This window comes from Rhizophagus irregularis, chromosome 15, assembly GCF_026210795.1.
Source record: "Rhizophagus irregularis chromosome 15, complete sequence".
Lineage (NCBI taxonomy): Eukaryota > Fungi > Glomeromycota > Glomeromycetes > Glomerales > Glomeraceae > Rhizophagus > Rhizophagus irregularis.
In genome coordinates, this window is record NC_089443.1 from 1126966 (window position 1) to 1199054 (window position 72089).

The following is a 72089-nucleotide window of genomic DNA, read 5'->3' on the forward strand; positions in this document are numbered from 1 at the left end:
ATAATAAATATGAAAATGTAGTTCAATACTATAATAAAGTGTTGATTTTCCTATAATAAATTATTGTAATCATTTTATCTAATAAGCGAAAACAAGGAAATACAATAAAATAACCTTGGAAGTAGACGAATTTCATCCAATGCACAGATACCAGCAAACAACTAATTTTTTTTGCGGTGAATCTCATTGTTTCATGTATTAAACTACTGCTGTACTGTAGCTAATTACCCTCATATATATGTCGCGTGATCTGCAAAACAATAAATAATCATCATAAAATAAATATCGGAGACAATAACTTTTTCCTATTTGGTAATCTGTTGTATCGATGGCATTTATATATTTTTCATAAATCATAAAAAAAAAATTATTTTTAACGCATGTTACGAGTATGTTACGCAAAATTTCAGATGATGTGGCTGAAATAACAAATAAAAATAATAAATAAATTTTTTTTTTTTCGCAACCTCCTTTATTATATTTAATGAAAAAAAAACTGAAATAAAAAAAATTTAGATCTTTTTATTAAATATCAAATGAAAAAAATTTTTTTTTTTATTAAAAAAATAACTATTTTCTGGAATGTAAGAATGAATAATAAAAAAAATCCACTCTCATCATATTCTTTTAGAAAAACTTTAATTTAATAGAGAAACTTCTTACATTAATTAAAAAAAAATCAAAAAATATTTCTCATCGAATTTCATGCACCTCGCATTTTTTTTTTTTGATTAAGCCCCAATTATCACTCATCATAGTATAAAAAACTTGATATGTTTTTCCTATTTTGTATTTCCTGCGCATTGGTTCCTACAATTCTTTTATTTTATTTTACCATGAGTATAAAACGCTTTTTTGGTTGGATCTGCTTAGCCAAAATAGGAAAAAATTTCAGTGAAAGTTTATTTCTTATTTCTTAGATAGCCTTAAATATAGATTAGGATTTCTACTCCATTTAGATCAAAATTTTTTGTTTGTAATAAATAAAAATTATCTGATACTTTTTTTGGAAAAAAAATCATCTTATCATTTCCACTTAGGAATGATACGTGGCAGTGCAGTATTTAACCTGTTGTAAAAAAAATGCCATACAACCAACCTGCTTTTTACTTGTAAGTTAAGAATTATTTCTTTTTTTTTCTATTTCTTTTTTTTTTTAATAACATCTTTTTTTCGTATAATCTTATTTTTCATGGATAAATAACATGAAAAAACTTTTTCTTATTTCGCAAATATATATTTGTATTGAAAATGATGGTAATGATGAAAAAAAAATTTTTTTTTTTTGAAAGAATTTGAAAAGGGTATATAAAAAAGTATTGCCTATTTTTTACCATTCAATTGTTCACTTTGCTAACAAAATTCCCACTATGCCTACTAAAATCTCAACTATTACCTACGTACATGATTCTACAGAACGTCAGATTCAAAATTACATGGTCAAAAAAAATCATAGCAGTTTCAAGAACTGGTGATATTAAATGATATGACCAACATAATTTATCTTAAGGTCAAGGCTTTTATTCCATCTGACTGAAATACATCAACCCAAATTGACAATTTTGAGACATCATATTTTTAAAAATAAAGTTTGTGGGATGTTCTGGGTGGTACTCTGTAAGTATCCAAATTTTTCAATATACGAATGATTATCTCTTCCTTTTCTGATTTTGCCTCTTAATAATGAAGATAGATGGGCGAAAGGAACTTCTTGTATATATATATATATACAGAAGAACAGAAAGTATTTCCTCAGGTAAAGAAGGAAACCTGGTATTAGTTTTCTTACCTGTTTCATAACTAGGGACTCTTAAATTGTGAATGTTTGGGTTGAAGGACAAGAAAATGTTGGGTATGTGTTGTTGTAAGGGTAAGTAATTGATGGTCATGTACAGTATTCAAGAGGCTTTTCGTCTTAAACATAATAAACAATAAGTAATGACTCTAATATTATAATTGTCTATTACTTACAATCTTTATTACTATTTTTATTTTCAGTTTGTTTCATAACAACTTATTATTACATATTACAGTATACATATTCTAATAAATTTGTATATGCATTTTATTACATAAAATCCCTAATAAATTAAAATAAATTGACTAATTTGTAAACGTTTGCCTAACAATCTGCATGTTCCTACCTCTAACCTTAATTGTTGATCCACAACTTTTTTTATTAATACTTTCATATTAAATTTTCGTAACAATTCTTCTACCGTCATACCTTCCTAGTATAACGTGCGTGGCATAGGTACTGGTGATAAAGTACTGGCTAGTTAAGAAATGAAAATCGGGTATCAGAAAAAAATTACTAATGATCGATGGCAAATTTGCACCAAAAGCATATATGAATTCTTTGCAGTTGACTCATGGATCACGAATTAAAACTTTTGATCAATACTTCCAAGTTTATTGATCATATACCAGGACCCGAGCTTAGTATGAACCAAAATTTGGGCAGGTCCTTCCTTTTTTGGATAATTCCAGGTGGTATTATGTAATATATATTACTCATCAGAAAATGTGGCTCAAAATATTGAAAAACGTGACAAAAATTCTTTTATACACACACATAATTCACTCACCCCATTTTTACATTATTATTTAAAGTGGCTTTGCTCTTCAACAGTAAATTTAACATGGCGCAATACAGAAAAACGTGATAAAAATACTCTTGTACACCTCATCATTTATAATAATATGAAAAATATAATTTTAAAGTACTTTGAAATACGTACTATTATAGAAAATTTTCTTATATAAACACTGAGAAAACGAAGAAAAAATTTCTTCCAAAAAAAATTAATAAACAACTGAGAAATTAAAATTATAAATAACACACTAATTAATCATGCAATTAACATACTATCTATTGTTGATTTTCGTCTTTACTATTACTTTAGCGAGTAAATAATCTAATCTTTAAAAAAAAAATTCTCTTTTTATTAATATTAATTACTAAATGAATTTTTTAATAATAATTTGATTCGTTACTGACATACATAGATGCAGCACCACTAGGACATAGTAAACGTGATGCAGAAGCAGGTGAATTTTACATTCACAGCAGCATTTAATGATAAACGTGACGCGGAAGCATGGTGGGACTTTACCCATGATGTAACAAGTACTTTGCAATAATAAATAAGTTTTGACCGATGTAAAACTAATTTTTGTGTTTAAAATATGTAAATTTAATGAGAAATAAAGTAATATTGTAGTAATCATATTTAATTTAGAGGTTTTTTTTTTAAAAAAAATTTATTCATTACAAAGTTGCCACTAGTATTAGCAAACACTACTGATCCACTACATTTGATAAAGCATTTTAATAAAAACGCTTACTGTGATAAACTCTTACCTACAATAGGAAATTAATTTGTAAAAAACTAATAAATTACCTTTTACCGATCGTGCTAATTATGACAGTCTTTTAGCTGTAAAATAATTAAATTAAATGAGTAAGTCGCTAGGTGAAAAAGTGTTGACTGGATTAGTTGTACGCAAAATATCCCATTGTCCATGATATATATGTCAACCTACTCGATTAGTCCTGTCATTGCACAATGATCTCGATAAAAAGATTGATCATACTATTAGTTTTCTTCATGTATTGGATCCATCCTTTAACTATTATAATATTCTTTTTATCGGTAGCTTTGTATATTTCGAACTTGATGCAATGATAAAACAAATAAAAATAATAAATAAAAGCAACTAATATACATTTCACATACATAATAAACAAATAAAACATATAATTTATACATAGGTAGTAAAATCATTCTTATTAATTTATTCTATTCCACCTGTTTTATAATTTTAAAAATCAATGAAATCATTTCTATTATAATTTTTTTTATTTAATTTGAAATTTACGATTTTCATGTGGAAAACTGCGGATGCAGGAAGATTACGGTAAATGTAATGCCAGAAGATGCTGGCTTTGTTGATTTTATAAAAAGCAATATTTTATTATTACATTTAAAACAAGCACTTGTGCAATATTTGACACGTAAATAAAATATTTTATAGCATTTTAATAATATAAATTTAACGAGAAATGTGTAAATCGAATTTTGTCTTTTTTTGGTTTCATTATATTTGACACCAATCAAATTAATAAAATGTGTTTAAATTACATTACTTAGTAAAATGTATCATAGTATATTATCATTAAAACTTTTGATTCATATTTCAAGTTACTCAATTGTTCATTCCATACCAATTTTAATTGAACATTTATGGCGATATATAGAAAACGTGGCCGGCAGAACTACTCTCATACATCTCATTAAAGTGGCTTCCCCGTAAAGAATGTTGATCCGTGTTTTATATTCCCATGTTTTTCCGTGAATGTATCATTTTCATGGAATTTATAACCTTAAATCATGGAAAATTTCATCTCTTTAACACGGATATCCGTAAATGTATCATTTTCACGAAATTTTTGTGAAAAATTCACGTAGAAATAATAGAAATATTTGGATAAAATTTTTTTATAGGGTTTTGCTCTTCAACAGTAAATTTTAACATGGCGCAATACAGAAAACGTGGCAAAAATACTCTTGTACAACCTCATCATTTATAATAACTCCGCATATGAAAAATGTAATTTTAAAGTACTTTGAAGTACGTACTATTATAGAAATTTTCTTATATACGTGTAATCACTGCTGAGAAAGTAATTGCTTCCAAAATAATTAACAAACAACTGAGAAATTAAATATAATAAATAACACACTAATAAATCATACAGTAATAAAATGCATATTTCTTGTTAAAATGTTGCTTAATATAAAAAAAACATTTCTTATATTATTATTGATGAAAAACGTTGCATAAAACATTGCTTGAGTTATCTAATAATTAAAAACTAATAATTAATATCATAAAAATTGAATCCCTTGTTATCTGAGATATGTCAATTTGAAGTTTTAACGGAAATTTCCTTAAAATGTGAAATATCACGTGACAGATAATATGTAATCTGGTGCCCTATAAAAAAGTTTGTGCTAAATTTTTGGTTAATCATACGATATTTGTTCGAATTTTATATTATTTTTTAGTACAAATTTCGAATAAATGTTGTATGATTAGCCCGTTTGGCACAAATTTAGCACAAACCTTTTTTATAGGAGTGTAGAAATTCAATGATCATGTTTACATCCAGGGTCCAGGGTAAATGTTCAATAATCCAGGATGTTAATCCAGGGTAAATATCCTAGGTCTATCCAGGTAGTTGGTCAAAAAGCCCGGGTAGTTACCTTGGATTTTTGATCAGTACGGCGCTTCATAGTTTAGAAATACGTGGAATTCCATATTCCCATGGGTTTACCACAAATTCCCGACAACCACAGTCTACAATTCCGACACCAAAATCTCGATAAACCCAAACAAAATCCCGAGTCACAAATTCTGACAGTTAAAATTCTTGAAGGTTAAAATCCCAAAGTTTTTTTTTTTTAAAAAAAAAAAATTATATAAATTTATTACACAAATAATTTTAAAAATACAGCGGCGCAGTATCGGGTCTTAATTTATCCAATATAATTAAAAATATAATATGAATTATTTGATTAGTATTAACGAAAATATTTGTAAATTTTAGCAAATTGTTTGCAAATTTTATTAATATTAATGCGATCCCAAAAAATCCCGACAACCATAATATTGAAAGTCTATAATCCTGACACCAAAATCCTGACAAACCCAAATCCCGATTGAATCAAAATCCTGACAGTCACAGATCCCGATAATCTAAAATCTTGACAGCCAAAATCCCGACTGAGATTAAGGTTGGTTAATTTAATGCAATTGTTTCTGATTTTGGAAGATAAAGGATAATTAGTAATCTAGTAATAATATACTGTACACTTTCCTTTCAATTAAAATAAAGAAAATTTTTTCATTTTTATTGTAATTTTTTTATTAAGTATATTATTATTTATTTTTTTTTCTTTTAAAAAAAAATGAGCGAGGTTTGTGAGCTTGTACCATCACAAAAGGGAAAAATATTTTGATTATATTGGATAAATTTAGACCTATTATTGCACCACAGCATTTTTAAATTAATTGAAATTTTTATTTTTTTAAAAAAATTTCGGGTTTTTAACTGTCAGGATTTGTGGCTGTTGGGATATCATACCGGGATTTGGGTTTACCAGGATTTTGGTGTCAGTATTGTAGACTGTCAGTATTATGGTTGTCGGGATTTTGTGGAAAACCCAAATTAACTAACATTACTATATTATTAATGAAATTAAAAGGAAAAGTTTTTTATTTTAACTAGAAGGACTATGTACATACAGTATATTACTAAATTACTAATCTTTTGAAATTAGAAACAATTGCATTAAAAATTAACTAATCTCAAACTCATTCCAGTCAGGATTTTAACTGTTACTATCAGAGTATATTTTTAGAAGGGTATCGGGACATTTCGCCGAAAGCCATTTCACCGAAAATAATCTTTGGCCTGGGTTATTCATAATGCTGCATAATGTTGGCCCTATTTTTCGACAAAACGTTCTTTCGACAAAACGTTCTTTCGACGAAATGGCTTTCGGCGAAATTTCCGTCACCTTTTAGAAGGATCATCAGATCGGGCACATAACCTATTCTGTCAGGGATTTTTGGGAGATCCCATTTTGAATGACACTATTTCATTTAAAATTAATTTAAAATGAAACTTATAGCATTATTATCCCCTGTTTTTATTTCCTTTTTTTTTTATTTTAATTTTTTTATTTTTAAATTCCATGCTTTTTTTTTTTAATACAAGCCCCTGAAATATATTAATTTAATTGTATTCCTCACGTGATCTCAAATTTCTACACTATTTTCCCTAATGCGGACCAAAAAGTCACGTGTCCGAGCTTTTTTGATGGAGTTACTGGGGGAGTTTTACTACACTCCCATATCCTATTTTAAATTCTGACGGCTGAAATTTCATTATGTTATAAACAAAGCACAACCGCTTTCTTATCTAAGGAAACAACCCGAAGATGTCTAAAAAATTTTTTTTTAAACAAAAACGAAATTAGTTAAGATATCCAACGCAGTAATACATAACTATTATTTTAGTATGATTTTCTTCCAACATGATTGATGTATAGTATGATGAATAATCGTCTATTCTAAGATTCTAGATTTGCAAATTAATAAAATTAATACGAAGAAAAAGAAAAGATGAAAAAAGTAAATCTTTTGGTTGTTATTTTTTTCTTATAAAAGAAGTAACTGATTTAATCCGAATTCAAAAAAAAAATAAAAAACATTTATTTTAATAAAAATCTAATTACAAGAAAATTTAAGTAATCATGAGTCGAATTTTTATTTTGGCATTCGTTTTATTTGCTACGCTTTTTGCGGTTAATGCAGCACCACTTGCACTTGAAAAAAGAGAAGTTCAATTTCAACCATGTCCCGGTTTGCCACCAGATGTAGTGGGACTCGATGTAACAGTGACACCTGATCCTATCGTTGCTGGAACAGAAGAAACGTTTGTCATTAAAGGAACAATGAAAAAAGACATTGTCGCTGGAGATTTTCTTGGTATTACATTCATCGATGTTGTCGCGAAACAACCCATAGGAGATCCCCTTATTGTAGATATTTGTTCATTATCTGGAGTTACATGTCCAATTAAAGCCGGAACTGCATTTTCTACAACGCAGAAATTAACTGCACCAAAAGAATTGCCTACATCATACGCTATTGGAATTGGAATTGGACATGGACAACCACCTAATATTGAACCAATAGCCTGTGCATTTGCTCTTGTTGGTGATGATAATGGGCCTGCAGATTTTGAAGTTTGGGATTTTTTATAAGTGCTTTATGTAACTTATAACTTATTTTTTACACGAATCTTTAATTAATAACAAGTAAATTAATTAGTTAATTAATTAACAATAATTTTATTTTTATTTTATTTTAATTTTTTTTTAAATAAATAAATAAATTCTTTTTTTTGCGGTTTAAATATTTTAAATGTAAAATATTTTATAAATATTATCTCGTTGGTACCCGGTATCCGAAAAGCCAATTAAAACGCGTCAATACAAAAAAAAATATTAAATTTAGAAAGATAATTTTGTGATCGTATAATATAATCACTAAATTTTCTAGGCATTATACTGTACTATACAGATGCTATTATTTTTAAGTACTGTGTTCTTACTTATTTTACCCAAAAAAAGATATATGCAGTTTTTGAACTAGTGCTTTATCCGAATGTATTATATACCGTATTATTTAGATGATCAGCGAATAACCTGACACTAATTCGAAGCTCCAATCGATCCAAACCGAGCATTTAGATCGTTTATAAAAAAAGAATTTTTAAAACATTTAAAGATTTATTCTTATGCATGAGAATCTAGGAATTTTCTCAACTATGGAGTATACGGCGCAATTGTGGCAACTGATCTACTAAATATATTATTTACTGTAAATTATTATTTGCGTCTACATAACCAAGAATACAAAATTATTTTTAAAATGAAAAGTTGACTTGATTTCTTTATAATGGAATTCTATTTTGAATGCCAAAAAAGTATTCTCTTCTACTTCGGTAATATAAAGTATAAATTAGTTGAGGTTTTGGGATATTGAAAATTTTAAAAATACTAATAACGCGGACCAATGAGTTTGTTTAAATAGAAAATTTTAGTATTATAATGTAATACTAAGTAAATTAAAGATGGTTACAGCAGTTTTTTGTTTATAATTATGAATTTAATATAGGTAATAATTAGTTAACAAAAATTATATTATAGTACGGGGTGAGAGTAATATCACTTATTTTGAATATATAGTAAAATAGTACTGTACGGTACTACAAATTTGGACAGACGTTCGAAATTTTTTTTTAAATTTTTCCACTATTAGAAATAAATTATTATTTTCTGTATGAATAATTTTACATCGTAGCGTCATGTGATAGAACTTTCGATGTTACAATTACATAATATTTGAGTAACATAATTGATCTGATTAATTTATATATTTGTAATGTAATGATTTAACGTTTTGTTTATTATATATTTGTCATAAATATCTCCTTTTAATCTTTACTGCTTTGAAGAAGAAAAATAATTGTAATTATGAATATTCCGATGTTGAAGACTTTCCAATTGAATTGATAAATTCTGAATTTGAACAGGTTTATATAATTATTATGACTTTATGAGTCAATTTTATTATTATAGAGCTGAATATTATTAAAGGAATAGATTGATATATTTATATTTTTAACATAAAGTATTTTATTAAAAAACAAAACATGTACGAAAATTCAAAATTGTACGAAAATTCAAAGTCATACGAAAATTTATAAAGCATTCGTACGTTAATAGTATAAAAAAATTTATCTGCTAGAAACGTACGTACGAACAAAAAGGATTAAAAGTCCGTCTGAATTTGTATTATCGTACAGTACTACTTTACTTAATACCTCTTATTTTAACATGGTTAATGGATGATTGGTTAAAATTTGCCACGTAAGTGGCAAAATTTATAACCGATCATTCATTAATCCATGTTAAAATAAGTGAGATTACCCACGTACTATAATATGTATTAAATTATAATATTAGAATAATATAAATTATATTGTATTATCTTTTGCTGCCCAACCTTCTATCATGATCATTTTTTTTATTTTTTGTCTCCCATCATTTTTCACCTCCTATTACTTCTCATTATTCCATTCTTTTCGTCTCCTATTATTTTCTATTACATCTTTTCATTTTCCATTATTTCTTTTTCTCTCCTGTTTACTTCCCATCATTTCTTTTTGTCTCTCATCACTCCTTTTCGTCCCCATCACTCCTTTTCGTCTCCTATCCTCTTTATCTTTTTAATCACTCACCTTCATCTCCTATCATGTCTTATTTCTCCTTTTTGTTTCCTAGCACTTCATTACTCTTTTTTACTCCCTTTCATCTTCTATTACTTCTCATTATTTCATTATTATTTTATTTTTTTATTAGCATCTTTTTTCTTGATCATTGTAATTTACTTTTCTTTATTTGTATCACTTCATTAAAAAATAAATACAATGTTTTTTTTCTTTAAATTCGTAAATGTGTGATTTAAATTTTAATATTTGCAAATAAAATATCATTAGATAAGATTATTTTGAATAAATACGTTTGCTAAAAATTTTTTTTTAAATAGATCTTTGCGATAAAATTTTTAAGTTTAGCTGATCAAAAATTAGCTAAGTTTGAAAAAATCAGCTGTCAGCCGATTAATAAATTTACTCTTTATATATTGTACATCATGTGCCATGTGGCATATCGACGTTTAGCAATTCCCAATTATGTTTACAATAATGTAGCTATTTATATTAATGATTTGATGTTTGAGTGTAGAATGATATTCGGATTAATTAAGGAATTGTGAAAAAATAATTATCAATAAAAATTGATTGATTTTTTAGAAGTATTTTCGAAAAAACTTTAATATTAGGCCACACAAATTCAATTTTTCGGTTCACGTAACATTGAAATTTAAAATCGACCCGGGGACCCAGGGTTTATTGTTTATTAGTAAAAAAGTTTATATATAAAATCATGACATTTGATTGGTTGACTTTTAAAAGGGAGGAATTTATTTTCGCCTGAAAATCTTGATATATGAAAACTTTGATTAATAATATGTAGTTTGTCATCAATGTAATTATTAAAGTAAAAAGTCATATAATAGATTGTTAACATTTGTATAATATAATTTCAATTCTTCTATCGCAACATTAAGGTGGTCAATCAAATTAAATAAATACTAAATATATAAATAAAAGATTCAAATAATTGAAGTATTTGTAAAAAAGATGATTATGGAAAAAAGTTCCTGGATTCCTGGGGGCAGTCCTAACCTATACCGATTTCTATCTTTTACCAAGGGTCTTCATTAAGGTTGAAAGTCAACTTTGTCTTATTGAATTTTTGGTATCAATGTATGAGTGCAATATACGTAATCTAGGCACTAAAAAACTCAGCAAGAATGGTATCCACTACGAAGATGGTAGTCAGCCATTGAAAAAACATCTCTTTCGACAAATTTTTTTAAGGAATAAAAGTTTTTTCATACGCCATTTAAATCTCTTAAAGACAACACTCTTGAAATTTTACATCATATCGTAAATCGTTGTACGGTAAAAAGAATATTACCTACTTTAAAGCATATGCAGTAATTGTATGTTATTGAACGGGCGTCAAAATATCGGCCGAAGGCCGATATAGCCCCGTTCAATAACAATATTATTATACGTGATATTAGGATTAGTGCGTGTGCTAATATAATTATATTGTCGATCATCATTAAAAATATCGGGCATGATAACAAAAATATCGGTACAATGAATTCCGCACAATCCTAATGAGCGTGTAATAATAAATGATTATGATATACTTAATAAAATTGGTGGCTTGCGTAGTTTGTGTCTGTCTCCTATTATAATTATAAGTTGTTAAAAGTTAATTATAATTATTCATATGAATAAAAAGATGTATATAAAGGTAAATACGTCATGATTAGGTAATTAAAAGCTACAATATAACCATACGTATTGATATTGTTGAGTAATTGATTAATTGATTGCAGATATTGATATCATTTGATGATTGTACAACAAAAAAAATAATATTTATACAGTTCTTTTCTTTTTTTTTAATACATATTTCTCCTCCATCTCTTTCGTTCCTCCTTCAAACACAACTAAATACTTTTTTTATAAATACTTTTTTTTCAAATAAATATCTAACAAATACCTTTTTTTCACACGCAAATAAATACCTTTTTTTCACGCGCAAATAAATACAATAAATACTTTTTTTTTCACGCGCAAGTGAATACCTTTTTTTCACGCGTAAGTAAATATCTTTTTTTCACGCGCAAGAAAAATACCTTTTTTTTCATGCGCAAATAAATACCTTTTTTTCACGCGCAAGTAAATACTAAGACGGAAAAAAAAGATATACCAGCATCAAGAACTGTATTTACTGCCTTTGGACAACATATGGGTAATGAGTTTCATTAGCTATTAAAAACTTGTTTGTAAGTGAAAAACCATTCTAACTAGTTTAGACGTTTTGTGGTTCTTGCCAAATTTGGTACCTACTGTATTTACGATACTGCAATTTTATTACTGTTATCATTCTTCCTTTGGTTACGCATCGCGAATATTCACTTGTTTTCACTTCTCAATAGAGCTCGTATAGGAAGTAATGAATACTCAAAATACCGCCGAACTTACCACTCTGGAAAACTCTTCTCTTGAAGCCTCTATTCACGCTCCAGCTTCTGGTTCCGTTTCTTCTCATTCTCCTGCGGATCCCTCTTCTACTACTAGAGTTCCTTCGATAGGGACAAGCTAACACTAAACGAGGCTAGGTCATATCATTGAGTGGTAAGTATAATTATAATAGTTTGCCGGATGGACGTATGTGTAGGTGTAACACTGCAGGGTTCACTGAAAGTCTTCCGGATGGTGAACTGTTATAATTGACATAGGGGTTTATGTGCTCGTAGTACGTACCATTTGCTACAGGCTAGTAGCTATCTGCTTTTGTGCACAAAGTCATAGCTACAATGATGCCATATAGGTGATCCCCAAGCTGATCCATATGGAAGGGAAGGCCAGGTTCCCGTTGGAAATGACACATATCTCCTATGCCATGTCACTTACTTAGTAATTGTTATTGAATACTATATGAGTCCATTTACCATAGATCCTATGTTGGCCACATGGGTGTCCTGGGGTTCCCTGCTTAGGCATAATTAACAGGGTGGTAAACCTCATATGGTATGAGGTGATAGTGACTAAAAAATTTTGTAAATTTTGTAGGGCATGTATCAAATCATTTTTTCTTTAAAATAGGTGTCTTAACGTTGGTGCCAGGTGAAATTCTTACTTCTTATGCAATTATGGCTATTAATCAGGGTAATTCTGAAGGGCAGTTGAAGATGTGAACTGGGATATAGATTTTTACTCCCATAGACAAATAGAACTTTTCAATTATAGAGTTTTTCTTCTCTTTTTAGTTTTATTTTTAGTTTTTTTTCTTTTTATTCTTGTTGTTTTCTTTTTTCCTTTTAATTATAGATGTAACTATTTTTTCTTTTTCGTTTCTCATTCTGTTTGATGTTACATTTAATATCGACTTAAATATGTAGCTTTTTATTTAAATAAAAAAAAGATAATACATTTATTACATTCATGATATCTTTATAAATAATTGGATTTGAGAAAATTTTGTGTATAAGAAGCTATAATGCTATATAGTGCGTATATACAGTATGATAATAAAGTACACAGACATAATTGTATTAGTGTAAAAAATATATAAACAATGGCTATCATCAAGATATGACTAAAAAATATTTATTCTTTATTTTAGAATTTAAGCTGTATGTAATAACTTTATTCATATAAAAAAAAAATATTTCGTAAATGCTAAAAAAAAATGAAATATATTTCATGAAAAAATTTTCAATAATTCAGGTTTGAACACTCTATATCGTTCTTTTTCTTCTTTCAAAATAAACGTTCCATTAAACTAGTTAAACCATATTCTTGAATATACCAACTTGTAGCATAAATAAATATGGTAATAATTGAAGCCTTAAATTCTTTGATTAAATATACACAAAAATCCATAATGTATCTGAAGAATTATTAATCATGGCTGATTCAAATGATGTGACTTGTATAAAGTGAATAAGTGAATAAGTGAAACGAAAAAATTTGAAAAGATATAATAAAGCAACAAGGATTTTAAATTAAATCATTTTTATTAAATGAATAATATAAGTATTTAAAAATATGAATATTTACTAACTCATCTAAAAAATATTTTCTGGTAGTATATTGTGAATACACTTATTTGAATATGATGCTATTTCCTTTACATGTGTAAACTAAGAATGTGTTTATAGATTTAAAAATTTAGAGTTGTCAAAATGACTAATAATTTAATCATGAAAAAATCACATGATCATGATTAATAAAAATAGACTTTTCGTGAACTACTCATATTGGTGGCAATAATGGCATCATAGCATCAGTATCCACAAGTATTTCCTAACTGAATAGTATTGTAATCTTGCACAATACAAGTGTTTGACAATATGAATAATTCTTTTTTTTTACGGAAAGTTCCCTAAGTAACGTCATTTTGACTTTTTTTTTTAGGTCAGTTATCATATTTCAATATTAGCAAATGCTGCGGCTTGTTGAACTTGGTAATCAGAGGAAATAATTTTTATTAGTTAAAGATTAACTCAATTATTTCTATTATTTCTATTAAAGTGCACTAGTCCGTATCAGATTCCAAAAAAATGTTACCTTATGAAATTAAATAAATTAATGCAATTTATAGTACGTTTTCACAATTTTATTAATCCCAAAATTCTTTGTATGTCATACAGTATGAATAAAATTAGTTAATTGTTGAACCATCTGAAATGATCTCGCTGTATAACCTGTAAATTTCATTCATTGATGTGATGCCAGATATTCTCTTTGGAAATTCATGTTTAAAGAATTCATTCGATGAATATGTTTCCAAAAGATGATTTTTAATCACTTTTGGATTAATAATTTCCGCTTTAAAACAAAGCGAACGAAAGTTGACAAGAAATCTAGTGGCATCATCTTCATCTCCTTGGAAACTCATTTGATCTAATCTATACTTGCAACAATTTTTATATATTTCAAAAGTGGAATGAGTTTAAAGGGCCTTTGAAAGTTCATTTATTCATTGGGGATAGATATTGGAGAATCAATATTTAATTTACATAATTTCAAAATATCTCTTTCTTTGTCTAATATTATTAAATCACGTTATATTTTTAGTTTCACAAAAAACTGACGAATAAAGAATTGTGGCACAGTTATTTAGTGCGTTCAGTTTCGTTTTTCCAAGATATTTCGTGAAAAAGCGTGTGAATCAATGATCATTATGACCAACGAAACGTTTTTGATATGAACATAAATATTATTATTGTAAAATTCATAAAGAATGTTTTTGGGTACGAAGTTGAATAGACTTAAAGATAATTTATTAAATAATCTTATACAATTTTTTATAAAAAAAAAAATTTCGTAATTCTAATTTAAAGAAAAAATTATTATTTTACGTAAAAATATTATTAATTCCGTATAAAATTCGCTTAATAAACTTCAAATATGAAAATTCTTATATATATAATTTGTAAAGGTGAACTGATGAATAATAAAAAATGTGGTTAACGTAAAAATATCATCAGACATGATAATGATGACTAATTAGTAAGATTTCATTACGATGTAAATGATTGCTCTGCGTCTGCGTCACGATTAATAATCCGTTAATCCCATGGGATAAAGACGCTATCGTCCTCACCACGTTTATAATTTAGTCGGTGCTGCGTCTGTTTCAATAATGAATTTAAAAGAATCCTTAATATTAATATGAATATATGAATAAAAAAAGAAAAATTTCTTTTATAGTTTATTTACCCGTAAAACAATAGTAAAGACGATAATCAAAAATAAGTATTTAAATTTCATTATTGATTTGTGTGTGTTGTATAATTTTTAGTTCGTTGTTTATTAATGTGTTTAAAGGAATTTTCTATCCTCTTTCAAAAAGTATTTATTAGGAAAATTTTTCTATAATAACATGTATATTTCGAATTATTTCACAATGAAGGCGAAGTAAAGGCGGCGTACAAAAGTATTTTTGCCACGTTTTTCTATATTGCGCCATGGCCATGCTGAAATTTACAATTGAAGAGCAGAGCACTTTAAGTTAACTAGGAAAACGGAAACCGTTGAGGGTCCATCGCTTAATACGTTTACATACATATATAAATGGTTACACAAAATGTGTTGCTAAAAATAAAGCGTTACAAAAAATGTGATACAAACATAAAAGGAAATAAGCGGGCTAAATTATAGTGACGTAGGTGGAAGGAAGGAAAAATACATGGGTTAAACCGGTACTGCAAATCTAGTTCCGTACAATAAATAGTCCTTCGCTACGCTCCGGACAATAATGAGGAAACGCAGGATTTTGATGTCAATAATTACTATTTTGTTTAATTAACGAGGGTGAAGCAAAAGAGACGTATGAGAATATTTTTGCCACGTTTTTTACATTGCACCACAATCGGAACGAACAGTGCCACTTTGAATTAATAATGATGATTTCTAATTTATTTTAGAAAAAAAAAAGAATAAATAAATAAGGTAACTAAGATCAGGAAAGTATAACTCGTTTCTTTTATCTAATTATTCATTTCACAGCCACATAAACGGAAAAAAATGGCTCATAATCATTAAAAATAAAAAGGTTATTGGATAATTTAATCGTATCAACACGTAATTTGTCAAAAGGTACTTTAACGAGGACCTCATTTTAGCGAAATTGATTATAATATTTGCATATTGTTCAACTTATTACTATCTATACAAACAATTTATCACGTAATCCCCGTCGCACTAAGTGTCACTCATGATCACCTTCATACTAATTTTTAAAAATTGCGAGTGATTAGCTGAGTTTATAAATGACCGGGAATCTTCGTTTAGTTATTTCCCGGTCTCATATAGATAGCCGGGAAATTACTAATTTTAGTTTTAAAATAGTTAAAATAGTTAATATTTAATGAGTAACACGCTCCAGGAGATTACCCATTTATTTCCAACTCCCCATGAAATAAATATTTAATACTAATTCTTACCTAAATCATGTAAATTCATATTGAAAATTGGTATCCGGATTTTTGGATAGCAAAAATAAATTTTCAATATAACCAAACTATTATCATTTTGTTAGTAATTTAACAATAAAAACCGTTAGTTTATCATTATTAATATAATAAAAAAAAATTTTTTTTTCTTGTTATTAATGCATAGTCATTTATATTTTACCATAATTGTTATTTACGGCGTCGTGAAAACATAGCCGGAAATTTCTAATTTTAGTTTAAAAATAGTTAATCACATGTTAAATTTTAATGAGTGACACGCTCCCGCTCTAGGGATTACCCATTTATTTCCTGAGAACCCTACTCCCCATGAATAAATAATATAAATCGATTCACTGTAAAGTATACTTCAAAGTGACATCTTTATTATAAAAAAGGTACTACGATTATTTCAATCTTATATAAAGATATAATATTACAATTAAAGAGAATATAAACATGAAGAGAGATGTTCGATGAATAGAAGTTTTTTACTATATCTGTTATATTATTATTATTGATTTGTAATTGTGATGCTGGAAACAAGTATTATTCTAAATTTCTAATAACAGCATATAACAGCATGTTCCTGAAGAATTGGAAGATTTCAAGATATTTTACGGTATGGAAATTTTCTAGAGACCTTGTAATTTCTCATTAAGTTCTGATTTAGCAAGGACATGAGTCATTAAACTTTAGGCTTTTAATAATCTAAGATTGCTTGCGTAAAAAAAATTTCTCTAATAAAGCCACGAAAAACATTGATGAATGCATGAACTGGAAATTCTAAATTCTAATACAGTAAATATACCAGTGTCTCTCGAAAATCAAAAAAGTTTATTAAGAAACTAATCAATGAAAGAAGTATATTTATATGCATTTGGAGACAAGGTTTAAAATTCAATTTTCGTGAAGAATTTTTATCGAGAAATACCTCTAACCATCCAATCAATATAACTTCAAAATAAATTAATATTAGACTTTTAACCAATATTTAAATCATTCAAAAACGACAAAGGGAGTTGAAAAATATTAAATATTATTATGATAATAAGAAAATTAAAGATATACGTTGAATGATGTATCAGGATTTTATCAATCACAATGAATTGTAGGAAGAACAATTCGCAAAATATAATTTAGGTTATCATAATCAATTGAAAATACAGTCAACTCTTCTTATGACGAATTTTGATATAACGAATTTTACAATATAACGGATCTTCAGTGTGGTACAGATTTTCAATAAAAAAAATAATCTCATTATACCGATGCATACCGTTTAACTTATAAACCGTATATGAAAAAAAATGCCAACGAATTTTTTTTTTCAATATAATGAAGATACTGTATTTGTGTAACTTACGTTTTACATTATAAAATACAATTATTATACAATATACCATAATATACCAAAATTACGAATAGTCCTACTATAACGAAGGCCTGATGCCCTGGGATCAGCCCGTCGCCCACTTCGTTATATTAAGAGTTGACTGCAGAATAAAACCTTTGAATGAAATATGTCAGAAAAGTTTTTGAAATTTATAAAAAATTAACTAGTAATTTGACATGTTAAATCTAAAAATAACCGGTATTTATGAACGCATATAGTGATTTTCCTACCCAAATTAAAATTCATCGAATTATTAATTTTCTTATGATATTTTTAGTATTTTTGAGAAATCTTTTTTTTTTCTTTATATTAACTATAAGACTCTATTTTATATTAAAGCTGACACGGACTGCGGACCAGACTGATCCTATAACGTTCCTATAATTTTGGTCCTATAAATCGGTCTATTAATTTATGTCATACACAAAAGCGGGCCGACAATAAAATTTGGCCTGAATTATCCAAGGACCAAAAATTGTTATAGGATCATCGGTCCTATTGAAACCGATCGGTCCAGTCCTAGTATATCAGTCCAAATCAGTCCTTAAGACCGGACTGCGGTCCTGGCGGTCTGGAACGGACCGTTAACATCCCTAGCTGAGTATCAAGAAACATGATAATAACAAAAAGCATAGAAAAGGAAAGGCACGTAATGATAGTAGCAAACGGGAGGTTTTGGCAGAAATTTTGGCTATGTCGCAACAGCAGTTAGCGTTAGTGTAGTACTAGTAGATAGAATTCTTTTCACTCCATGTAGTGCTTTTAGCACGTGGAATGTTTGTTGCTTTTTTATTTTTTACTTTATGTTAAAATTAAAATGTTTTTTAAAAGTTTACATTTCACATCTGTCATTATTTATGTGTAGCGTGAAGCAAAGAAAAATATGGGTTATTCAATGAAGGGCAACTTGACCAATTTTGTCCCGTACCTTTAGACAAAAATGACAGGCAAGATAATTCTGTTAGGGGATTAGGGTTTAATATATAGAATCGACAGTTTTTCTTCTAGGCGTTAGAAGATATATCTATAAATTTTACAACCTCTGTACTTGTCTAAATAAATAAAATGGTCTTAAATTGATTGTTGCTCATTTTACAATGAAATCAATATGTTAATTCACTTATAACCTTATAAAATATTTCTTGTGCTATATGATAATATATTTTTATATTTGTAAGAACCTTGAAATAAACAATTACTAATATAGTAACCACAACCGTACATCAGATGTGATACTATGTGACAAAATTTATAATCCTAATCCCTTAACCCTAATACTAACCCTAATCTTAACCTTAATCCTAACTCTAATCTTAACCTTAATCCTAACTCTAATCTTAACCTTAATCCTAACCCTTATCCTAATCTTAATTTAAAGAACCGGCATATAAATTCGGCTACCATTTTTTCCGAACGAAGCTATATAACGATAAGTTCAATGTGATTAAGAGATTTTATTATCGAATTTTAATTACAAATATTACGATATATTTGATATATTTGATAATGAAAAAGGAAAAAAAAATTTTCTTTGATTATATGATAGTATAACTATTTTGACGTACAAAGAAAAGTTTGACCGGTCTATGCCGAATCGGGTCTAAATAATTTAAGAAAAGAATGCCAGATTGCATCATAATGAAAAACCAGGGGTATGTCATTTATTAGTGAAAATATACTTTTTGTATTACACATTTACATATTAATCGTTAGAATGTAAAATATAAATTTCCAAAAATGATTTTTAAAAAAAGAAAAATTTGCAAAAAATTGATAAATAAATAAATAAATAAACCGATTTTTTAATAAGAAAAAAAAATAAAAACTTTGATGAGGTAAATTAGGTTTATTAGAACGATTATTATAAGTAATCGACTTAGCACGTTTTCTAGGAATCATTTAATAATTTGGCTGTTCCAACTTATTGTTTGTTTAACGTCCGGATTTTCTGAGAGGTTTGAGAATTTTTAATTTTATTAAACAAACTAAACGAAACCAAACATAATAAAAATTTGGGAAATTTCAGAAAAACGTAATTTAAATTTAAAGGGGCATTTAAAACATATATGTTGTTAAAATTTATATTTTTTAAAAAACAGAGGGAGTTACGTACGTACGTTAATATCGTGCGGATAGTAAGCACCCCGAAAGTAAGCACCTCTGCTGGACAGATTTTGACCAGAATTATGAGGATCTTAGCTGGCATTAAGCGCAAAAAAAGGGACGGCACGTGATCTAAATGACTCATCAAACGACAACATTGCCGATCAAGTAAAAATTAGTCTGTGTCTAGGCCCCTGCAATAGCTGCTGATTTAATACAATGGGAGTTGCCTAGTACAACATTAAACCAATGTTCTTTATCACACCCAACTAGGAAATAGTTTTACGAAAAGTTTCAGAATATGTTATAATTTTTAAATACCCTGCTAGCTGTGAAATTTAACCTAACTCTGTACCAACACTTTTCTTACCCTATAAAAAATTTTTATCCGAATATTTCCATTATTTCTCCGTGTCTTCCGTAAAATTCCGTGAGATGATACATTCATGGATATCCGTGTTAGCGAGATGAAAATTTCCATGATTTAAGGTTATTAATTCCATGAAAATGATACATTTACGGAAAAACCATGTAAAGATATAACACACGGATCAGATTTTTTACAGGGTTAACTCGGGCCACGTTCGCATCTTGTGAGCCTCAGAACTAATGTAAGAAAGAGATAGATTACGAGATACAATTTTTGGAATGTAGTAGTAATTAAAGGTGACGTAAGAGTAATTGCTAAATTTATATATGTATTTATAGTGAGGGATAGTAGCTCTATATAAGTTATCTCATTAGTTATTATTAGGTACTAGTTTATAGTGTTAGTTCAATCAATAAAAGCAAAAAAGGTTACATTAATGTGATGTTCTAATTTTAACTTAAAACACAATAAAGTCCTTATGTGAAAAAAAAAAAAATTATTATTCAAATTTATAAATCTTTGATGAGATCTAAAATATATTTTAAGAATATCCTATAAAAATTCTCCGGGAGAAAACTCCGATAAATGATCATTGTTTTAGTTTTTATTCAAAGAAAAAACATGTGATAAATTTTCTAAAAAATTTTCTATAAGGATGAATCTGAAAGTAATTTAACCGCGCCTCTTTTCCAAAATATTTGATCTCAAACATCTCAACGGATTCTATCAGCTATTAAAAAGTCTTTTATCTCGACGGATCTCAAAAAAAAACATCTTCTTATGACTGATGTTCATATGCTTACGATGACTCATTTATGATTCATGAAACATATAACGATAATGAATTTACAACTACGAAAATTATTTACTTTTATGCAAAATGCTAATCCTTTTTTGTAATTATTAAATTATCACAAAGAAAATTTTTTGTGACCGTTAAAAAAAATGAAAATTTTTTTATAACGATACAAAACACCGTAATTAAATAAAATAAAAGTTTTATATTTAAGAATAAATAATATAATAAAACTATAATATTGTATTTTTTTTAAATATATTTCATCAAGAAATTTATATATATTTATTACTAATTAATTATTATGTTTTTTTTTTAAAGGATTATTGCGTAATCATTTTATTTATGTAAGATTGCAAAATAAATTTATACTAGTGTTACCCACCCAGATTAACTAGATATGACCAATGGAGATTAATTATTAATCAAATTTTACTAACATGATAAATTTGATAGTCGTTAAAAAAGTGATTTTTATTTTTCCCAAAATGTTCTAATGAACATGATAACTAAATGGTATTATTATATGTTTTAAAAAAGGCTAATGCTATGATTGTCAAGGAACATTTTAATGAAAGAAAATTTTTTCTGAGAAAAGATTGGATTTTTTATTACATGTACCGACTTTTTCTTAATATAATCCGTGAAAAATTGTTGAAAGCATAAAGCATAAGACAAACATAAGACTATATGTGTGTATATGCACTATACATATAAAAATGGCGAGGCTAGTGTTGACACATTACCCATAAAAATTTGTGCAGCCATGCATATGCGCTCCTATATGTGAAATAAATGAAAATATCCGTGCTCTCCACTGTCAATCACATGCTCGGAAATCGCAGATCTTACGTCAAAATTAGTAACGAAAAAAATATATATCTCCACAAAAAATAATTAAAAAAACCCGAAAAATAATTTTTTATTATTATTGTTTATATCAACGATATTTGTTTTCGCAATTTTAATTTTGCTCATTATATAAACAAGTTTCAAAAAGTAAAAATTATAATTTTCTTATTAATTCGTATACTAATAACCACGATAACTTTAATTCAATAATTTAAAATGCAATATAATATTAAAACAAATATAAAATGTCCGGAATGTGGCCAAAATTACACCAACGAAAATTTTTATTATTGTAAACCATGTAACTCGGCACATTTTCATAATAACTTTGCTCAATGGACCAGTGGTGATTTGAGTATCAATAAATTGATTCAAAATTCTCAACTTAACGCAACTTTTCAATATGAATTAATTGAATGGATTGAATATTCAAATCTTGAAAATGTTGAATTTGTTGCTCACGGTGGATTTGGAAGTGTATATAAAGCCATTTGGAAAGATGGTCCAATTAATACTACTAGTCGTGCTCACCCTTGGGAAATCAAAAAATCCAGATGGAATCGTGATAACAACAAGGAAGTCGCAATAAAAAAATTCCGAAATGCGACTGTGAGCGAGTTTTTGGATGAGGTAAACAATTTATATAACTAATATGTAAATAAAAGATCACACAATCTAATATTTATATTATTATATTACAGATCAAGAATAATTTGTCACTAAATTTTGCAGCATATTGTAATGTAATTTATGGAGTAACTTGTGATCCTCACGATAATAAATATGCTATTGTCATGAAATACCAAAATTTAGGTAATTTGAGGGAATCTATTAAAAAAGATCACATTCTGAATTGGAGGCTGATTATTAAAATCCTTCATAATATCAGCTATGGATTAAGTACAATTCATAGAGAAAATTATTGTCATGGAGATTTCCAAACTAGTAACATTTTGCTTGAAAATTATGGTAACTATCTTGGCCCAGTAATTTCAGATTTTGGTCTTTGTCGTCCTGCAGATCAAAGTTCTATAGTTAAGACAATATATGGTGTCTTGCCATTTATAGCACCGGAAGTTTTACGTGGTATAGAGTTTACCAAAGCATCAGATGTTTATGGGTTTGGATTTGTGATGTTAGAAATAATCTGTGGCAACGTACCTTTTTCTGATAAGGATTATGATATTCACTTAGCTCTGAAAATTTGCAAGGGAGAACGTCCACCAATTCCAGAATATACACCTGAGCCATATGCTGCCTTGATAGAACGCTGTTGGGATCCTATTCCTACCAAACGTCCAACGGCTCAAGAATTGTATAGGCAAATTGGAGACTGGGATACAATTTTAAGTAAACTTGAACTCAATGATAAACAGATTGCAATAAAACTAGAAATTGAAAAAGAATTTAGCCAGGAACGGGAGGACAGATGGAAAGCACGATTATCAGAATTAACTATAAATCCACATCCTCTGAAACATTCACAGAATTTTCTCACCAGTAAACGACTTGAATACTCCAAGCAACTCAATCAACTTCTTGATAAAAATGACACTAGTACGTTGTATTTTATTTTGTACTTTTATAATTGTTTGGAAATAATGTCTGTAAACTAACAATTTAACTATTAATAGCATACACTCGGCAATTTGATATGTCCCTATGTCTCCCTAAACTAAAAACTAAAGAAGAATTTAGCCAGGAACGGGAGGACAGATGGAAAGTATTATCAAAATTTATAAATTCACATCCTCTGATTCTCGCCAATAAGCGACTTGAATATTCCAAGAAACTCAATCAACTGAATGACACTAGTACGTTATATTTTATTTTATACTTTTATAATTTTTGAGAAATAAGATCTGTAAACTAACATTTTTAATAATATTAATAGCATACTACACTCGACAATTTGATATGTCTCTATGTCTCCCTAAAGTATTAGATAATTATGTGTAATTTATACCATAGAAAAAATTCGTTTCAAAACTATGGAAGTTGTACAATGATGACCGGGTTAATTTGACCCAACTCGACTTATAGATCGGGTCGGATAATTTTAAATGACCCGTGACCTGCATGGCCCGACCCGACGGGTCTTTCCTTGACCCGGGTTTTGACCCGGATTGACCGGATGTTTTTAACTCTGGTCAAATTATAATATCGGCTGAATTAACCCAGTAGTGGTTATTAGTAAAAATAGTAGATAGAAACTAGAACAGAGCTAATAATCAAATTAATTTCTTTATTAAATATTGATATTAGCTTGATTAGTAATATTTGTATTCAATTGTTAACCTTATCATGTAAAATTTTAAAGTTAGTTAGTAAAATTGCTAAAATTCGAATTTAAAGTTGGTGGATCTACTTAACAATTTTACTGATATTACAAAAAATTTGAATAACCCGGATTATACGAGTTAACTATGCTCGGGTTGAGTCAGAGTAATGTTATAAAAATATGTGACCCGATCACTTACGAGTCTCGCTTTTTTTGTTTAGGTCGGGTCGAATATTTTCTCCTTTCATGAACAGGTGATCAATCAACAAATGGATATATCAATATACCATGACAAAAAATTTTGCATAATGTTACCACCGATTTTAGCGTTTGGTTAGGTAGTAACAGAAAAATAAATAAGGAATCGCAAGGTAATATGACGTTAAATGTTAGGTGTTAAAGAAAATCGGTTAGTGTATGCGCAAATAATGGACAATTGATAAATGAATAATAAAGTAATTAAAACGTGTATATTAACCTGTTTATAATCGGACATAAATTGTGTATAAGCAATAAAACGACATGTAACCAAAGGCAATATAAGATAATGAACATTTTAAAGAAATAAATGAATTGTAATAAATCGGAAACAAACAGGCGGGTTTATTAACACTTAAATAAAATACGATATTACTGCCTTTATCGGCGCTCTGTAATATTCGTATATCTATCTTATGAAAATAAAACCTAAGGACTTTTTCACTCTCTTCCTAAAACCTTTACCATCGGCTGTATATATATCGTCTGAAATCTGGTACGGATTTGCTTATCGGACAAATTTAGCATCCGTCCAACTTTTCCTCTCGGCCAAATTCGCCGATCAGACGATTCTGTCTGTTTATTAAGCCTCCTTGATCTTAGCCACCCAGCCACCCATCGCTAAGCCTCCGATTTTCCGTCTATACGCCCAATACCCATCACTTCTTTTTGTCTCTTATCACTCCTTTCCGTCTCCATCATTTCCTTTTGTATCTCATCATTTCTTTTTTTCTCTCGTCACTTCTTTTCGTCTCCCATCATTCCTCTTCGTCTCCCATCACTTCTTTTCGTCTCCCATCTCTCCTTTTCGTCTCCCATCACTCCTTTGCATCTCCCATCACTTCTTTTCATCTCCTATCACTCCTTTTCATCTCCCATCATGTCCTAGTTCTCCTTTTTATTTCCTATCACTTTTCATTGCTCTTTTTTACTCCCTTTTATCTTCTATTACTTTCCATTACTCCATTGTTATTTCATTTTTATTAACATCTTTCTCCTTGATCAATGTAATTTACTTATCTTTTTTATTTATTGTTATTGTTTTTTTTTATTTGTATCACTTCATTAAAAATAAATACAGTGATTTTTTTCGAAAATGTGTGACTTAAATTTTAATATTTGCAAATAAAATTTCATTAAATAAGATTATTTTGAATTAAATATGCTTGCAAAAATTTTTTTTAAAATATCTTAGTTCACAATAAAATTTTAAGTTTAGCCGATCAAAAAATAACTAAGTTAAAAAAATCAGATTAATAATTTACTCTATATATTGTACATCATGTGACATATTTGAAAAAAAACCCAGGCGATGAGCGACGTTTAGCAATCCCCTTATATTATTATTTGATAATAATATTTGATTTTTGCTATTTTATCATTATTTAAATATAGATTGTAAATGGATACTATTAGTGTTTATGACTCTGATATTACAGTTGATGACACAGTTTGTTCTGTTGTTAATGAAAAAGAACAAATCTCTGCGAATAATTTGAGGTAAAAATAAATTTAAATTTACCTTACGTTCTGTACCTTATATAAGGGGAGTAATGTAAAGTAAATATAATTGACTTTGCATTCCGAGGGGAGTAACGTAAATTGACCTAAAATAGTAACATTACTTACTTAGCCAATTTCCGTTACTCACTTACTACCTGCCATAAAAAAACCAAGTCTAAGCCTAAGGATAAAAAGAAAAAAAAATGAGTCTAAAAAAGCCCTATTGTCAAACCTAAAGATAAAGAAGAACCTTACATTGAACCCAAAGTAAAAAAAGAGAAACTCTCCCAAAAACCCCCCTGACGTTGAACCTAAAAATAAAAATTGACGTCAAAGTCATCAAACCTAAGATATAAAGAAAATTTTCAAGTAAAAAAACTCCCATCTCGACAAACCTAAGAAAAAAGTACAAGTCCAAATTTAAAGTCTCTGAAGTACAAATTCTCCAACGTCAAACCTAAAAATAAAAGAGAACACAGACTTGCCATTAAAGTCAGTAAAGATAAAAAGGAAAAATAACTAGTCTAACAAAACATGAAGAATATAATATAAGTCCAAAAGAAGAAGTCTCATTCTAATCTTGCTGAACTGAAAAAAATCATATTAAAATTTACACTTTACCTTACATAAAAGGTAAAAAGGTAAGCAGTGAATTATACAATAGATAATAATACGCGTACTTCTTTTGACTTAAATTACTTAAACTAAACATTTATAATAAAACTTGACAATAGCAAGTAGCAACTTACATATAATGGCTTGTTTACATCTATATAAAGATAACTCTTTCTCAGGGGAGCGAAGCTATCATATGTTTATAATAAATAAAAAAACAAATCAATTTTGTCTGACGTAAATATGACCTCAAATTTTTATTAGCCACGCATCACATGATTTGTACGATCTCTTCACTTCTTTTTTTTTTTATTAATCACCTGAAAAGCAGTCCCTATATTATATGGTAGAGGTTCTGCACCTATAAGGGGAAAGCTATCGCTGTAGTAACAAAAAGGACTATGCTTCAGTAAGGTGAATTATTAGAGAAAAATTAAGAATGAAAATTTTAAAAAATATTTGCTAATGAAGGTAATGAAGGTCATTCTATGTATAAAGTGTTAATTTATGAATATTTTTTATATACAATTATTGATAATTTTTATGGTTACAATAATAATGTACATTTTATGGAACTTAGAAAATATAATTTTTCAATTTATGAACATTTGGATCTTAAAAAAGACAATTTTATAATTCCTTTTAATTTACAAACAAATAATGATTATATGGTCAAATTATGCTATATTATGTATAATTCATGATAATGTGTTTTTATAGGGCGACTCATACTATAAAGGAGATAGTACACGTCTCCTGTATCGTTAGTCAGTTAGTGTTAGATCGTCCAATGAAGGGAGGACCAATCGAAATACCTAAAAAGACTTATAGCCGCATACCCGAAAATTGCGTTTTCGAAAGTGATAAAAATCAGGTCTTGTAAAATTTTGACTTACTACAAGTCGCAAAAGGATCTGGAAAACACACTTACGGCAGCCGCACAATAAGGAGAAGCAACAAAATGATCTTTTCGAACGTTAACAAATGGAAAGAGGAGGACCCAGAAATATATATATAGGGGTCAGGTGGCGAAAAATTTTTTTACTATGAGCTGTACGCAGAGACTTTTTATATGAGTAGTACGCATAATTGACACCTGATATTGAAAATCCTGCAAAAATACGCAAATAAAATTTCAGACATTAAGTTATTAATTATTTTATCATGGCTTCTATATTATTTATAAAACCAAGTACTAATGTGAAAAAATAGAATTTACCATTTTTTTAATAATATTTTTCTAAAATTTCACTTTTTAACCCTTAGAAATTTCTTTCAATTAATACTAAATATTACAATGCGGTTAATTAAATAAGTACATACAGTAAATATATTATTTATATAAGATTAACCCAAATTTAGGCTAAAAATACGCAAACTAATTTTTTACATATAAAAATTTTGATAAAAAATACGCAATCTTGATGACCTAACTATAGATGAAAAATTCTAAAATTGTACGCAAATCAATATGATAGCGACGCATCTGTGTACCCTACCCCTGTATATATATTTCTGGGTCCTGAAAGAGGCATCTTTTCGAGAAACAATAAAGAAATTTATCGTTCGGATTGGTGGACTCAGACAAGATCCAAGGACGTCATGAATGGGCCCTAGACGGACTCTTAGAAAGGAGGAGAAATTAAGGGAAGAAGATACTGTACATCCTTCGGTCGAACCGGAAGAAGTCGTAATTGACTTTCGGGACGATCAACAATCACGTGACCTCGAGGAGAATGACGATATGTTGAGCAAAATAGAGGATGACGAATCGGACGCGGAGGTATAGACAAATCGACCCATCGCTAAATTCCACAAAAAAACCAAGGGATTTCCTGACAGAGGAAGACGTGATTGAATATATTAATGAATGTAGAGTGACGATCTTTGAGAAGTGAGCCGTTAGTCGTACGATCGAAATGCTTATGATATGTTGGCCACATAGTTAGTAGTAGAGGAAGTGGAAGTTAAGAAAGAACTCATACCGGCTTTCATTCCTCATTCCAACAAAATTTCAACAAAAGAGTAATAATAGAATTAAATAAATAATTTACCATCTATTAAATAATTTTTTAATAAAGAATTTAGTAAGAGATTGAAGAATTTGACGCCAATAATCAGAAGATGGCGAATCGACTTGCGAAAGAAGATAAAACGAAGAGGGTGAACAAGGAAGAATTGAAGGAAAGACCGCGGAAATTTAAGGTTATCAACGGAAAGAATTAGTGTTATCGGGTGTGTTTTCAACTAAATTTTAGAATAGTCTTCGTGTATGTGGTTTTTTGCTAACATCGTAGATAGTCAGTAGTAAGATTTTATTTCGTTACAACAAATGTACGTGAAATCAAACTAAATAGCAACATGGCCATCATTACAAATTTTTTTATTTTTGGAGCAGTTAATTTATTTTTTGGTTCAACAGTATAAAGGAGATTAACTGTTAGTTTTGGTACAATAACTGACTAAAGGTGAGGGTCGGTAACTTTGTTTGTAGTTAGGAAGTATAACAGAAGTTTTTGTATAACAGGAGTGGCATCTATTTGATGTTCACGAATGGCAGTTTCATAATTTTTTCTTTGTATAAGTTCTGCATCTTTTACAGATAAAATTTAACGATTTACTAAAAAAAAAAGATCGTCCAATATTCACTTCTTTAAAACATTTTCGTTCCCTCAGCAAACTACATATTACTTACAAAACTTTAGCATACAATGATTATTTAGTTAGAACTAATTCTTATAATATTCCTTCTTCAATCACTAATAATAATAGAGTTTCCTTAAAATCACTTTGTGAATTTTATAATATGTTGTTAATTAGACTTATTTTACCGATTTCTTTACGTACTGATTTTTTCTTTTATTCACTTCAATTACAATTTGTAGATAATCTAGAATTTTACGCTTATAAAAAATGAATTCAATATAACAAAAATGGGATATGGACATCGCAATTACATCACATCAGAAATATTTATGTATGAAGAAATATATCATAATGTTACTGTAAGCTTTTTGAAAATCAGCGGCGATAAATACTAAATCTGGTTGCTTACCGAATCTTCTAATATCAACCTTACGCATAGCTGATAGTGGGTGGACTAGTTCCGCGAGAGCGGAAACGATAGCAATATTTACAATATTCCCAAAAATAGCCAACCAACCCCTAGACGCTTACAAAATTGAGTAATGGTTTGCCATGGCAATGAATCAAATAATTGGCTTCTAGTTAAAGTAAAATCTCATTACGGTAATTTATTCAACGAACAAGCAGACTTATATATTTGCAAGAGAAGGTTTAACAAAAACAGTATTCATCAACATCAACAAGTTGGGCTTTACCAAAGCAACTCCGCACTATACAATGAGATCACAACATTACAATTGATCGTATCATTCGCAGAACATTAAAAATGGTTGTTGACAACGAGTATTTCCAAGTTCATCTTGTAACCATAAAAATCTAGACATCATCTAACGAAATTGTCTTCACAACCCGATTAATTGGAAATGATCACAAGCATAGATTAACTACAACCCTACCGAGCAAAATTAATAGTTGGCGCATTAAAGCTTCGATTCTTTCTTTTCCAACATTAGACATACTTAATCGAAATTTCCCCGACCTTTTGAAAGGCCTCAACTTATGTTCTATGTGTAATTTAGAGTTGAATCCAACGAACATCTATGGAAATGTCGCAACGTACTAAATCTTCTGATACCTATCTTCAATAAACATAGAGACAAATTAATAACATCAGTCAACGATACTGTATCTCTATTTCAGCTTTTTTAATGGACGAAACGATTTGAACACTATTACTGATGACCGCCCCTTAATGGTTTTCCTTCTCAATTTTATATCGGAAGAATTAGTCGCTATTTTTATAGCACACTTTAACTCGCAAAAAACATTAATAAACTTTTTACTTATTTTACTTATAATTCACATATGGATATTTATTCAACGAAGTTGGAAGAGTCGAAATACCTCCTTTAGACAGTGAAAATTCAACAATGGTATCTCCAAAAATTCTTTTTAAAAACTTCGAACGTAAAAGACCAGTGGAAGACCTTGTTATCAGAAGATTCATATAGCTATCCGAGCCGTAGAACATATTCCAATAATTGGTGTTATTCTAATCCGCATAATGATTTCCGTAATCCTCCTGATTCCACTTTTTTGATTTTTCTTTAAATTCTTCTTTTATTTTTCTTTTTTTTCGCATTTTGTTAATTTTTAATTCCTCTCCTTCCCAGATGACAGACATAGCGTCGTACTAGTTTCTCTATCTGCTATGGAAAGCTTCTTTTAGACAAAGAGGAGTCCTGTATGGGATGAGCGGTTTTTATTAGTGTATTTAGTCAATGTATTTTTACCTCTTTTACTCTATATCTCTACATATAATTGATCAAATCGATAACTCTAAATAAAGATAAATAAAAATAAAGTTACAATGTTATACGACTATGCACATTTTTATACGCGTTATAAGTAAAAATGTAGTCAAGTGCGGTGTAGCCCTTCTATATAATTCAATTCCTTTAGTAAATATAGTAGCGACAAATCGCACCAGCGATAAATGATAATTTTCTTAAATAAATTATATTATTGAGTTGCATTAAAAATAATTGGATAAAATGAATCAATCTAAGATTTCTTAAATACCTAAAATATTTAACATAAAAAGCTTTATATTTTTATTATTATTTTGTTTTTTAAACGTTATCTAATATTTAACCTACTACTGTATCTATCAAATCTATTCACTAGATTAAGTAAATTTTTTTTTTTTATAAATTCTAGAATTGTCACTATTTTCTATAGATAAGTGATTCAATTGAATTCATGTCTCCTGAAATGGCCATTCCAATAAACCGGTATTATTTGAATTATGTGAGACCAGAATTATTTAATCCTTGATCATGTGTGAAGACTTTATCGTCATATGTCGTGACTTTTTTTTCATGCGGTATTTCTGGAGAGTGAGTTCCATAATAGTATTATGTAAGACTTTAAATCATGAAGACAATTACTCCGCACAATGAGCAAGTTGATAAAGAAAAAAATACTTTTTTAGGAAAGGAAAAGGTTTGGAATATTCAAATCCGAATTTTTAATTTTTTCAAAAACGAAAAAAAATAATTAAAACTTTTTTGGATAAATTAAAGAAATTCATTTAAATAATGTGATTAATAAAAAAAAAACATTTACAATGTAAAAGTTTCCCCATTTATATTGTATGTATGATTCAATTATTCTTATTATTCTTTCTCTTTCTCTTCTTTTTTTTTATTTACTCTTCAAAAATCATTCAAAAAGAAAAAAATAATAATAACGCGATTTTTAAAGTATCACAGATGACCAAATTGCTTTGTTACTAATAATTCTGGTTTTTAAGTTTTTTTTTGTGCAAAAGAACGGACGGGTGGAAATTCATAAAAGTTTGTCTATGTATTCATGGTTACACTAAATTAGAATCAGGATTTGTCGTAGGATATATAAAATTACTTTTTTTTATATGACATAATATAATCAAAATTAGATAAGCTCTCTTATTCTCTTATTTTCTTTATTTTCTTAGCAAGAAATTTTTTTTTAAAAAAAAAAAAACTCCGAACTCCGTTGCGATCTCAACTGTAAAATTTCAAAAACAAGTCCGGTAAAGGAATAAAGTTTTTAAACAACAAAATTTAGTTCTGCTGTCTGTATAGTAAACCAATTTTACCTTTTTTTTTGAAATTAAAATGAGTCGTTTATTACGTTATATATTATTATAATATAATATAATCTATAATCTATAATATAATAATATAATTATATAATATATATATACAGTATATATATATTAGTATATTTTATTTATTTAGGAAATTTATACGCGCAGCTTATGTGTTTTCAGTAAATATGTTGATGAATGAAAGGTTGGTTTAATAAATAGAATAACGTTTTACATTTATTCGCAAACGGAAAACTTGTTATAGCACTTTATAAATCATTTTAATATATATAACGGCGGTTATTTCAAGTATTCATATTTTATTACAGGAAATAATAAATCATATTCATCTCCTTGATGGAGAATTAAAGTATAACTATATCATAGATAAAAAAAAATGGTAATATCTTAAATAAACAGGGGAAGATACATACAATAATAATACAAGATGTTTGAAAAATAAAAAACGAATCGATATTACGTAATTGATGGAATAAGAAGATACATATAGTACATTTATTTATTTTTCTATTTTAAATGGTTATAGTTTGATATAATTAACGAAAAGAAAATCCGTTGAAAAATTGAGCAATTAATAAAACATTTGCACTTTGCCCAGGAAAGTTCGCGGTAAGCCTCGATGTATTTCCATTATTAATTGGTACGTTAAGTCGAGAATGTTTTCTTATGATTCTTTGTTTTCTTAGTTGTTTCTGTCTTTTCTGAAAAGGCACTTTCATTTGTATAATATGTATATTAAGGAGGAGATAAAAAAAAAATATAATATACGGTACGTAAGAGATAAAAAAAAGATACAGGAAAACGATGTATTTATATAATTCCTGTGAAAAATTTTTTTTTAAAAAAAAAGTGAAAAAAAAAAATTCTGCATAACACACGGATTTAATTGGTTCAAAATTAGAAAACAAATCTATTTTTTTTTAAAAAAAAAAAATTGTTTCATTATTTCAATAATTTCGTGGAATAACTTTTTTTATTATATTCTTTCAAATTTAATTTTAAACAAAAAAGAAGGTTTAACAATACTAGAATGCCTTTTTATGTCGATCTTAATGAATTATATATTGATAAATCCAAATTCCAACACGTTTCTGTTATGTATTGCATATTTGTGGAACCAGTTATTTTTATCTCCAAAATTGATTTGTTATTGATGCGCATGATATGAACTAGTTTATATGTGATGAATTTTAAATATTTAATAATTTTTTTTTGTATTATTTTCTTAATGTAAAATGCTCAATTGTTTTTGTTACACGTTGTTTGGCAACAAAAATTTTTTAAAGTAAAGAAAATCGGATTACAATACCCGATAATGTAAAATTTTCCTCTAGAAGTTTTTGGATCCGTGCAAAAATAATTTATCATATAATATTATAATAATGTAATATTCTATTATTTTTTGATTACAGTATATTATTATTGCATTAAGATCATCAAGCTGAATATCTTGAGGTTCTTATGACGTAATAGTACCAAACTTGAAACTACTTCCCGTGTACAAAAAAAAAAAAAAATTTAGACACTTTCTAAACAAGGATCTGTTGTGATAGAAACCTTCGTGATAGACGCGTTAGATATTTATGTTTCTTTAAATCAGATTCCAGAGTTTTTTTTACATTGTTAAGTTTCTATTTTAGTCCCATCAAAACAAAGCAGATTCGCTTAGGTCCTTAAAGTTATACTTACAAACCTCTTATTGGTTTCATTGAATAGATAGCTTAAGGAAAAGGAAATGGAAAATGGTACTATAAATAGTCATTACGATTTATTCATTCACATTTAGAAATATAAAACAAATAATAAGTTGGCATTTATATTATTAAAATTGGCGTTCGTATTATATATTTTTTTTAATACGACATATACGATATGTTCATTTTAATGTATGATTTTTATCTTTGTGATAACTGATAACAAAATAATAAAATCTTGATGGGCGCAATGCAGTGCGACGATTTTATTTTTTTGCATTTTTTTAATGCTTATATTCAAATCCGTCCAAATGAGTATGAGGCTGTGTAATATATCAGTATTCTTTTATATAATAAGTTGTCATTAAGTGAATTAATTTATAATATATATATATATTTTTTTTTTTTTTACTAAAAAACTTTTTGATGATACAAATGATACAAACAAAAAGAATGCTCAATATCATTCAATTGTTCTTTGAAACAAATAGAATTTGAGCCATTTTTTTTCTAGGATTTGTGATTTTTTTTTTCTAGATTCATACTAAGATTTATTATGTAACATAAAAAGATAATTACATTTGTGTCACGTTCCTCTTTCTTTTGAGATGATTTTTTTTCGTTTTACTTTCAAAAATTCATTATCAGGCCTTTTTTGGATGATGATTTGACCCGCATAATATATTTTAGAATAAGGGGGTCAAGCACCGGGAGAATCCAATCCGATATTTTTGCAAAAATCAAAGATTTAAGCTTAGTAATACAGTTATCTAAATAAAGATCTGGTCTTTTTTTTTTGTTATGACATATAATTCATATGATTCACATAAATTGGGGCAACTATCTAATTCCAGATATCAATCAGACATCGTGCTTATGAACCAATGAGATTACTACCTCAAAAATTCCCATGTTTAGCATGCTTAATGAAATAAGAAACGGAAACACAATAACCCGAACCGTTAAAAAAAAAACGATTCAGACAAAGAAAAAAGAAATTGATCATACCAAAGGTACAGTACATACAGTAACTATTTACTTTGTATAATTTTTTTAGCTTTCGAAAATTTTTTAGCTTATTTCCTTTTTATTATATTATAGTAGTTGATATGTTGTGGGGGCCTCGAAAGAATCCATTCCGAGGGAAAAATTTAGGAAATCTCCACTCGTATTGTTGACATAGGTCTTCATGGTATTACAAAAGATCCGACATCCAATTATATGATTGTGATGAAATATTACGAGAACGGAAACCTTTATCAATATCTTAATCATTGCAACGGAATTCTTTCCTGGAGAGATATGATTGATATGCTGTGGGGAATCGCTGGAGGCCTCGAAAGAATCCATTCTGAAGGAAAAATTCACGGAAATCTTCACGGAGGAAATTTACTTATCGAAGACGAAAAGGTATCTACAGATGCTCGTATTGCTGACGTTGGTCTTCATGGACCATGTAATAATGACATAAATAATGGTTCAATTCAAAGATATGGAGTTTTACCATATGTCGCGCCAGAAGTTTTACGTGGCGATAATTATAATACTGCTTCTGATATATATTCATTTGGTATAGTTATGAATACTCTTGCAACTAGAAAAAGACCTTGGTATAATAGAGCGCATGATATTAATTTGGCAAAAGATATTTGTGATGGTAAAAGACTTAAAATTCCTGATGATACGCCTAATTTTTATTCAGAATTAATGCAACAATGTTGGGATAATGATCCAGAAAAACGACCAACTGCATCCTATTTAAACGAAAAATTTGGAGAATGGATTATATTAATATGTGACGATCCAAATCCTTCAAAGATTTCAGACGAAAACTCCGTTGCAGAAGAAAAAAGATGGAGGAAAATTTCTCAATTGTCAAAAAAAATTTTTCATCCGGAAATACATCCCGAAGCGTATTATTCAAGTATTTCTTTGCATTTTCAAATATAAGATATTATTATTGCATATTGAATTTAATAAAAAACAAATTTTTATCTTCATATTATTATTATTGATTATACTATTTTACTATTTTATATATTTTTTTACGAGATTAACGAAAAATATTATTTGATTTTATGTAACCTAGAAAAAAAAAATGAAAAACATAGAAAGGCATTTAAAATTTCCTATTTTAGATGGTGACAGCCAAAACTTTATTACACTGTCGCAAATATCATGTCGCTCTTGTTTCATCAGGTACTATTTTCTTGTACCATATATTGTTTACACACAAGTGGTATAAGAAAATATATCGTACAAAGTATAAGAACGATACATTTGCTACTGTGTCAATGTCTGACATTGTTTTGATATATTTTTCGAGTTCATAGTTGGAGCCCCGAATAATATTACACAAATTGTGCTAAATTTTGCACAGAAATTTTGCTAGTCGAAATAAGGAGGTTCCGACTTATATATAATAAATAGGCCTGTTCACTTATATATGATCGTTCCATTTGTGAACGATCAGAGCAGCTAATAATTTCGACTAATGTGACATATTTCAATTAAATGATAAAAGGAATTGCTAATTGGTCATTTGAATTAGGAATCGGGATCGATTCTGAAAAAGTTGATAATTTATTAGAATCAAATCCGGAGTTTGGAGAGCTGTCTATAATAATAATAAATATGGAAAATTTTAATTAATTTACTCCATTTAGTCATCAGACAGATGAAAATGTAACATAATATGCATATGAACCTGTGTAATGACTATATATAGCGGTGATTGCAATATCTAATAAATCATAAATCTCGACATTGGCGTAACAGGACCCAGAAATATATTCCTTTTATAGATAATTTTTGATAATGCCAGTCAGAATTTTATTTCCTATTATAGTAACCGACTGATATTATCATAATTCCGGCCCTGAAAAAATGCGTACAGCTCAGTAAAAAAATTTTCATCACCTGACCTATATATATATTTCTGGGTCCTTGATTTATAATAGCTGTAATTTTTATTTAAAATATTGCAGACATAAGATTAAATAAAAGTTTATCTGCTAACTTTTCATTTATTGAGAACATAAGTGAGAACATAGTTATTATTATAAAATTGTGTAAAGGAAAGGAAGGTTGTCAATGGAAATAATTACAATTTAGCCTAGCTACAGATCTTCAGCTAAAAAACGTTAAATATTACGTTTTTTCCAGGAACGGAAATAATACACAGTTAGCGCTTGTATCCAAGAAAGCGAAACATGTTAATATAAGAATTACCCGAATGAAATGTTTATTTATCAAATACTTACCACTACTTAAATAAAAATCTTCTACCTTAATTTGAGAATGTCAACTCAAATGGGTCTAATTATTTGGAGTCTGACAATCTTATAAACTTTAATGACGGAAATAGCTTAAAATGAATGATTTTTTTGATCCATGCAACGTAAAGTTATATCCCCATACACTTTATAACTGTAATAATAAAATATTATCTCTTATTTTTATATTTCTCTGAAAACAAACGAACAACTTTTACAAACCAAACACTCAAACTAGATTGTGGATTCGATCCACCCTCGAGAACTTAGCTAAAATTATGCTAAAAATAAGTCCTAGGATTTAACTCCGTTGATGTGACATGGCTTGATGTTCTGTTTTATTAGTTTTTAAAATTTACTTATAAATGTATTTTTCGTGGAATCTTTTAATAGTTTAATTTTGGGCCAAATTAAGGAAAAAACGAAAGCACTAAACTAAATTGTAATTGTAAGGTTAGAAGAAATATTGTGTGAATTTATTACAAATTAAACATAATGGTTCGTTTATTTTACGTCAATGGAGATAAGAAGAAATACTAAAGATGGGAGAAGTAATAAGGAATTTACTAGTTAACAAAAAGTGGAATAAGGATGTAACGTCATATTATGGAAAATATTGAAAAAGTGCCGTATTTGTAATAGATCTTGTGTCGTATATATTAAGTGACTAATTTTTTTTATTGTAATAAGGGAAATGTCGAATATTGAATTTTCTTTTAAAGGTAGAATAAAAGATAAACAGGAAAATATAGTCAAACCTTGACCGATAGAATTTCCTTGTCCCATATAACATGTACCGATATTTTAAGTTACGCTAGTATTACTTGGCCAACACGGGCGTCCTTAACGTACAGTGAGGGTGTACGATATTAACGTACAAACTGGCCAGAGTTTAGGAGTTATGCACTTGCACGTGATAGCGTTATCGTTAATTCTGGCCGGTTTGTACTTTAATACACCCTCATTGTACATTAAGGAACCCCGGCCAACACTAACAATTTGGCTGAAGTTAATAAAATTTGAAATTTTTGCGCCATCTTAATTCCGGTCAGAATTACATTTTAGAATTACAATCTGGCCCACATTATGGTCCCAATATTTTTCCAATATCGGTACATCAAAAGTTTGACTGTAGCAACATATTAAGATTCATTTCTTGTTTAATTATTCTATTAAAAGTGCCTTCATTGGACATTATTGATATTATTGGAATTTACTAAGAACTTCGAATTTCGTTAATATTGTAGAAAAACTCTGCATATCGTTTGTGCATTCCCACTGATTATCATTTTAGTTGATCTACCCCAAATATCTTTTTACTATATCTGTAAATTTCCAATAATCTGTGTACTGTACCGAAAGTGAAAGAAATTTAATGATGCAAAAGAAATCGCATACGATTTCCTTGGAAAAAACAATTTTTTATCACAATTTCCCCAAGTTCATAAATCTATGTAGCGAAGGAAAAGAACGCTCAATTTATCACACATCGAATTTTGAGATAGAACATTCTGATGATGTTCTAAATAGAGATCGTCATCAAACCTTCGAAGCATCGAAAATAGAAGAATAAACATTTGTGTAATTGGTTGCGAAAAAAAATCCAGGCAATTTATATGTCCAGCCAAAAAGTTTAATTCCTCGTAGTGGTTTCCCTATAAGTTCTTGTAGGAATTTATTTGAAATGTCGGAACAACTACAATAGCTAATTGGAGTGATAATGGACTTTATTACTCGGATGAACGACATTTGTAAAATAGAAAGAAAAAGAAATTATTTACAATATATCGAGATAAATATCATTATTACATACAACTAACTGAAAGTTGCGCTGTGATATTAATCTGGCCGCTGAATATTGCCTGCACTATAATGCGTGTCAAATGTTTCACGTTTTGGTATTACAAAGTTAGTTACTATGTAGAGTATTATAAAGATTCCTGTTTTCATATAGGAATATTTGGCTTGTCTGTATAATCTAACAGCTTTCGATCCGTATTTGGAATAGTCTACTATTTTTTTTTTTCGGATATTCGGAAAGAACGGCTTTACCATCCAAATAAAATATCCGAATTAGGATCATCCAGATGATTTTATTAGTTTATCCGGATAACGGAAATGAAACATCAACCTGTAGCCGCCCAAAATACTAAAAATAACCATCTGAATTTCTATTTAAAATTTTCATTATCTTTGAATACCACATAAAGGTGCTTTTTTTGCTGATCTAACATTTATGCATAATACATGATACTAAATGTAACAAAGTAACTTTGATTTTTTTTATTTTTATTTTCATTTAGATAACTTTATCGAATATCATATTAGTTGTTAATATTTTGTATAACATTGTTCAAGTTTCAACCCGATTATGTAAATTGAAAAAAGGCTTATCTTTCAAAAAAAAAAATAATAATTAACCCATCCATTCAAATATAACAAAAGGGTAAAAATCATTTTAATGCTTTCACACTTTCACACACAAACCCTGTTTCGGAATAAGTTTTCGGTTAGTTTAGTTACTATGTGGCATACTTTAGTATCACATGTGCCAATATTTTACATGTTTTCATAATTCTAATTTGGTCACTAGTACAAAAGGGCAAACCATTGTAAAATAAATATTATTTATAAGAGTTTCACATGAACAATCACGATAAATAAAAAGTAAAATTGACTCGAACCTACTTTCATGCTTTCATGATTATGCTAATTAATGCTATTTTTAGTAACTTTGTTACAGTAAAGTAAGGCGTAGTAATAAAGAAAGGGAGAAAATTAGTATCGCGCACCATAGTCCGATAGAATCACGTAATCATAATAAAAATATTTGTCAACTTGTGTCACACTTCCACATTTTTCATTTTTTATTAAGTAAAAACCTAATTGTCACCCTTACATGTGTAATTTCTTAATGTCGTAATTCTGGCTAAAATTACCCCGCTTTAGAACAAAAAAATTGAATGATTTTCAGTGATCAACGACGGTGACTCAATTGAATTATAAATAATGAATTGGGGAAAGATAATAAATAATTTAAATTACAAACTTACAATTCTTTTCATTTAATTTTCATTGATAGATTCGTACAAACAAAATCAGATTTATATACACACCCGATGAGGCTGTGTAATATATCAGTATTCTTTATATAATAAGTTAATTAATTTATAATATATATATTTTTTTTTTACTAAGAAAATTTTTGATGACACAAACAAAAGAATACCCGATATCATTCAATTTGAAACAAATAGAATTTGAGACATTTTTTTTCTAGGATTTGTGGATTTTCTTTTCTAGATTCATTCTAAGATTTAATATATAACATAAAAAAAGATAATTACATTTGTGTCACGTATCTCTTTATTTTGAGATTTTTTTTTTCAAAAATTCATTTATCCGGCCTTTTTTGGATGTGACACGGAGCCTTAAAGATTTACAAATATATCGTTCTTAACCTGTGCGATGTGATTTTAATCCGCATAATAAATTTTAGAATAAGGGGTCAAGCACCGGGAGAATCAAATCCGATACTTTTGCAAAAATCAAAGATTTAAGCTTAGCTGTTAGTAATACAATTAGATCCGGTCTTTTTTATGTTATGCCATATAATTCATATGATTCACATAAATTGGGGCAATCATTTAATTCTAGATATCAATCAGACATCGTGCTTATGAACCAATGAGATTACTACCTCAAAAATTCCCATGTTAAGAATTAGCATGCTTTGAAACGGAAACAATAATCCGACTGTTAAAATAAAAAAAAAGGAATTGTGAATCCGAAGAAATAATAAAAACGATTCATAATCAGAAAAATGACCAAGACAATGAAAAAAGAAATCGATTATATCAAAGGTACATAACTATTTTCTTTGTATAACTTTTTTATCTTTAGAAAATTTTTTAGTATTATAGTAGTTATTTGATTATTTCCTTTTATTAGATTATAGTATTATATTAAACATGTATTAAACCCTTTTACGCCGATTTTAACTTTCATTAGACTTTTATTTGGCTTTCATTGATCTCATTACTTCTCGGGCTTATACTCCGCAACGAATCATTGGAATTTAATATATTAAAAGGAGTGAAATCTAAATAAAAGATGTTTATTAATATTTTGAGGAAGAGATAAATAAATTGTAGATGACCTTTGATAAAATTCTTAGTGTTAATGACACGTAATTAATAACTAATAACTTACTTTCAATATTTTAGTAAAATGGAGGTAGATTGAGTGCTACGGAGATGAGTGGTGTAGGGTCAAGGAGATGTGTAGTGTATGGTCTCCTATGTGACAGTTTACACAGGTGATAAATAACACGACACGCCAAACACGTGATTTGGAGTGGGCCGAAATGCTATTAATCACCTGTGTATGGTTCACACCCCTTATTTTACACACTGTTACACACTGCTAAATATCACCATACACCACACAGGTGGTCGACCCTACACCACTGGTATTCGTCTTACCGGGTAGATTTATCATATCCCTAACTTTCTATTATACAATGATGTTTTACAAACCTTATTTTATTGGAAGGTGGTATGTGACGTAAAGGATCGACGAATAAAAAGTTTATAACTACCGAAATAATCATCCGGATCATGTGCGGCAACAACATTTTTTTTATAATTTTAAGGTGTGCCCCGTAATTGCGGAATTTGCATTATTTCACGGATATCATTGATTTTCACTTCTGCGCCGTGAAAATCATGATATTGGTCTTTATTTTTTAAGCAATTGATCAAAATGTAATAATAGTAAAGTTTAACGACTTTTTTTTCTTTTTCTTACAAAAAAAAAAATTTGTTTCCAACATATAGAAGATCATGACAATATTGTGAAAAACACCATTCTTGCTCTTACCTATATTTGTACAGGACGGGTATTTCGTCAAATAATTTTGATAATATAAATTGAAAGGCATAGGCATACATGTATATTAGCTTTTGTTGCTTAATGCAACCTACGTTTAAAGTTCTTTATATATAATATATATAAACACATTTTACGTATAAAAAAAACTTTTTGAAAATTATAACTTAAATCCTACGCTTTTGGTCTAAATTACAAATAAATCATCCAATTTATTACAAAATAAAACTTCATTAAATTAACCGCTAACTATAAATACGTAACTATTTGACTATATCGATAGTAGATACTAAAATTCGATAAAGAAATTACCGACAATAAATTTGATGCATAGATCGGATGATCCGACATACCGACAATAGTTTATGCACACTCATTCTGAAAATTCCTGTACTAAGTTCAAAAAGTTCTATCATCAATAAAAAAAAAGATTCGGATCAAGATATGTGAACTTCATATTTGGATCATGCATAAAAAATTTTCAGTGTTAATTGTCACACCTATATTGTATAATTTGTATTATGCATTGGTGTGATGTGTAAATCATATCCTTGCATAAAAAATTTTTTTTTTTAAGTTCAATTTGGTACTATAATTGGCGACTACTTTATGTATAACATAGTCTTACATAAGAAAAATCATTTAACTATTTTTGAAAAGAAGGCATGTAATTTTGAACAACATTTCACAAAATTCATGAGTATGATACTTGGAGAAGAAATACTTTATTCTGCGCCACGCTTAATTAAATTTTATAATAATAATTGGGTCACTTAATGATTTTATTGTTACATTTTAACATCTATTGTTTGGATCTATTATCAATCATTATCTATATTCTATACGTAGTTTTGTGTAATTTTAACATTTAAATATTATATAAATACGTCGTTTTCTTTTATCCGTCTTCCACCGAATTTTAAAAAAAAATTTTTTTTCTAAAATCTTGATATATACACCTCATTTTCCTTTCTCTCATTTCTTGATTTTTTTTTCCTTTTTTTTTTACTCTTACTTTTTTTTTATATAATATTATTATATATATATAATATCTTATATCTTTTTATCTCTTCTCTAAGTATACGTATATTAAATTTATATATTTTTTTTTTTACCTCCTCCTTAAACCTTATTATACATATATTATACAAACGAAAATGCCTTCACAAAAAAGACAAAAACAACTAAGAAGACAAAGAATTATAAGAAGACATTTTCGATTTAACGTACCCATTAATAATGGAAACACATCGAGGCTTATCGCGAACCATTCTCAACAAAGTACAAATGATTTATTTATTGCTCAATTTTTCAATGGATTTTCTTTTCATTAACTTTATCTTATAGCCTATTAAAAAAAAATAATAAATGTACTGTATGTATCTTCCATTCATTATATAGTAGCATCGATTCATTTTAAGATGACCATTTTTTCTATAATATAGCCTCACTTTAACAGTTCAACTTCTCTTTAAGATAATAGGTATAGTTTATGATTTCTTTTAGTAAAATATGTATACTTAAGAATAACAACTGTCAAGTATATTAAAATAGTTTATCTAGTACTATCATAACAAGTTTTCAGTTTGCGAAGACATTATTGTTTGCGCAATCTGGTCACGTGAATATGAACGTTGAAGGCACGTGATACTGGACGTTTGGTTATTACAAAAATTACGGAATCGAAGCATTAACCTGTAGTTGCCCCAAAAGTAATATGTTCTTTCATTTATATGCTTAAATGTTAAAAATAACCATTTTAATTTCTATTTAAATTTTGTTATTTTGTGGCTCATTATCTTTGAGTATTACGTGAAATACTACATAAAAATAAATAGTGCATATTATTATGCATGATACATATAACCTTATCGAAATATCACATTAATTTTGTAAATATCCTTCATGATTGTGTAAATTGAAAAAAAAAGCTTATTTTTTTTAGAAAATAAAAATAAAAAAATAAACCCAGCCATTTAAATATGACAAAAAATAAAATCCTTACTAATACTATTTTTTTTCTTGCCCATTTTGCTAATGCCCTATAAGAAATATGTATACGGAAAGGATACGTTTTGTATACATTTTATGTACGTTTCTATAGATTCCGCATACAAATTCCGTATATTTAATAAGCAATTCATTTTTGAACATTTTTTAAAAAAACTAATGTATACGAAATGTATACGGAAAAAATTAATCATACGGAATGTATACGGAATTTTTAAACTTAATATTTTTAGAAAATAATTTTACAAAAATCTCGTATCATAACACGAGATCACGTGATTGTTTATTGTTTTGTTATGATACGTTTTTTGTTTTTTATATAAACCCTTACTTTGATGAGTTTGATCTTCCGATCTTCTTTTCTGTCTTTCCCTTCCTTCTCTTTTCTCTTGTCTTATTTTTGTTATTTTTTCTAAATTTTTCTTCTTTTTTCGTTACCCCCCTTTTAAAAAAAAATTTTTTTTTTCGTACTTCACTTTAAAAATTTTTTTTTCGTCACTCCCTTAAAAAAAAAATTTTTTTTTGATTTTATTCTTTATTCCCACTATTCCCACTCTTCTTTTTTGTAAAAAAAATTTTCTTCTTTCTATTTCTATTTCCTCTTTATAAAAAATTTTTTATTTTTCTAACTTTGACGTCCTCCCTTTAAAAAAAAAATTTTTTTTAACTTTCCTACTTCGTTACCCTCTTTTTAAAAAAATATTTTTTTTTGATTTATTCTTTATTCCCCTTTCTTTTTTATTTATATATATCCCTTTTTTTATTTCATAGGCCAGCAGATTTTTTTTTGTGAGAAGATTCAGTTTCTTTTTTCTTTTTTGTAGATCAGTTTGGGAGTCCTTTCCTTTTTGTAGGATTGTTAGGATTTTTTTTCTTTTTTAGGTCAGTTCAAATTTTCTTTTTTTTTTTGTAAGTTGGGTTCAGATTCTTTTCTTTTTGTAGGTTGTTTCAGTTTTGTTGCTTCAGAGTGTAGGTCAGTTTTGGATTTATTTTGTTGTTTTGGTTTCTTTTTCATCAGTTGCTTCATAATTCTTTCATTTATGTAGGTCAGACATTCTGAAGTTCTCTTTCTTTTTTTGTAGGAATGCTGACCTTTGGTGACTTGGACGATTGCAGATACTATATGAAGGGGGGTTTTGTTTCCAATTAAGTTAGACGTTCTTATGTTTCTTTTTTTTGTTTTTTTTTAGGTTGTTTGACTCCAAATGAACCTGAACTTATAGATAATTTTGATTGCAATAGGTGGTTTTAATGAGGAGGGAATTTTCATAATGTATTTGTATTTTGTTTATTTTTTATTTTTAATAAAGTAAAATTAGATTTATGTAAATATAATTATAGTAAACTGTAATACAAATAGTAAATTCAGTGACCAAATCGTATAAATTTCGTGATAAAATCAGTGATCAAATCATGTAAATTCCATATGAATTCCGTGCAAATTCCGTATCCAAACCATATTTTTAGTGATACGGAATTGTGCATTTTTCCGTATCCTATTATGATACGTTATTTCTAAGGAAAAAAATCGTATAAAAACTTTATAAAAAACGTATCCCAATTTTTTTATAGGGATGAAACTTTCAGTTCATCCACAAACCTGTTCGGAATAAGTTTAGTCATGTGGTAAACTTATATGATAACACTTTACATGCAACTAGTACAAAAGGGTGAATGTTCAATCGCTATAAAAAAAGTAAAGGACTTACTTTCGTCCTTTCATTCTCCTGTGATTCCTATGACAAATTAAGCCCTATTAAAATTTTCTGAAAAAAAAAACTCCGATGAATGATAGTTTTTATTCCAAAAAGAACTCAGGCATGTGATCAATTTTCTAAAAAATTTTCTGTAGGGAGGGCAATTAATTCTATTTTCAGTAAACCTTATTTATATTATAAAATTGAAAAATAAATTATATATCATACAAAAATAAATTGATGTTTTCGATAAATATAGGTAACAAAGAAAGTGTCTAGGCGGGAGCTTATACTATACGGCATAGTACAATAGTAAAGAAAGGAAGATGATGATTATCGCACATCATATTCACGGCTAAAAATAATCTACTATCATAATTTAAGAATGGTCAATTGGTAACGTGACTTTATGACGTCTAATTGTCTTAATGCCGTAATTCCGGCCAAATCTATCCCGACCTCTTTAATTAATCCAAATCGACGATAGACAAAGTACTACCGTCGTAAATGATCAAATTTAGCTACAATGGATTCACAGCAAAAAATATCACTTTGAATTTTCAACCTTTATTATACCTTTTATTGATACATTCATGCAAGGCAGCAAAGCTTAAAAATCATAATCCACTACAAAATTTGTTAGTCGAATTTGTTGGTCGAAATCACATTGCTATTTCCTTAAATAGAATAGTTCAATCTTATTCAACAAATATATCTGTAAAGTCAATAAAATCAGATCAAATCATTAAAAGTTTAGAAGGTAAGGAAGATAAGAAAGGGTGTCAATTTGCGTCAGATGTCAGTTGACACTTGAAGCAAGAAATATATATATATGGATATTTTTACGCTATGCAATTTCAGAATCTTTCGAAATGGAAGAGGCATCTTGTCAACAATGAAATGCTTTTAATCCGAAAGAATTAGAAAACTGAATAGAGTGTAGTAAACCTAGTATTTCTTTTGGATGGTGCAAGGAATGTGAAGCTAATTCCATGAAAGAAAATTTTCCTTATTGGACGTCTGGAAATGAAGAGATTGATAAGTTAATTCAACATACTCAAATTAAACGCTACTCAAGTTTGTGATTACTTGGAATGGATCCCTTTTGAGAAATTTGAAATGGTTAAATATATCGGTAAGGGTAGATTTAGTAGTGTTTACTCAGCTCTTTGGATGGAAGGACCTAGATGGATTTGGGATGATGGTGCACAAGAAAGGACTCGAGCTGGACCAATGAATGATGCTTTAAAGCTTCTTGATAATTCACAAAACATTTCAACTTAATATATTTTTTCAATCTTAAAGAGGATTTTATTGTACAATTACTTTAAAGTAAATAAATAGTACTCTAATCTATTAACAACAAGCCTTAGTAAAGTTAACGCTAATTTTAGGCATGTGATAATCTCAAAATTTATAATGCCGGACCGAACTATGAAACGTTGATAGTAATTCTGGCTGACACTATAAATTTTGATAATCGAGTACTTTATTCAAAGTTAACTTGGCATATCACAAATCATGTCATGTCTATAATCTGCTTCATTAGCTGGAACGTTTGGTATTACAAAAGATCTAACATCAAGTTATATGATCGTAATGACTTTATCAATATCTTGACCATCATTGCAACGGAATTATTTCCTGGAGAGATATGATTGATATGTTATGGGGGAATCGCTGAAGGTCTTGAAAGAATTCATTCTGAAGAAAAATCCATGGGAATCTTCACGGAGGAAATTTACTTATCGAAGATGAAAAAGTATCTGCTCGTATTAGTGATGTAGGACTATATGAACCATGTAATTATGATAAAAGTAGAAGTCAAATATATGGGTCCTACCATATGTTGCACTGGAATTTTTACGTAGCAAAAATTAAAGTGCTGCCTTTGACATATATTCATTTGGATACAGGTATAATAGAGCTCATGATATTAATTTAGTAAAGAATAAACGTGATGATGAAAGATTCGAAATTTCTGATTTTACGCCTAATTTTAATTCAGAATTAATGTAACAACGTTAAGGATAATGATCCAGGAAAACGTCCAACCGCATCCTATTTAAATGAAAATTTAGAAGAATGGATAATTTTAATCTGTGATGATCCAAATCCTTCAAAAATTTCAGACAAGAATTCTATTGCAGAGGAAAAGAGATGGAGGAAATTTCTCAATTGTCTAAAAAATTTTCATCCGGAAGTACTGTACATTCCGAAGCACTTTCCATTCAGATTATCCTCATAATTATTAAATTATATAATATTAGTTACATACAGTATATGATGTAATTATAGTAGATTTTCAGTACTGAAAATTTTAGTAAAATGGAAAAGATTTATCATGCCAACAAGGAAAATTTACCCGAGAAAATTGAAAGATGTGGTAACACTCTTTTTGGACGGTGTTTGCGCCTGTGATTGCTATAATTTGAAAGGATGGTGCAAAAGTATGGACTCGAGCTGGCCAATGAATGTCGCTTTAAAGCGTCTCGATAATTTACAAAACATTTAAAACATTTCGAATTTTACGAATTTTACATTAAATCATGTAAATTACTATTTTCAGTAATTTTGACCAAATTTATAGAACCAAGTTTTAACGCGTGACTTTACTACGGAACACTACGCTAAGATTGTCATTTTGCTACTGTAGCTTTTATCTGGAATATTTGGTACTACTTCGATCGTAATGAATCTTTGTCAATATCTTGACCATCATAATGTAATTCTTTCCTGGAGATATGTTATGGGGAGCGAATCACTGAAGGTCTTGAAAATCTATTGGAAGAAAGTTACTTATTGTATCTAAAGATGCTCGTATCGGTGATATGGACCATGTGACTATGATGGAAGCATATTGGTATACTAAAAAATGGAGTTTGGTTAGTTTTCAATATATGGGATGTGAATCACCATGATTAATCTAGTTTTTGATATAGACCTGATTATTAATGCAGACATGAGACCAACCATATATTGCACCGAAAGATAAAGATCCTGGAATAATAGATAGAGTACAGTACATGATATTAATTTGGCAAAAGATTTATATAGATTCAAGGCGATGATAATCCGAAAAAATCAGGAAAATGGATTATTTTAATTTGTGATGATCCAAATATCCAAATCCTCTGTTGCTGAAGAGAAAAGATGATGGAAGATGCTTTCCAAATTGTGTAAAAGGTACGTCCCAAGACATATTGACACATAATTATAAAATAAATTTTTACTTATATTATCGAGATATTCAACTTAATAACTAACAATTTATTATTATTTTTATAGATAGTATGCAAATTTAATTTCCACAACCATGATTTACATGATTAATGTAGAAGTCGAACCGTTTAGTAAACTATCAAGACGTTTCAAAGCAACATTCATTGGCCCTGCTCGAATCCATTCTTGTGTGTCGTCATCTCAAATTTATCTATGCAACTTAGAGCCGAGTAGAAGCCATCTATCCTTATCAACTCTGCCGCAAGTTTAGGTAGTGTATCTTAAAAGATATATTACTCCATATTATCAGACGAGCATTCTATTGATAAAAAAATGATTAAATGATACAGAAAATTAGTTTCTATTGTTACAGTAAACAAACCAAAGATCCAGGGATGTCGATCCGGGCTACCATGAAATTATCGCCCTTGAATTAATATATGCTACACAGTAACAAACATGAAATTTTTCAAAAATTAAAATTTTTTTTTTTTTAATAAAGGATAAAAAATACTTTACGTGAACGATTTTTATCAATACATCAATAAACAATGAAAAAAATGTAGGATTCAATAAATAAAAACATGTATACGTAATAGTCAATTTTAGCATGCAAAAGTTAAAAATATAACGTAATAATAGCCATTTTAGAAGTAGTATATTACACAAATTAATAATAATTGTTTGTTACCCGGTTCCAGTGAGGAAAAAAAACAAAGTTCATATGAATATTATTATTAATGTTACAATAATGTTCATTATATTACATAACATATTAAAATTGTTGTTTTGATAGATCATATTGAATTATAACAATGAATATATTAAATATAGGATTTTTTTTTTTATCGCTATGGCGAGTCCTCAACTGTCACGTGTTTAGCAAATGTATCATGTGATTTTATTGGTTAAAAATATAGCAATAAATTGTACGAATTAATTAATTAGTTCTTAGCATTATGGTATTAATACATTTTTCTATACATTTTATACATTTTTCTATTAATGTCTTATTATACACTCTAAGTAATTACCCCAACAGATTGTTCCACCAAATGTTATAGTTATACTTCTTATTCCTAAATATAATAATAAGGTCAATATAAAGAAACAAAGATGTAAGTAAAAATTGACACCTGATTATTACCTTGTAATTCTTTTGATAATGGCCAACTTTCCCACATTTCCTGCAATGTCGTTGATTTCGTGTTTTAGGTTTGGGAATTTCAGTGGATGACTTAAATCTTTTGGTACCTAAGGGTCATTCTTTGCCACATCTCTTTTTTGGATTTTGCAAGTGTCCTTAGTTGAATTGGATTCGTAGGTGCGTCCATGAGAACAGATATATGAACGGCGCCAGATGACTTCTCCATCGCGAAGTACACGATCTTTGATAACACGAAATCCTTGTTGGTTGGCCCATCACTTATAAAACCTTCGCACTCCTCCCACGACCTAAATCTTTTTCCTGAACATAGTAATACATGGTCATTTTCATTAGATAAAATCATTACGTCATTACTGTCATCTACAAAAAAAAGAATAAAAAAGGATAAAAGGATTAGAAACCTAAACCAACTATCCTTACCCTAACCCTAAGCTACTCCAAATCAACATCATTTTGAAGCCAAAGTTTCTAAACCTAACCAACTATCCTTACCCTAACCCTAAGTTACTCCAAAGCCAACACCATTTTAAAGCCAAAATACCTAACCTAACCAACTATCCTTACCCTAACCCTAAGCTACCATGAAGCCAAACATACCATGTGTAAAGTCTGAATTTTTAGCAGTTTCGACCACTTCTTCCATAGGGTAGTTTTTACATTCAATATAACGAAAGAAAAGGAAGGTTTACATTCAATATCAGTGAAAAAAAAGTGTGTTTGTGTATAAAAAAGAGTGTTTGTGTATAGTTAAACTGAGAGAGAGAACAACCGTGACAAAAGAAAAGGAAGGTTTACATTCAATATCAGCGAAAAAAAAGAGTGTTTGCGTATAGAGAGAGAACAACCGTGAGAAATACTGATCGATTTGATAATCAAAAAGCTTAATAATGATTACAGCACGTGATTATAGTATTTTACATCATTACACTCGATTTACATAATTACATCAATACATCATTACACAATAAATATTACAGATCACATGACAAATGGGGACTAGCGACAAATCGCACCAGCGATAAATGATAATTTTCTTTCTTTTTATTATTTTTATCACACGATAAATATTAATATTTTACGTTTCTTTGAAATTTTTAAAGTTTGTTTTAGCAAGTATTAAAGTATTTATATATATTAATTTTATATATTTTGGCTTTTTGTATAAATAGCACCTTTTTTAGTTAGGTATATGTTACTTTATCAGTTATACAGCAGAGAATTTTAAAAATAAAGAAAAAAAAAATTTTTATTTTATAAATATATAAAGTAAAAATTTTTCTGTATTGTTTACGGTATTATTCAATAAAAATATAATAAAACTATTTAATACTTAAAAATTTTATTTTTATTGATTTTTTTACTTAAATATTAAAAGTCGGAATTTTTTCGCGATTTTTTTTTTCAAAATGTTACACGAGATCAACCAATCAAAATTTAGACGCCACACTTTATATCACGTACCCGAGCTTTTTTTGTTGGTTACGCTGAGGAGTTGGGTCATTTAAGCTTTTTCAATGATCCAAGATTGTTACCTAAAAAACTGAATTCAACTATTAAGGAACTAACTAAATAAAGAAAACAAAATATTTATATGCACTTGGAGATAAGGTTTGAAATTCTTCAAATTTCGAAAAGTAAACTAGCTATCCAACCAAAAAGAACTTCAAAATAAATTAAGACCAGACTTTAACCAATTTTTAAATCATTCAAAGATAATTAATAGAGTCAGAAATATTAAATATTATCTGTTTAACTGATTTGACATGTAGATTTCAAAAATAACCAGTATTTTTGTAAATATACGAGAAATAGAAGTGCAAGTGAGGGTTAAAAATAGACCAAAAGATTTCAATGCTGGATGTGAATTTCTCCAATTTGTACGAAACGCTTTTCCTATGAATTCGATTTCTGAATATTACTCGTTTAATTTTGGAAATTGAATTACTAACGAGTAAAAACTTTTATAACAAAAGTACTACATAAATGACCAATAAAGACTGCATAACATTAACGTGGTTCTTATTCTTAATTTATTAAGGACTTGAGTTGCGTTTCTAATTTAATTTTTTCCTCTTGCTTATACAGAATATCTCTAATTTCTTCTTCAGTTAATTCGTGTTTTTCAATCAATTTTCGTCTAATTTTTTCAAGTTCTTCGGAAGCATGGCCATCGTTAGTTAGAATAACATTTTCTTGTTTTTTCAAAATATTATCTATTAAAAGCTTCCCTCTTTTACCAAGATCATGTTTTTTATCAATTTTATTAACTAATTCACTTATTTCGGTTTGTTGAGTTTGAATTTGAGAAAGCAAACCACTTATTTCCTTTTTTTCTCCATTTAACTTATCAATAAATTCCTCTTTATTTTTTATTTCATTATTAAGTGCAGTAATTTTCTTCTCATTTTGTTGTTTGAGCTCGTTAATAAATTTCTCTTTTTCTCTTAAGTTTTCTTCTTTATTTTTTATTTCATTGTTAAGGGCAGTAATTTTCTTCTCATTTTGTTGTTTGAGCTCGTCAATAAGTTCCTCCTTTTCTTTCATTTTGTTATTGGTATCGATAATTTTCTTTTCGTTTTTTTGTCGGAGATTACTAATAATTTCCTCATTTTCTTTTAAATTGTTTTTCTGTTTTTCAAGATCACGTTGTAAATTTTCTTTATCCTTCTGAAGTTTTTTGAGATTGTTTCTATGCTCAATTTGTTCATCTTGAAGGGCTTCCTTGATTTTTCTGATCTTTTCATATTCATCCTCCATTGTTTTAGCTATAGCTTCGAGTTTTTCTTTTTTACTTTGTGACAATTTTATGTCCTTCTCCAAGTCATCCATTTTCTTTCTCAATTCAGATGTACTTGTTTTAGAAAAGAATCCCTCATGTTTTAATTTTTTTTTGAGACCGCCCAGTTCATTTTTTTTAGCTTCAATTTTAGATAAAGATAATTTAATCTTGTTTAACTCATTTTCTAAGTTGGTAGTTTTATCTTCTTTGATTTTTAATTCCTTACTTTTTTCTTCTAATTGTTTTTCTGATTCTTTTATATCTTCCTCTTTGATCTTTAAATCATCTTTTAATACTTTTATTTCGTCTTCCAATTTTTCTTTTTCCACTAATTTCTCGGCAATAAGGGAATCTAGTTTCTCCTCTTTTTCTTTTATTTTTTGCTCAGTTTGTCTATAAACATCCTCTTGCTGCTTCAATTTGGCATTCAATTCTTTGACCATTTGATTCAAATTATTGGTTTCTTGTCCCAAATTCGTTAATTTTTCCTCTAACTGTTTATTTTTTTTCTTTAATACCTCTTCTTTTACATACAATTTATTGTTTTCATTTTCAAGTTCTATAAGTTTAGCATCTAAAGTTAATTTTTCAATCTGTTTGATTTGATTTTGGAGAGTTTCGTTTTCTTTAATTAATTTCCAGTTTTTTTTCCATGCTTTCAAATTATATCTACCTTTAAAAGCATCATTAGAACTCATAGTGTATGTCTTAAGTTGTTCAAATATTCTTATAACCTTGGCTTCTGGTCTTTTATCAGCTGAACACTGAAAAATTTTAATACTATCAGGTAAGTATTCTAGACCCGAATCTATATCAGTATCATTAATACTTAAATTCTCTAATTTAATTAGATTTTTCAAAGCTTTCAAACTACCATAAAAACGGTTATATATGCCTTGTTCGATTCTAATTTCATCAGTGTTTCCTATGAGTAGTACATTTAAATTAACTAAACGTCCAAAACAATTTAAATTCTGAGAAAATGAATTATCAAGTAAATTTATATACTCTAATGTTTCATTATTTGCAGCGGATAGTTTCAAATCATTAAGTTGATTATAATTAGCTGTAACAGATCTAATATTTAAACAATTACTTAGATCTAAACTAATTAAATTGTTTCGGGAACAATTAATTTCAGTTAACTTCTCATTTTTACTAATATCTAGACTAGTTAATTTATTATTAGAACAGTCTAATTTTTTTAAATTAATAAAATCGGATAAATCTAAATGGCCTTCTAAATTTTCATTAGTCATTTTTAATTCATTTAGGTTTGTTCTGTCTCCTTTTATTGGATATAGTATGTCTAGGTATTTTTGTGTATTTGTTTGCTCTAATTGTGGTTCTGTAATAAAATTTTCGATTAATTTAAAATTTGTAATTTGTTCATATTATTTGTAATTATATAAAAAAAAAAAATAATAATAACATACCCCTATAATTATTTTTATTTAAAATATATCCCATAGAATATCCAATTCCATCAATATCAATCTTTGAATTTTCACAATCTGAATGTAATAGCGTGCAAATAGCTAATTCAACATTAGATTGAGTTGAATTAACTATACTTGAATTTGAAATATCAAAATAAACACAGTCCTTTGACCATCCAGTAAACTCAATATTCATAGCCTCAAAACATTTAATAGAGATATCATATCCTTGAGATAATTGATGAGAAGTTTTAATTGAATAGGAAGGATTGTTGCGTTGTAATGTAATCGTCCTCTTAAAACAATCGACCTGTATTTCTCGATTGTTTGGATAAAATACTGATAATTCTGAAGGATTTCCGATGATCATCCATACGATATAACATTCTTCTATACTTATATTTGTATTATTTGAAGTTTCTATTGTCGCGGAAAATTCATTAATTTCATATGATCCAAATGTAATAAAAATATCATCCAATTTTGAATTATTTATTGAAACGATTGATCCAAAAACTTCGTAATTTTTATTGTCTAACGATGGTTCTATATTTATAATTTTCTGTTTAGTAATATCTGAACTCTTTAAATCAACAATTCCAGTCATTATAATCTTAAATTTATCTTGCTCATTCAAAACAGTATCTATTCTCTTCGTTTGTTCTACTTCAAGAATATTATATAAAGGAATTATATTATTGAGTTCAATGACTTCTAAGTCATCCTCTGTATTTTGAATCCATTCAGGTAAATCAATTTCTTCGATAATTTCTCCTTTTTGCGTTAAAAGACAATTAATACCATAATATGTTAAATGCGGTGCTAAAGATTCAAATGCTGGTAATGCAAAATCAATCTTTTTCGATATATTAGATAAATTTCCTATGATATTCTTAAGAGATTTTCCTAATAAGATATTTAATGAAATAAACCATCCATATTCGTCGAAAACTTCTTGCAAACATATAAGTGGTGTCATACTTTTAAGTGCTTTATCTATATCTTTCTTAAGTTTTTCTGTAGGTTTAATATTATCTCTATTTAATGAAATTTTATATCGTTCACATTTTACCAAAAAGTGTACGTAATCCTGATAACTTAGATCATCTGAAACTTTAATAAACGGAAAAGAGCTTATATCTTCATTACTATTAGCTGAAATGATATTATTATCAATCAAAATTTCTTCTAAAATGGTTGTCGGTTTCACCATTTCTAAATAAAATTTATTACTTGATTTTATATCAGGAAAATTAATTAAATCAATAGCTTTTTCCTTGCAAATTTTTAATTCAAAATTTTGATCAATTATTAACCCTTGAAAAAGTTGAAATTCTTTAACCCATCTTACGTATTTTGAATATTCAACCCAATTTTCTAAAGTTAATTCCTCTTTAAAATTAGCAACTCCAGATTGTTTCTTATCTGCAAATGATGTTGTATCGAATTTTAATTGAACGAGATTATTATTAGAAATTATTTTATCCGTATCATCTTGGAATAAATTATTCATCCAATCGGTTAATTTTTCATGAGTATCTAAATTTTTTCCGTCTGTTGTTGTTATTTTTGGAAAAAAATTCTGAGCGGCGGGCAAGTTATTAAATAGAATTTCTTTCTTATTTTTAGCCGAATCATACGCCCAAGTTAAATAAGAGTAAAAAATATCGATTTGTTTTGAATTGACCGATTCAAGCCCATTGATAAATAATTTATCACCAATTAAAATCCTTATTGGAAATAGATGGCCATGCATTTCATGTATTTTTCCTTCATCGTCATTCATAAAGTTTGAAAAAGATTCTGATAAATCAGCAGTAAAAGTAATTTCAACGACAGGAAAATTAATACATAGTATGTCTGATGGTCGTAGGGACTCGTCAAGTTCAACTTCAACGTCGTTATCATCAGAATTCGATAAATTTACATGAGAGCTACGATCATTTCGGTCGTTTACGGAAGTATACACAAAAGGTTGACCCTCATATAAACTAATATTCCATCTGACATCATCATTTAATACAGCTTGTTTACTTTGTTCTATATTACTCAACTTAAATGGTTGAATTAATGATTGTAGGTTAGATAGTAATTCTTTTATTGGGTTCAATTTCTTCGATTTTAATGTTGCTAATACTTTCTGAATTGATGATATTTCGTTTAGACAATAATTTTGAATTTTATTCTCTTCTTTTATTTGTTGATCCATTGAAGTGTATCGGTATGTAAAATATAGTATTTAGGATAAGATAAACAGATAAACAAAATATTTATTGTTTGTTTTGTTTGTATTGTTATAAACAATACGATAAGTTAATTATACAATTAATTATTTATATTGAAATTTTGTCACACGTCACCTGACGTTATCATTGAGTTAATTATCTAACCACTAACCATAATAATATTTTTTTTTAAAATTCCTGATTAGGAATTATTTGAATGGATCATAGTGATAATAGATGTACAGTACCATGCTGTGTACTGCATTTTGACAAAAAAGACTTCATAAAGAATAATGATAAAAAGAATATTAGCTAGTCGAATTTATTAATAGCCTGATTTTTTAAGCAAATTGCAAAGTCACTAACAGCTAAAAATGTCGCTATAGTGTACAATGCTTAATCATTGCCTATTTATTAAGGAATTTCTGAATAGAATTTTTAATGTATCATGATTTGAATCTAAGAATTTTTGGAACTTTCGAAAGAATAATGATAAGAAAAATTAGTAATTAAAGTTTATGTAACTCTTAATTGTATTGTTGCAGCAATAACACTAAAAATGTCTCTATAACGTCTATTTTCTAAAGATTGTGAATTGGAATGTATCATGATTTCATAAATTTTGAACCTAGAAAGCAATTACTGCGGTTAATGGCCTTTAATGTAATACACTTTTGGAAGATTTAAAAATTCAAAAAAAAAAAATACTTTTAAAAAGAATATTGACGAAATTTGAATTAATTAAATTTTTGTAATCAAATGTATCATTACGATAATGGTTAAACAAAAGTTTATATCATTATTTTGAATTATATTATGATAACGGACGAAAAAAAAAAATTGATGCAAGATGATTATCATATTCTTTTTTTATTTAAAAAAAAAAATTGACTACCTTATAGTTGCAATGAACGTCCCGACCGTCCCGTTATCTACATAATAAAAAACGAGAACAATGAAACCATCATGGGAATACGAAAAAACCCTAGTTAATGTTACACAGCATGTATATGACACTTCATTTGAGCTTCTTATATTGATATTAACTTTATAAGTGAAAGTTTTTTTATTGATAACACGCATTTCTTTATTAAAATTACTTTAATAAGTCAAAGTCATTAAAGAAAAAGTTTATTAAGTTTATTTATTCTTATGTAATATTAACTGATATTTAAAAAGTTAGATATAATGACCCGATTGACCCGACACGTGATGATTTACAACAATTAAACGTACATATGTACAGATTATATGTAAATCAGAATAACAGAGAAATCAATTTGTTGACATTGTAATGATTGTACAAATATAATAATATTATATTATCGTACGACCTGACCATAACAGAAAGTTTATCAATAGTCTAAATAAGATTATTTTAAACAAATTTTATTTTAATACAGATAAAGACTATTAAAATTTTTTACAAGGATTAATATGAATCAATAAATGGGTTTCTGATATTATAATATTACTTTTAATAACACAAAATGAATAACTCCTCCTACTAACAACAATAATAAATAATATACAGTATATAGTTTTATCCGATGCTATAAGCTTTAATCAATGAAATATCTAAAATTAAATCATATTATGGTCATATGTAATCGTACGATAATACTAGAAATTAATACTCACATAAAATTATTTCTTTACTTCTCAATAATAACCTTATAGAATATATCTTGAACTTAATTAAATAATAATTCAATTATATCACATCGTCATTTATCTCATGAAATATTAAGTGGATATAAAAAAGTGATAGTCCTCGTGGTAGTCATGTTACGGCGGTGGTTATTGAAAGTTATTAAATATTAAGATTTTGGATATACAGTACTCTACTTGCGAAGAAAAAAGTTTTCTTTGATTACAACTAGTTTATGATCAGCAACTACGATAAAGATGATGTAAAAAATATTATTACATAGAAAACATATTTTATTATAAAATATATAAATTTCCAAAGATGATAAAGATGATTAAAAGGAAAATTGCCAAATAAAGTGGAATTATTATTATTAAAACGAGTAGAGTGATTAGTGCATAAAGTATTTCTGTTTTTTTTTCTTTAATCAAAATTTTATGTATTTTTTATTTTACTTTTATTTTTATATCTAGGCGAAACTCATACAATAATTCATGTAAACTATAATAGATATATGAAGCAGAATATAATACTATAGTAAGGCTGCCCGAAAATAACCGTTCACTGATTTATAGAAAAATAAAGAAAATTGATATATTTTTACACGGCACACTGGGAACGAAAAAAGAAAAAAGAAAAAATGTCACATTATTTTTTCAGAACTGGGGATCTGAGTTGAGATATGAGTTACCTTACTCATAAGTTGTGGTTTTGTTGATAAAATAAAACGAAAACAACAAAATTTAAGGACAAACTTAAAAAAGTAAAAAAAAATCAATTAATTTCGTTAATGGTGGTTCGTCGATCGCTTGATTATTGGCCATTTTTCAGAGCTTGGATCAGTTATGAATGGTGATTAAGATGAGAATGTCGTTTATTTGGCCGTAATTATACAATTTATTAGACAGTTATACTAAAAAAATACAGTTATTAGTGTATTTGAATAGTGTGCCTGGGCGATCACAAGTTAGTAAAGAAAAATTAAAAACACAAAAGGATTAGTGTGGTGGAAAATCATATAAACCCTATGAGAAAGTACTATCACTCAAGAGAGCAAGGTGACATAGAGGTACCTCATACAAATATACAATCACATCATCACATGCTATAGTTGTGTCATTAATAAATAAATGAAATATTTGCACTAGAAACTATAATTAAATATAATAAATCTAAATCTAATAAATGAATGAAATATTTTCACTAGAAACTAAATTCAATGAATAAATGAAAACTATAGTAATAAATAAATCTAATCCAATAAATGAATGAAATTTACAGTAAAAAAAATATAAAAATAACTATTGAACACTTGCTACATTGTTCATAACTAAAACAATCTATAGAACCTCAGTTTCTCTCAGGCTACAGCTGGTCATTAGCGAAATATAATTTCGCCTAGTAAAAAGAGCTATGTACACATGAATTCCCTTCTCTTGTAGGAACATAAAATGATACTTACCACAATGACAGAGTATTCAAATCAAAATTACAAGACAACTGGTGAATCAAAAGTGTTTCCTTGTGCGCATAGTAATTTCATCTCTTCTAATAATAGTTATCACTTCGGGAACCATGCAAATGTAACGGTTCTATTTAATCAATAAAATAATGGTACAGTAGGATAATTTAGTTGAAAGGACCTTTATAATAATAATAAAATATAACATAATGACATTACAATTGAAAACTCTATTTAACGTTATTTTAATCTCTAATTTCTCGATATATAGTCACTAATTCCATTTGATCAGCTGTAAAAAAAAAGCAATTCAAATAATTTGAAAGAGGAACAGGAGGACGTATTAACATAACAAAACAAAAATAAGAACTTTTTTAAAAAATGGAAGAGGTAAATACTGAAAAGTGGAAATAAAAAATTAAAGGTAAGTTTATTTGATTACTTCTCTGGAAATAACAAGAGTGAGGAGAAAGAAAAGGAACGGAAATAGTTAGAAATATAACTGGTCTGAGACGCCGATTTGAATTTGTGGAAATTGTTCGTTGATGTCCCTTAGATGTTTATTTTAATTTAATAATATATTATTTTTACATTTAAAAATGGTTGATAATTTTTAAAATAAATAATTATCTAAACACATAGTGCCATATTGGAAAATAATGTTATCAAGTTTTCCAAAATTATCAAACTTAAAATAAGGATTCATTTGTTTTTACGCTTAAAAAAGCATTGAGTTTGCGCCACTTCATTCATCTTAATTTTCTTATCAATTCTCGATCTTATTATCGTAACTCTTTTCAGGGACTTATCGAAAGAACCTATTACAAGCGCGCCTAATGCTAAAGAACTTACGAAATTTCAACTCACTTTGTAAGGTGGTCTTCCAGGACCTACAAATAGGTCATAGGAACTTTTAGCTCTACGCATTTTTTCAGGGCCGGAATTATGATAATGTCAGTCACCTACTAAAATAATAAGTAATAAAATTCTGACCAACATTATTGCAAATTATCTCAGAAAGGAAAGATTTTCATGGTTATTTTTAGCCTACATATTCTACGCGTTTATGTCTTGTTACCTATTTCAGTATTGCTGGGGGTCCATCTGCTTCAAAATAAAACATCCGCCGCACTAATTATATCATGTGATTGGCGATCAGACTTGCTGTAATAACTCGGTATAATAGTCTGATAAGTCGTTGATGATCTTCAAGATATTGGATACTTTAGCAATAATTCATTTTTTTTTTTTATACTTTATCTTCAAATATAATTGCTTTATCTTCTACGTCACTCCAAGCGTTATAATATCTGAATATTATCTGATGCTATTTAATATAAATAATTGATATAATGTGTTAGTTGGAACTTTTAATATTACAATTGATGAAAATAATAACCCACGTTCGTATAATACGCAAATACTCGTATAAGTAAAATATTTTCCAAAATATAGATAAGACATCAATCATAATTTTTTTTGGTGGTCTCTTGTACGCAGTACAAATTTCATTGTTTAAGATTTTTGTAATACGAGATTCGAGTTGAATCATTTTGTGAGAGAATTGGCTTAAATTAAAAAAAATATCTAAATTGAAAGTTCATTTGCGGAAATTTATGAACTAAGTTCGATTGCCTTGAAACATCAAAAAAAAAAAATGTAAGATAGTAGTGATTATAAATTTACGCTTAAATTTTTATTTATAATAATATTTTACACAATGATTTATTTATAGAATATTAAAGTTCAATTTGGTAATAAATTTATATTTTAAATAGTTAAAAATAATCAAATTAATAAAGACAGTCTAATTTTATCAAGAACCGCTATTTTATTGCGCTATCATTTTTATAAAAAAAATCCTTTTCTTTTTTTTCTCATTTCAAATCCAAACTAATCTAAATTCCGTTCTTGAATTTCGCTAAAAATATTTTTAAAGTACCACAAGTAGTGATGTCAATAGCTGATCAGCCGTCTTAGCATCATGTACACGCAATGCTTCAGTGATCCTACTAAAAAGTGAAAAACACAGCACTTTTTTAAAAAAAAAGAAGGTTCTTGATATTCTAAGTATGGTGAGACAATAAATTTTTTTTTTCATTATTATTTATTTTATTGCGATTATTAAAAATGTCCTAATAAACAAAAAAGCTATAATGCAAAATATTGGAGGGATGTAATATCAGTTCAAAATTCGTAGAAGCGAAAACAATCTAATCTATATTTGGATATTTTTGAAAAAAAAATTCTCACAGTAAAATAAGCATTCGATGCCAGTGTTCAAGCCTTTTTTGCCAGGCATTGGTACCTATTGCAATAATACCTGCCGGCTCAAAAATTTTATAGGCAGATTAGAGACTGGGATACAATTATATGTAAATCTGAGCTAAATGATAAACAGATTGCAATAAAACTAAAAATAGAAGAAGAATTTAGCCAGGATCCTGATTTGGAATTGTCTGAATGAATTATGAATATACCGTAGAAAAACAAATTAAAGTTCAAAAATAAAGGCTTTTAAAAGAATAATGATAAAGTTATTGATTACAATAATCAATGCTGTAATAGTAGTATATAATTAGGTTATTACTTTTTTTAAAGTTATTATAGATGGCGTCGTCGCGTCGATTGCATTATTATTTTTGTGTAACATATTAATTAATGACCATAAAATTTTCGGTCGAACACGTTCCACTAATAGAATGGTTTATTTTGCATATGACCGAAAAATGCAACCAACCGGAATTTGAACAAGGCTATTGTGTACTACATTTTGGGAAGAAGATAAAATTTGAAAAAAGACTTGATAATATTCGACGAATTTCAAATTAATTAAATTTTATAATCAGAACAATTACAGGCTACTATGTATCATTAAAACAATGATTTTTATCTTAAATGTCGCCATAATTGTACAAAGTTTACATCAGAATTTTTTAAAGTTTGAACTATTATTAAAACGAATATAGGAGCAAAAAGTCGAATATCATTTTTTTTTTTTCTTAAAAAAAATTTAAGAAAAAAAAAATCTCTTCATTGACTACCTCATAATTGCACTGAACGACTGAACGACTGAACGTCCTGTTATTTGCGTATTACCACACATACATAAAAACGAAAAACAATGAAACATTCTACATTCTTCCTGGAGTTACATTTTCTTAACTTCGGTCGATGACCACATGTTCGTGCATAACTCTGCATAACTCTGGTCAAAAATTCTAAACGTCCTTCGGGAAATTGTACGTAGGCGCTTCAACCGCGCCTATCCGGTGGAATTTGATTACGGAGACATCAATTTTTTTTGGATAAAGTCATAGTCAAGTTTAGAAAAATAAAATAAAAATAAAAAGGCAAATAAAATTTTTAAATTTTTTAATTAAGTACGTTTGGTTGAGTGGTTAAAGCGTATATGGTTTTATTAAAAGTATTAAGCTACTTCGTCCCTAGGTTGGCTATGATCAGTCGGGCTGAATAGGAATTCTTCCGAGGTATATGAGGTATATATAAGCGTTGTTTAGTTATGCGATGCTTCCAAGCACAAAAAAAATAAAAAACTTTCGTTTGCTGCGGATTTATAGTTGAAATTTATAATCACATGATCAGTACATAACGCGCACAATAAAAAGGTATTTATATTGGCGAACAAATCCTTATGAACATATTTTAATTTAACATAATTTTATTTTTATTTTCTATTGAGTGATTTCACATTTTATAAAATAAACATCTTTCTTGATAAAATGTTTTTTTAACAAAATTTCTTCATAAAAAGTTGCTGAAATTATTTCACTAATATTCATTCAATCACGTGTTAAAAATTCTATTCCTAGTTTTTCTAATTTTTCTTTGGCATCTTTGTTATTTTGTAATGCTGCTCTTCTATACCAAAGTATTGCCATTTCTAAATTTTTTTTATAACCCAATTTTGCTTTTAAATAAGCATCACCTATCAAAAGTTGTGCTTTTTCACTACCATAATCAGCGGCCAATTGTAAAGATTTAATAATTTCTTTAGGGTTAATTCTAAGTTCTGTACTTAATTTATTTAAAGCACATGAATAACGATATTGAGCATCCACAATAAAATCATCAGCAGCTTCTTTATATAATGTTAAAGCAGCCTTTCTATCTTTTTGAACGAAAATTCCTTCCCATAAGTAGTAACCCATCCAATATTTTCCAAAAGCATTTTGATTTTCTACTTGCATTTTAAAACATTTCCACGCTTTTTCATAATTTTTTGCTCTATGAGCTTTTATACCAATATCTATTGACAATATCGGTTCTATTACATTCTGAATTGATTTTGAATCATATTTATACACTTCACTCTTATAATTACTTGGATTTTTCAATTTCAAAGACATTTTATTATCAACTTTGTTATTATCTTCATCAAGGGATTTAATCAAAGTATCTAGATCAATAAATAATTTTGAAATACTCATACGAGCATCAGGATCATGGCTCCAGGCTTTTAAAAGAGTATTTTTATTTTAGTTTATGATAAAAAAAAATATAAAAATCATAAATGAAAAGCAATAAAAAATAAATTTCAAATAAATATCTACCTTTTTTAATGATTTTTTTTATACTTTTTTGAATATTAACCATTATAGATGAATTATTATCAAATTGTAACTTTTCTCTACCACCATTCGTTACATAATCTATCATCATTGAAAAATTTATATCTTCATAAGGACGTCTTTCAAAAATTAATTCCCATAATAACATTCCAATACTAATAATAACAATATTTTTTAATTAATTAGATAACAATAACAATTCTCACATAATTTAAGTAAAATAAATTACCTATAAATTTCACATTTTTGATCATACAACTTCATATTTAGAATCATTTCAGGGGCACGCCAACGAACATCTTCAAATGTAGAACTTAAAGATCTAATCGGGCTTGAAAATTTTAGTTTTGCTATGTTTTCTGCCGTTACCTTTGTATTAAAAAATATATATAAATTAACTAATCGCGTTGTTTAGAAAGATTTAGTAATAGAAGTGAATGATAAATATTATCCATACCAATACATTACTACACTGTAATTCTTTGTGATAAATGCCTGAAACACGTTATAATTATTAAACAAATAAAGATCTTTTTTTAATGAAATGTAACGATCAAAATGTAAAGGTTACAAAAATTCCTTCCTACCTAGTGCGTTTAAATATGCGATAGCACGACAAACATCTAGCGTATAAGCTAACTACGAAAATATAAAAATGAATACAGGTGTTAATTTTACGACCAAAAATCGAAAAATATATCGAGAAAATAATAAGTATTAGTAAACCTTTAATTTCAAAGAAGTTATTCCATCTCTAAGGTATATATTTCTTAAATTTCCAAATTCAGCCCATTCTGAAACCATAACTGGGAAATCTTCTAACTCTGCAAATCCATAAAATTGAATAATATTTGGAGATTGAGTAGCTTTCATATAAGTGGCTAAATTATGATAATATGGTAAGGACTCATAATTGTAAGCTTTAATACAAGCTACTTCGTTGGTATTCAAGTACATTTTTCTTATAAATCGACCGCGTATATCATCATCTTTTATTATTCTCGGTTTGGTTAATTTAATATCATCTAAATTTTTCACTTCGACATTTTTATTATTTGGTCTAATATTTAGAACCTCTTCGTAAATAATACTTGTTTTAAGTTTATTTTCTATACTATCAAATTTTTCGAGAAACTAAAAGAAAAAAAAAATGCAAAAAAAGAATTTTTTTTATAAGCATAAATACCGAAATGTATCATTATTAAAAAAAAAAATACCTCTTTAATTTCAGATAAATCATCTTTCAAATTTTCATGATCAATCTTTCGTTGTTGTTCATTAGTTATAGCCATAGTAAAGTTTAAGTCCATCATTACGTTATCATATTCATTAATAAGAATTTCAAATCTTTCTTTAATATTTTTAACTTTTGAAAACTTTTTAATTTCATGTAATTGTGAAATTTTTTCGGCAAAAGTTTTAATTTTAGTTAAAATTTCAATTAACCTTTCAAAAGATTTATACCATGTAAAATTTTTAAAATTTTTTATATTCTCTTTTCTTCTACGAATTAATTGATCTATAACAAATTCTGCTAATTTTGCTCTATCTAATAATGAATTACAAATTCTTTTATTATATTGTGATAATTGATATATATGAAATATTATCGTAATTGATATAGCAGCTTCTTTAAATAATGGTATAAAAGGTTTCATAAATTCTTCTACATTAACATCAAATATTTTTATAAAATTTGAATTTAATGTAACTTCATGATTTTTTGTTAGATATTTTAAATTCACATAAATAATATTATCTCTAGTTTTGATATTTTCCATGTTTTTCTCTTCGATTGTAATTTAGAAGAAAAAAAAATTTTTAAGGGCGAAAAAACATATAATTGAATTCCGGATTTTCATTTTATTAATATAAATGGAAAAATAGAACAAACAAATTTGGTTAGATTTTTTTACGGAATTTTTTCACCATTGTTGATCGATTTAAATATAAAAAGGAAAAGTCCGAATGTAAGACAATAGAAAATATATTACATAATTAGTAAATAATTAGTAAATCAGTACTAAATATAGAGGATCAGCATCCTAAAAAGGTTAATCATATATATATGTGAAAAAATTTTTTTTCCATTGTACAATTTAGAATGCCCTGTCAGAAACTAAGACAACTTGTTTCCTAATAAAATGATCGTTGCCAATAAATGCAAAGTAAATGTTAAATCCCGTTTCCTATTATTTAATTATTTAATTCCCTTTTTCGATTCATATCATTTTTTTTTCTTTTTTTCTTGAGGATAATTTGTAAAAAAATAAATAATAATATTTCTTATTTTTATTTTTATGTTTCAGAACGTACGAAGCTGTAGTACAAATTATCAAAACAACAATATTACATGTAAATTGCAACGAAAATAATTCTAAAACTACAAACTAAATCACGAGCCGGAGAAGCCGGGCAGATGATGACTCCCGACCTTGAAGCTGCCGGCTACGCCACGGAAAAGACCCGAGGGCCGAGGTCATAAATAATAATATTTCTTAATTTTTTTTCCTCGGATTTCAATTTCCATGAAAGTCACATGATTAGTACGCAATCGCCTGTCAAATGATCATTTTTATAATTAATCGTCAAGTTAATGAGCTTGTCCTTTAAAAACTTTAAAAGTAATTTATTAAACTTATACTCAAAAATATATCTAATAATCTTGTTTCTCTACAATTTGAGATGAAAAATCATCAAAAAGATACTAGGAAAAAGGGAAAGAATTAACAATAATAATTATAAACGAAAAATCAAAACGTTGGAAAGAAAATAATCTGAAAAGAGAAAGAATGACCTCTTTGAACAGAAATAACACGTAGTGAGATATAAAAAATTACGTCATTACTTTATTAATATTAAAATGATTAGAAAAAATGTTGAAATTAGTGTACATACAAATGTAGTCTGTAATTAGTAATTTTGTATACCACTTTTTTTTTTATTTTATTATCAACCTATATTTGTATATGTATTCTTTTATGTAAATAAAATTACTTATTTAGCTAATTTATTTCATTAAATATAAATCATTAAAAAAAAAAAATTTATTTCATTAAAAAATTAAGTAAAATATCAATGAATCAAACATATATGGTAATTTTAGTAAAAATAATGTTAATAAATAAAAGTCAAACTAAAATTGTATTGGACAAGGAAATTTGTATATGTTCAATATACATTTTAGTTTATCCAAATTAAAGTAGCTTAATTACAAAAAGAATGTTGCTAAAAAGTGAAAGGGAAAATATTATAATTAATTTCACAATTTTTTAATTTTATTGCATTTGAAAATCTTTAATGATTAAGTATTACGGCCCTACCACAAGGGACTTCCGAAGAAGCGCACTATGCTCCTCCCTGTAAATTACGCATAGCACCATGCCGTACCACAACCAACCGGTCCTATCGTAGGACTGCAGCAAAAACTGGTACCTACGAGCTTACTAAAGTAAGCGCCTATGCTCCAACCCTCGCATAGTACTATACCGCTCCAAAAAATTCCCAGCCAGCCCTACTGCGAGACTGCAGCAAAAGCTGGTACTCACAGGCTTACAAAGTAAGCATGCTATGCTCCCACCCACGCATAGCATCATGCTGCTCCAACATAAGTACCCGATAAACTTACCTTTGGCCTACTCACCTACGCATAGTACTTATACTGTTTCTAAGAAAGACTGAAAAAAAAAACAACCTAGAAAAAAATGGAGACCTAAAAAAAAGAAGACCGAAAGAAAGAAAAGACCTAAAAAAAGAAAGAAGATCAAAAAAGAGAGATCTAAAAAAGAGAAAAGACTTAAATAAATTAGCCTACCACAAAGGATGTCTTGCCCGTGCCTATACTACTTCTAAGAAAAATGTAAAGAGAAGATCGAAAAGTGAAGACAAAAAAGGAGAAGACAAAACTTGAATAATATGTATTTTTCTGAAAATAAATTATCATTATAAATGATTTCATTATACCTAGACCTAGAAAAAAAAGCAGAATCCTAAAAAAAAAGAAGACCGAAAAAACTCCAGAGAAGTTCGAGACTGAAAAAAAGAGAAGACTTAAAAGACCTGGAGAAAAAAGCAAAGACCTAAAAAAAAGAGAAACCCGAAAAAAAGAGACTTATAAAAAAGAGAAGTTCTAAAAAAGAGAAGACCTAAAAAAAGAGAAAAGGCTAAATTAAAAAAATAAGTTGGTTGGATGCCTCAACCGCGCATAAACTTTACCGCTCTCAAGAAAAATATTGGTTCTGAAAGCTTTAAAGAAAAAAAAATGATACACGAAAAAAAAATTGATCTAAAAAAAGCTTATCCCTAAAAAAGAGAAACCCGAAAAAAAAACCTAGAAAAAGAGAAAGTCGAAAAAAAAAGTAGACCTAAAATAGAGAGGTAAAACTTGAAAGAAAAAAAAAGTAAGACCAAAAGAAAAAGTAAAAAAAAAGCGAAGTCCTAAAAAAGAGAGAAAACCGAAAGAAAGAGACCTATAAAAAAAAGAGAAGTTCTAAAAAAGAGAAGACCTAAAAAAAGGGAGAAGACTAAATAAAATAAGTTGGTCGGGTGCCTCACCCTCGCATAAACTTTACTGCTCCCAAGAAAATTATTGGTTCTGAAAAGCTTTAAAGAAAAAAAACGAAACCCGAAAAAAAATGATCTAAAAAAAGTAGAGTTCTAAAAAAGAGAAACCCGAAGAAAAAGAAAAAGAGAAAATCGAAAAAAAAGTAGACCTAAAAAAGAGAGGATAAAACTTGAAAGAAAAAAAAGTAAGACCAAAAGAAAAAGTAAGAAAAAGCAAAGTCCTAAAAAAAAGAGAAAACCGAAAGAAAGAGACCCATAAAAAAAGAGAAGTTCTAAAAAAGAGAAGACCTAAAAAAGGGAGAAAATAAAATAAGTTGGTCGGGTGCATAAACTTTACCGCTCCCAAGAAAAATATTGGTTCTGAAAAGCTTGAAAGAAAAAGAACGTAACCCGAAAAAATAATCTAAAAAAAGCAGAGCCCTAAAAAAAAAGAGAAACCCGAAAAAAAACCTAGAAAAATAGAAAGTCGAAAAAAAAAGTAGACCTAAAAAAGAGAGGTAAAACTTGAAAGAAAAAAAAAGAAAAAAGAGAAGTAGAGTTCCTAAAGACCTAGAAAAAAGAAATAACTTATATATATATTTTTTGTTATACAAACTTTTATATGAAATATGACTCATGAATTATTTGTGAAAACGCGAAAAACGCGAAAACAATCAGTTGCAAGTCTAAATCAATAAATCAATGTTATCAATGTTATAATCAGACAATATTCCCATCTTGATCATGGATTTAATTGTAATGAGTCATCATATGTCAAAATCGGGATCACCAAAAAAAATCGATGACAACGTATTAAATCAAATTAATTGAAGTAAATATATTTTTCATAGATCATTACGTAATAAACTCGCAGTAAAGTTTTAATTATTTTTAATAAAAATTAAATAACTTACGCCCTAGTACATTATTAAATAAAAAACTTACTTAGTACAAATTATATATGAATATTATATAAGTATGCGTCATTAGGAAAAATATATTAAAAATCATACTTCATTTGCTAAAACACTTCAAAATTATATATTAATATTCGTTGTTAATAATATTAATAATATAAATACATTATTGTTTATTAAAAAAAAATGTTACGTTCAGCCAGCCTGTTATGTGTAATCAATTAGTCAATTAAGATTCCTAGTGACCAGAGATGTAATAAAACCAACACCAATTGTTAAACAAATTTTTATTCATTTAATTATATCTTTAAATCAATAATCAAAAAAAAATGTATGATAATAAACCTATAAAAATATTCCCATACGAAATTTTAAGATTATCCACATAATCATAATTTTATGGGAAAAGTGACTTTTCATTACCATGCAAGAATATAATTCTCTTAAATATTGCAGTATTATTTTACAATTTCCAATCATTGCCATCATCTCTATCATTAAATCCATGGAAAAGGGAATCAGCTTGCTATTTATCCAATTTATTCTTTCAAATTGTTGTTCTGTTTCATCATTAACGGTCTATCACGTGACGATTTATAGTTCTGTATTACAATTTATAATTATGAGCGAATAACCCTCTCGGTAAAAACTTTTTGTTTTTCAATGGATCCCTCAAGTCCGTCTCAAACGCCTGATGACCGTCAAGAAGAAGAATCTTCGGCAAAAATTTAATTTTATCTTTTAGTCATCTGATACCCCCTTGTTATTATGTACAATAACAAGGAAATTAGAGGTTAGCAACACTAATTTTTTAAAAAATTCAAGATAATGAATACATTGCCTTAAAAACATATATTTTATATAAATATTCTTATGTATCTTTTATTTTATAATATATTATGTCTCTGAATTAGGGTTGGATTACATAAGACCGGTCTTTCAGCCCAAGTCCTTTATTTTATTTGGGTTGATGATTGATCAGCAAAACAATGAAATAAAGGAGCTTAATTTATTATTGTTTTCATTGTTATCTAAATATGACTCATATGAAAGCTCCATTTTTGATAAAATTTTAAAAATTGTATGATTTATATTGAAAAAGTAATTGGTCGATCATGTAACACAAAATAATTTTATTTCAACCTGAAAATCTTGATATATGAAAACTTTGATTAATAATATGTAGTTTATCATCATTTTATTTGATGAAAAATTTCATATAATCGGTCCGGTGGACCGAAGACTGATGAGCGGTGACCCTACTTATCTTTTGGAAAAATTTTAAAAAATTTTTATAGGGAAAATTCGAGGTTATAAATGATATTATAATAAAAAAGTAAACCGCAAATCTAAAGCAAAAATAAAAAACTCAATAAACAAATTTATTAACATTACATTAATTACACTTATTTTTATTCCAAACAGATAAAATGTAGCGTTTACTGAATTATGGTCGAATAATAATATGTTACTAATTGTAAATTTCATTGATTTCTTAATTTACATTAAAGCATTTAATTAATTGTTCGAATACTTTAAAATTTAATTTAAGAGTTTCATAACTAATTCAAACAAAATAACATAATATATTTTAAATTATTATTCTTTGTTGATAGATTTTTTTTTAAATTTAGCATTATATAGGTTATTTTTTAAAGAGAAGACAGTTATTATCATGGATATGGAATTATAAAAAATGAAAATTAGCAAATAATGGAAATGTAGATGCAATGTATGAACTTGGCCTTTGTCATAATGATGGAGAAGGTGTTGAAAAAGATTATAATAAAGCTTTTAAATTGTTTAAACAATCAACTGGAAGAGGATTTCCAGGTGGGATGATGATGTTATTAATGTTAGGATATT

At 27.8% G+C, this 72089-nt stretch overlaps 8 protein-coding genes across 8 annotated transcripts; 5 read left to right on the top strand and 3 right to left on the bottom strand.

Annotated features, from left to right (window-relative positions):
• Positions 1-7325: 7325 nt before the first annotated feature.
• On the top strand, positions 7326-7838 carry OCT59_007003 (uncharacterized protein; the record flags this gene model as incomplete). The annotated part of the gene is made up of 1 exon (XM_025309975.1): positions 7326-7838. The coding sequence occupies one exon, from the start codon at positions 7326-7328 to the stop codon at positions 7836-7838; it is 513 nt and encodes a 170-aa protein (XP_025187711.1).
• Positions 7839-14453: 6615 nt separating this feature from the next.
• OCT59_007004 (uncharacterized protein) lies at positions 14454-14690 on the bottom strand (the record flags this gene model as incomplete). The annotated part of the gene is made up of 1 exon (XM_066141854.1): positions 14454-14690. One exon carries the CDS (start codon positions 14688-14690, stop codon positions 14454-14456), a length of 237 nt encoding a protein of 78 aa, XP_065998445.1.
• Positions 14691-22479: 7789 nt separating this feature from the next.
• Positions 22480-24222, top strand: OCT59_007005 (uncharacterized protein; the record flags this gene model as incomplete). Its single annotated transcript, XM_066141915.1, has 5 exons — positions 22480-22893; positions 22965-23076; positions 23458-23820; positions 23898-24077; positions 24158-24222. 5 exons carry the CDS (start codon positions 22480-22482, stop codon positions 24220-24222), a joined length of 1134 nt encoding a protein of 377 aa, XP_065998446.1.
• Positions 24223-28526: 4304 nt separating this feature from the next.
• Positions 28527-28949, top strand: OCT59_007006 (uncharacterized protein; the record flags this gene model as incomplete). Its single annotated transcript, XM_025324163.1, has 2 exons — positions 28527-28703; positions 28866-28949. The coding sequence occupies 2 exons, from the start codon at positions 28527-28529 to the stop codon at positions 28947-28949; spliced, it is 261 nt and encodes an 86-aa protein (XP_025187713.1).
• A 6707-nt stretch (positions 28950-35656) lies between these two features.
• On the top strand, positions 35657-36304 carry OCT59_007007 (uncharacterized protein; the record flags this gene model as incomplete). Its single annotated transcript, XM_025313308.2, has 1 exon — positions 35657-36304. One exon carries the CDS (start codon positions 35657-35659, stop codon positions 36302-36304), a length of 648 nt encoding a protein of 215 aa, XP_025187714.2.
• Positions 36305-46733: 10429 nt separating this feature from the next.
• On the top strand, positions 46734-47510 carry OCT59_007008 (uncharacterized protein; the record flags this gene model as incomplete). The annotated part of the gene is made up of 2 exons (XM_066142105.1): positions 46734-46986; positions 47305-47510. 2 exons carry the CDS (start codon positions 46734-46736, stop codon positions 47508-47510), a joined length of 459 nt encoding a protein of 152 aa, XP_065998447.1.
• Positions 47511-52641: 5131 nt separating this feature from the next.
• On the bottom strand, positions 52642-57043 carry OCT59_007009 (uncharacterized protein; the record flags this gene model as incomplete). The annotated part of the gene is made up of 2 exons (XM_025329235.2): positions 52642-54743; positions 54832-57043. 2 exons carry the CDS (start codon positions 57041-57043, stop codon positions 52642-52644), a joined length of 4314 nt encoding a protein of 1437 aa, XP_025187716.1.
• A 6932-nt stretch (positions 57044-63975) lies between these two features.
• OCT59_007010 (uncharacterized protein) lies at positions 63976-66545 on the bottom strand (the record flags this gene model as incomplete). The annotated part of the gene is made up of 7 exons (XM_066142232.1): positions 63976-64649; positions 64771-64919; positions 64994-65133; positions 65222-65259; positions 65352-65403; positions 65491-65898; positions 65982-66545. 7 exons carry the CDS (start codon positions 66543-66545, stop codon positions 63976-63978), a joined length of 2025 nt encoding a protein of 674 aa, XP_065998448.1.
• Positions 66546-72089: the final 5544 nt, after the last annotated feature.